General features: G+C 45.4%; 1 protein-coding gene across 1 annotated transcript; it reads left to right on the forward strand.

The window, feature by feature from the left end:
• The first annotated feature begins 16,668 nt into the window (after positions 1-16,668).
• Positions 16,669-49,522, forward strand: TRIM16 (tripartite motif containing 16). Its single transcript, XM_060253120.1, has 6 exons — positions 16,669-17,362; positions 20,124-20,219; positions 43,653-43,889; positions 46,245-46,416; positions 46,503-46,598; positions 48,871-49,522. Exons 1-6 carry the CDS (start codon positions 16,796-16,798, stop codon positions 49,482-49,484), a joined length of 1,782 nt encoding a protein of 593 aa, XP_060109103.1. The 5' UTR covers positions 16,669-16,795; the 3' UTR covers positions 49,485-49,522.
• The last annotated feature ends 22,567 nt before the right edge of the window (positions 49,523-72,089 follow it).

Raw genomic sequence — 72,089 nt, forward strand, 5'->3', positions numbered from 1 at the left:
GGGTATTTATAAATGAAGTAAAAAAAATATCAAAATTAATAAAATTTGCAATCCTAAAAAGCAACAACAACATAAAAAGCAATGGGTATATGCTGTTTCTACCCATAAACCCAATCAGATTCTTCCCCCCTTTCAAAACAGTGAAACAATCTGCAGGGATAGTGTTGATGCTTAATCTCTTAATATTCCATGTTTTGTACTTGATATTCACATCATCACAATCCTAGAGTATTTGCAGCTATTCTTCACCATTTCAAATAATTCCTGACATAGAGGGTACTTTCTAGAATTACTAAACTTCACAAAGTGGTCTGGCCTGAACTAGCTTCATTTAATTTCACCCATCTGTAGCTGAAAAGGATGTTTTGGTGTCATTCCTTACACATTTGTTTGCTGTTACCTTGGCAGTTAGTGGTGTGGCTAATTGATTCTCTTTCCTGCAGCTGGACTGAGATGTGCAGTGAAGTTCCCACTACGACTCTGAGAGAACATGAATTTCTTTTGCCATTTACATCTCAATTCAAATGTGGAATTTGCCATTGGATTGTTTTGCCTTCTCCTGGTGCCCTTTTGTATAGCCTGGTAGGATTGGGTATCGTCTGACAGGATGTGCACACTCTCTGAAAAAGAAGAAAAACTATGCACACAGAAAAGGCTTGTTTTACATGAAGGCTTCAAAGAAATGGAGACTTTCTTCCTAGAGGGTCCTCAGCCTCCTCCAAACAGCCCCTTGCACAGGGCCATCAGACTGGTGGTGAGGTGAATAACTTCTTTGACACCAAGAACTAGACCGAAACTATGTCAACGGAGACAGAGGTGGAGGAGATAGTGGCTTTTCCTGTTTATCCTGTTTAAGCTGCATCCTGAGAGGTCACCATACAGAGAAGCCAATTTTATCAATGGAAGAAAGGAAAGGAAAACAGAAACCAGAGGAAAGGGGAAGGGGGGGGTTGGTGTCTCATATGGGGGGGAGGAAAATGCCATACTTTCCCAAAAGAAAGTTAACCCAAAGGAAAGACAAATCTTTGATGAATATATCAGTCACTTGTCTAGGTACAGAGGCTTGTGGGGGGAAAAGTACTGGGTTCGATGCATGAGGACGCTCAGGAGATAGTGAATTCAGCTCTTTATTCAGTGATTACAGCATAGTGATAAGGAGAACTGAGTTGGCTCATAGGGCCAAGGGCCCTGCTTATATACATGCAAATAACCCCACCCCAAACCCCAATACGCTAAACTATAGGTACATGACTGGCCTGCCAACTCTTGATTGGCCTCCTCCCAGAATGCAGGTGGCTATTGTCAAGGAGCCTCAAGCTCAGCCAAGTCTCTGATTGATCCTAAGGGCAAGTTTCAGTTTCAGTACATAACACTCCTCTCCACAAAGTTCCCAAACACCTAGCAAACGTGGTCTTTGAGGTGAGCTGGTTTGTGACGCTCCCAGTTGGACCAAATGTAGCACACCAGGTGCAGCCGATGCATCTTGCTCCCATGTTGGGTGCCGTACTCATGGAGGGCTGAGGCTCAGGGGCAGTTGGGATGTCTTCTGCAGCCAGTGGGAGTTCCTCCGGCTCTTGGCAGTCAGGCTGGGTGCTGACAGCTTCTGGCTCTTGCAGCGGTGGCAACTGGTGTTGCCCCGAGGTGTCTGGTGCCAGGTCTGGTTCAGCAGGAAGTATGCAGGGGTGAAGTTGGTCCACATGTCTGCACAGGACTTGGCCCCCATTGGTAGATTCCTCATAGGAGACTGGACCAGTGACTCTAATGAATCTAATGACCCAGGTGGGGCCGATGCCAAAGTTCCAGGTGTATACAGGGTCACTTCTTGGCACTCTGGTGATGGCCGAGGTTCTGGGGCTCAATCCAGGCGTAGGCAGTTCAGCTGGGTCTTCAAGCAGAGGCCCATGAAGAGCTCCGCTGAGCTGCAGCTGGTGGTGGTGCTTGGGGTCACTTGATGACTGAAAAGGAATGCAGCTAGTTGATGGTCTCAATCTGTGCATATCTGTCGCCAGACAGACTCCTTGGTGGTGCGCTTCATCTGCTCTGCTTTTCCATTGGTAACTGGGTGGAATGGGGCAGAGCGGATGTGCCTGATGAGGTAGTGACCCAGAAACTCTTGGAACTTTTCCAAAATGTAGGCTGTTCTGTTGTCTGTAACTACCATGTCCGGGATGCCACTTGGGAGGAGGTGGAAGCGACCAGTACTAGCTCCAACCACTTGGTGTGTGAGACCACCAAAATAAAGCATATTTGCCACTGGAATGGGCCAGCAATGTCCAAGTGTAAATGAGACCAGGGGTTGTGGGTGTACTACTGATGCTGCAAGGGAGTGTGGAGTGGTCTGGCAGGGTTTCCTGGAAGGCCTGGCAATGTTTGACCCAGGCCTCAATTTCACTGCCCATTCACGGCCACCTCACTTAGCTGAGGGTGAGTGCTTTCATCCTCATGATGCCAGGGTGCATTTCATGCAGGGTCTCCAAAACTCTATGGCACAAAGGTTCAGGGATCACCACCCAGCTCCCCCAAGAGTAGGCATCCCTTGTGCGAGGAGAGCTCATCCCAGCAGGAAGTGAATGCTGAAAATTCTGGGCTGGATATGGGTCATAGGTGTGCAGCAGCAGGCAACTGAGGGCATTGGCATGCCCCATAGCCTTTTCGGGCCAGTACTGCAGGGAGTATTGGTAGCCTGCAAATAAAATGGACCAGCACAAGACTGGGGGGGGGGCAGCATCTGTGGGGTCTGCTGGTCGGAAGCAAGCAGGTCCAGCAAGGGCTTGTGGTCTGTGGCTATGGTGACCGGCCACCTGTAAAGGTAGTTGTGGAACTTCTTTACTCCCACAATGATGACCAGTGCTTCTTTGTTGATTTGTGTGGAGTTGTACTCAGCTGAAGTCAGGGTGTTGGAGTACTGGGGAGGGATGGTGGCTCAGTGGTAGAGCATCTGCTTGGGAAGCAGAAGGTCCCAGGTTCAATCCCTGGCATCTCCAAAAAAGGGTCCAGGCAAATAGGTGTGAAAAACCTCAGCTTGAGAGACCCTGGAGAGCCGCTGCCAGTCTGAGAAGACAATACTGACTTTGATGGACCAAAGGTCTGATTCAGTATAAGGCAGCTTCATATGTTCATATGTTCATATATGTTCACTGTCCAAAGTAAACCTCTTTGCTGTCTGGAAGGTGATGGCCGAGGACAGCACTAACACCATACAGGGAAGTGTCACAGGTGAGGACGACCAGCAGTGATTCATTGAAGTGAGCCAAGACCTTGTTGGAGATCAGAAGGTCTTTGATGGCCTGGAATGCGGAGGCTTGCTTCTGACCCCAGACCCATGGGGCTTTCTTGTCAAGGAGGTGGTGAAGCAGCTCTGCGAATGTAGCATTCAGGGGCAGGAAGGAATGATAAAAGTTCAGGAGCCCCAAGAATGGCTGTAGCTCCAGTTTGGACTTGGGTTCCAGAGCATCTACTATGGTGCAAATTTTGCTGGGAGCCAGCTGGATGCCCTCTACGTTGACCAAGAATCCCAGAAACGTGACCTGTGAAACCCCCAGGAAGCACTTTTCCCTCTTCACCTTTAGCCCAGCCAAGTTGAAACATTGTAGGACAGCACAGAGATGATTGATGAGGTCCTCTTCCATAGGGGCGGCTATCAGAGCATCATCAAAGAAGGGCTGAACCCTGGGGAGAGTCCATTATGTTCTGAAAGATCCCTGGGGCCACGCTGACTTCAAACTGCAGTCTCTGAACCCTTAATGCTCCCCTATGGGTTACAATAGTTTGCACCTCTGCTGTAGCTTCATTTACTGACAGCTGTTGGGAGGCCTGGGTCAGATCCAATTTGCCAAAAATTTCCACGCCATCCAGAGAAGCTAAAACAAGGTTGACCACTGGCATCAGGTAGGTGAGGTCCTGTAGCACCTTGTTTAAAGTACATTTGTAGTCTGCACAGATACGGACATCTCCATTGGGCGTAATGGGGGTAACTATTGGGGTGTCCCAGGTTGTGTGGGGCATTGGTTCTAACACCCCTTGGGCCACCAGTGGTCTAGTTCCGCCTCAATTTTGGGTTTCAGCATGAATGGGATGCTCCTGGCCTTCATTCTAATCGGCCACCAGTGAAAAGTACTGGGTTTGATGCATGAAGATGCTCAGGAGATAGCTAATTCAGCTCTTTATTCAGTGATTATAGTATAGTGGTAAGAAGAACTGAGTTAGCTTGCAGGGTCAAGGGCCCTGCTTATATACATGCCAATAACCCCACCCCAAAACCAACTCTTGATTGGCTTCCTCCCAGAATCCAAGTGGCTATTGTCATGCAGCCTCAAGCTCAGCAAAGTCTCTAATTGACGCTAAGGGCAAGTTTCAGTTTTGATACATAACAGGGGTGCATCGTGGTCATTCAGCAGAAAGGTGGGATCAGAAAGGTAAAGAACAAATCTACTGCAATAGTCATGGGATGTATTGCACAATATCATTGCCCAAAGTGTTAGCACAGCTTATTTTACAAGAACATCTGTTTTCAGCATGCTTTTATAAAATTCAGTTTTGGCAATGAATGATAATCAGGGCTGTCCAAAGTGTTTATCATGCTATAAAAATGTAGTAGTAGTGTACCGAACAAGGGATAAAAGTTATTTGTTGGGAGGGTAAAGGTGTTTTGGAAAAGTCTGATGTCACTCTCAGATATAATTTGACTAGAGCACAAAATGATGCTTTAAAGAGTTTTACATGTAATCACGAAGTGATTGTTAAACCAGCGGATAAAGGTGGTGCAATTGTAGTCATGGATGTAAACAAGTACTGTGATATGGTTTATGATTTACTGAATGTAACAGAACACTATAAAAGGATTTCTAATGACCCAACACAGCAAGTCTTGAATGTTATTAAGATCATGTTGACCGAGGCTGAAGTGCAGGGTTATATTACTTCTCAGACTGCCAAGGTGTCCAGTCTTATATGCCCTTCCAAAAATCCATGTCTCTAAGTAACCCTCTGGGAAGACCTATTTTATCTGGGTCAGGATCCCTTTTAGAGCCATTGTCTAAGTATTTGGATTATTTTTTGCAGCCCTTTGTCCCCAAAATTAACTCTTATGTTAAGGACATGGGGCATTTATTCAAATAATTGAGTCCATGTCTATTTCAAGCAGCTCTTTAACGCTTCTTACAATGGATGTTGGTGCATTGTACACCAACATACTGTAGGAGGAGGCAAGAATAGTGATGGGAAAATATTTGGAGCGTAGAGTTAATAAATGGCCACCTACCCATTTTTTGATGGATATTTTAGATGTTATTCTGGAGCACAATTACTTCAGATTTCAGCAGGAGTTCTTTGTAGAAGTCTGCGGTGTATCGATGGGCAGCCATGTGTTGCCCTCTATTGCCAATCTTTTCATGGAACAATTTGAAATTGAGACTTTCTATAATATAGATGTTAATCCTTTTTTTCCCCAAAATATTGTGGCTTATTATAGATATATTGATGACATCTTCTGTTTGATAAGTAACCCCAAAATGGTTGAACCTTTTGTTAATTGGTGTAATACTCTTCACCATTCAATTAAATTTAGCCATGCAAGTAGTAACTCTCAACTAAATTTCCTTGATACTACTGTTTATTTTAGGAGCGCTGCTAGTCTAGGAGTTAAGGTATTTCAAAAGCCCACTGATTGTAATGCCTTATTGCATTTCAGGTCTTTCCACCCACAACATATTAAACAAAATTTACCATATAGCCAATTCTTACATTTAAAAAGGAATTCAACTTCTCAGCAAGATTATCAAAAGAACAGTAATAATTTGGCTGGTGTTTTTAAAAATCGGGGCTATCCGTCTGAGGTAATACAGCAAGCCAAGCATAGGGCTGATTCTGTCCCTAGGAAGGATTTGTTTCTACAGAAGAAAATGGATCAGAATAACATGATTTGTTCCATTAGGCATACACCTAGGGGCAGACAATTGGTTCAGATCCTCTGCAAACACTGGCATGTAGCACAGACCTCCTTAGGCGGTTTGGAATTTCCTACAGTGGGTTGGAAATAAGGCTGTAACTTGCAGGACCTCCTTATGCATTCTGATGTGGCTTCTAAGAATGAGTTTGCCGCACATCTTCCGTCATGGCATTTTACATGCAGGAAGAACTGCGCAATATGCCAGCATAGTATACAGTCAGATGAGGTATGCATCAATAATTTCACATGGCATCTGAAACATTATTCTAATTGTGAAACGTCCAGGGTTATTTACTATCTCCGGTGCAGCTGTTTTTTTGTATTACATAGGATCCACCATTAGACCATTCAAGGTCCATTTTTTGAAGCATCTCTCTAGAGTAAAATTGAAAGTGATAGAAGCTCCCATTGTGAGCCATATAATAGAACATGGCCATGATCCTAAGGAACTTAGGGGTGTTGTTGTTTATAAACTGCAGCAGAATAACCCTTATGATGTAAAGGACATACACAGGTTATTGTTACAGAAGGAATTGTATTTCATTCAGAAGTTTAATACTGTTATGCCCTATGGTCTGAACTCATATTTTGATTTGACTGCCTGTTTATAGCAACCTCACATACTATGTCAGTTAAACTTATTTTCTCTCTTTAAAGAAAAAAAATGTATTCTGTCAGCTGTTGACATTTAAGGATCTGGCTGGGCATCTCTCCCTTGAGAACCGCTAATGCCTGTTTGGAGTAATTGACTAACTGTGCACATACTGTGATAGAGCACTGGATAAGCTGTTATTTTGGGTGTGTTCTGCAGCGTTTTCTGTATTTGTGTAAGCAGTTTATTTCTCTGTATATATTTGTTTTAGTTCCAGATTATTGAAGTATTTTGATCAGAGGAAGTTGGTATCGAAACATGTAAATTTTACCTGGGAAAAGTGTTATCAATTATCCTTCTTATTTGTCTTCAAGTCTTCACTACACTGCAACATTGTTGTCCAGAGAGTTTGTCAACAACTGCTTTGTTTTTCTACGGGAGGTCTTCAGCAGCCCTTCCCGGGGTGGACTCTTCAAGTGACTTGTTTTTCTGTATGATTTGTGACTTTGTAATTTTGTAAATGTTTGGTATAAGTGGTATAAGTTTGTAAAAAATAGGCTTTGTACCTTCAACAAGCTCACAGCTTTACTAGTTAGGCTGGCAGTAAAAGCAATTTTTGGCGTTGTGTCTGTGCAACTCTTTGAAGTTTCTTATTAGTCCTTGGAGACTTTTTTGAGAGGTTTATCATCTCTTTAGAACATGGTTTTTCTTAGGCTTTCAACCATAGTGTGTTCTTTCCTGTTGGTTTGCACAACTTCTAGGTGGTGGCTGATCTCCTGGGATTATAACTGATCTCTAGGCAAGAGACTAGTTCACCTGGAGAAGATGACCACTTTGGAAAGTGGACTGAATGGTATTATACTAAATCAAAACCCTGCTCCTCCCCAAATTCTGCCTTCCTCAAGCTTCACCCCAAAAATCTTCAGGTATTTCCCAACCTAGGGCTGGGCCTCCATTGCTATTCACCAACACAGCATCATCTTGTATCCAATTCTAGAGGAGAATTTTATCCATCCCTTCCTCCAAGCTCTTTACAGCTGTGAGCAGGGAGTAGCAAGTATTGATCGAGTTAAGCTCTGCAAGCGTGAGAAGTGAAACTTACACTCTTGTACCTTTAGACCTTTTTGCCTTCAGAGATCTAACTATATAGTCCGCTGAGACATGATGGCAAGCAAGGAACTGGTAGCAGGTTTAAGGCTAACAAATGCGCTGTGACATAAACTTTCATTGTGGGATAGAGCATATTTTGTCAGTTGCGTGACAAGTGATCCTTAGTGGTAGTCCTTTGTTCCAGAGGAGAAAGTAAAAAAAAAACAAAAATGAAGGGAGACTCAAAAGCTAAACAATGAAAAAAACAAAGCTTTTCAAAGCTGCTGTGGTTGTTGATGATGATAGAAATGCAACACACACATTCTGGCAGAGTGTGTGCATATACAGTATCTTCAGGAGTATCTTTGAAAAGTTTGCTTTGGCTGCTTTCCAAGAAGTTTTCTTCCAATCATCTGATTAACACATCCATGAAAAACAAAAGTTGCTATATCCTTTACTTGTCATTTGAGTGACACCTAGTGGTTTGTTTGCAAAAAAGCCCCTGGGGGGGGGGGGGAAACACTTGCGGAAGTGAGGATCAATTCTCAAAGACCATTAGGCTCCTTGGAGACAGCTGACATGCTTGTGCGGCTTGGTTTCTTGCCCATGCCCAACCGGGGATTTGCATCTGCCATCACATACAAAGTGACATTCAGTGTGCTCCAGACAATTGTAAAAAGTGTGTGTACACTACTTTTCACCACTGAGCAAGCATTGCTCATTCCAACAGAAGTGCAGAGTAGAGCTTCCGGGGCTGATGAATTCTCCAGATTTTTGTTTATATGTATTGACGTTAAACGCAACACATGCATGTTAAGCACGACACATGTAGAGTTGAATGTGGGAGGGAAGGCAACGTGGTATAGCCCAATCTCATAAAATCTTGGAAGCTCAGCAGCGTCAGTACGTGGAAGGGAGACCTCGAAGACAGATTCTGCAGAATAAGGCAATGGCAAACCATCTCTGTTTCTCACTTGACTTTTAAGATCCTTACTGGCATCACCATAAATCAGCTGCAACTTGACAACACTTCACACACACTCACATAGAGAGAAAAAGTTATGTATTTTAAAACCACACATTTATCCAGGTACTGGTCCCCACTTTCATTTGTAAAGTGACAGCACATTGGGACTTTATGTTGTATTTTTTACTATTAAGGAAAACACAGCTTCCCCCTGTTTTGCAATGAAACTGAAAAAGGTACTTAATTATAGAAGCCTTTTCAGACGAAGATAAAATCCAGACTTTATTTTAATACCAAAACAGAGCAGCTGAAATCTATTATGTCCCCACTGAATGTCAGTACTCATAGGGGAGGAAGTGAAAGGAATTCTCTAACTAGCCTAGTTTTTTCTGCCTCTATCTCTCATATATGTGTGTGTGTGTTAAAACCCCCCACATTATTAGCTATATACTGAGGTGCTGGAACGAGACGTCCAGCCCCCATCACTTTTAAAAACCATCTTTCAACTTTGAAAGAATGCAAGATATCCTTTTTGAATGATACAACAGTCAGACATGTCAAAAGTTGTCTTTAAGGGAAGCTTGGACAGGGAGGTCAAAGTGGGATGATCAGGGCCGCTTACTGCAACATGTCTCTTGAGTGTAGCTAGGAGGCACAAGCCATTACGTATGACCTAAGGGCAGGAGCTGAAAGGCTTTTATGAAAGTTATCTGATTGGGTTCTGGATTGGCTCCAAGATACAATTTGTTTTTGCCCTCTTTCTTTGCATATTTAAATTGTATTTTTATTGATTTTTATTGAATTTTGATTTGTTTAAAGCCAGGTTCCACTGCGGAGAAAAGTGGCCAATAAATATATTAAATAAGTACTACTTCATCTGATCTTTTCCTTGAGGGTTTCCATGGTCTCCCAGAAGAGTTTGACAACCACTAACATTAGAGGTTTCCAATCTTATCAAGGGGCTAGAATCTTCCTTATGAAAAAGGCTAAAGAGTTTGAAGCTTTTGCAGTTTACATAAATGTATAACTGGGTGGAGGATACAGGAAAGGTTTATAACATTATGTATGCCTTGGGGAGTGTAGACAGAAATTTCCTCCCTCTTCCAAAGTACTGAAATGAGTGGCACCCAATGATATTGACAGACATTGTCAGTGGATAGATTCAGGACTGACAAAAGGACGTACTTTTCCCTGCAGCCGCTGTGGCCGGACCTGCCTGTCCCACATTGGTCTTGTCAGCCACCAGTGAGCCTGCAGCAAACGTGGACTATTGCACCCTTCTTAAATCTTCGTTCGCGAAGCCAAGCCGAGAGAGAGAGAGAGAGAGAGAGAGAGAGAGAGAGAGAGAAAATTAGCTTGTGGAACTCTCTGCCACAGGATATAGTCACTGGCAATAACAAAAAGAGAAATTCACGGAAGATAATCCCTTCAGTAGCTGTTAGCTGTGATTGCTAAATGTAACCCCCATATTCAGAGGCAGCATTCTTCTGAATGAGGGTTGCTGGGGAGGGAGAAGAATATGTGAAGTCTTTCACCTCTGTGACTTTGCTTATGAGACTTCTGCAGCCTCTAAGTGACCACCCTGAGAAGACTTGTTGGAGTACTTGGACTGTTAGTCTGGTGCAATGGATCACTTTTTAAGTTCTTGTACCATATGGAGTCAACACCAAGCTTTCCCTATGAACATGTAATTCTTGTGTGAGTGGCTGCCAACTCCCAAACAATTAAAGAATTACAAGATCAATTAAAACCTCATGGATAGAATTCTGAAATACTTCTGCACCTGATGAGATTCCAAACTTGAAATGCTTATAGAGAGAAATCAGACATATATCGGATTCAGGATGAAGCACTAATGGTAACCAGCACTGAGATCAAGTTTCAAGAAGAACTGTGCGCCATTCAGATCTGTAGTGATGTAATCAACAGTTGGTATAATGTCTCTCTCATTTGACAGCCTGGTTAGGTAGGCACATATCCTCACAAATCATATTTTGTCTAGTTTCTTAGGTTTTTGGACCAGTACAATTGTTGCACAGGTTATAGCAAACCATTTGACTGTGTGGTTCCCAAAAAGCTATGGTTGGCTTTTAAAGAAATGGATGTGCCACAACTTCTGAATGTTTTAATACACAACCTATACTCTGGACAAGAGGCTACGTTCGGATAGAATATGGAGAAACAGAATGGTTTCCAGTTGGCAAAGGTGACAGACAAGGATTTTTTTTTTTATTTCCCCATTTTGTTCAGTCTATACACAGAACATATCATAAGGAAAGCCAGATTAGATTTAGATGGTGGTGGAATGAAAATAGAAAATAAGCAATTTGAAATATGACGATGACACCACATTACTGGCAGAAAATAAGGAAGAATTGAAATAACTATTGATGGTTAAAGCAGAAAATGCCAAAGCATAATTACAGGTGAACATCAAGAAGACAACAGTAATGACTACTGAGGAATTATACAACTCTACGGTTGATAATGAAGAAATGAAATTGTTAAAGCTTTTCTATCCTTGGCTCAATTACCAACCAAAAGGGAGCTTGCAACTAAGAAATGAGATTGAGAATGGGAAGGGCAGCCATGAAGAAGCTAGAAAACATCTTTAAGTGTAAGGATATATGACTGATGACCAAAATCAAGCTAATTCATATTGTAGTATTTCCCATTAGAGCCCCATGGGGCAGAGTGGTAAGCTGCAGTGCTGCAGTCCAAGCTCTGCTCATTACCTGAGTTTGATCATTACCTGTGGAAGCTGGGTTCAGGTAGATGGTTGAAGGTTGACTCACCCTTCCATCCTTCCGAGGTTGGTAAAATGAGCACCCAGCTTGCTGGGGGTAAAGCATAAAAGACTGGGGAAGGCAATGGCAAACCACCCAGTAAAAAAATCTGCCAAGAAAATGTCATGATGTGACTTCACCCCATGATGTGACTTCACTTCACTTCATGTGACTTCATGACTCAGCGCTTGCACAGGGGACTACCTTTACTTTATCTTTATTTTCCATTACTATGTATGAGTGTGAAAGTTGGACAATGAAGAAAGTTGACAAGAAGAAAGTTGATTCATTTGAAATGTGGTGTTGGAGATGCACAACAATATAATTGTCAGTGGGTTATTTATGCTCAGCTATTGGAAAGGTTCCAAATGGATAAGAGACCTTATGGCTTTGAACAACATATGACTGAATATGAAATAAAATTATGCATGAACAATGAACATGTTATTGCAAAAATGTATAAACTTTTGTTGAAATATGAGACAGAAGAAGAACAGGTTAAAGACGGTATGGTAAAGTGGTCTAAAAATGTGGGATATAACCAGGCCTCATTTTGGGCAGGAGCTCACAGGAGTGGAGCTCCAGAACCTATAAATTTTATTTTGCTCTTTCTTAACCCCCCCCCCCAAAAAAAAAAATACTTGCTTCTGGGCTCCATTGTTCAAACCCACATGAGAATTTTCTGAACTCTAAGATATGACAAACTTTTTAATATCTTTCCCCACAAAAAAAAAAAGATATTGGAGAAATAACCAAAACATATAAATCAGACAGGTGGAAATCTTCATCATGCCACTGTGGCCACATAGGAAAAAGTAATTTTAAAAGTATGATGGGAGTAAGTTTTTATTTTGACAACTAGGAATAAGGCCTGTTGTGAAAGAAAATACAATGGGCTCTAGAAGGAGGATCTTGAAAATGCCCTTCCCCTGGGGCCCAATTCCTCATCAATCGGGCAGAGGAAAACATCCACTGAATACATTTTTGAACCTGCTTTTGGAAGAAACTCTAGCACCTTCTACAGAGGAATTATTAGTGTAGAGGTACCTGAAGTATCTACATCAGGATATTTGCTGTATTTCCGCTTGTGCCCTTCAGTGCCCTCCCCCAACAGATGGGCTTTTGCCAGTTTTTTAAAAAGCAGTTTTAGGTAAATGACTATAGCAATATAACAGTTACTAGTTTGTTTTTTAAAGCAAGTAAAAAGGCCACTGTTTTGTGTGCATTTGTGGGGGGGGGGCGCGGTTGAACGCGGCAGTGGTGGGGTATTCTTTAAAAAATTGCATTGGTGAGGGTGGGGACATCCAAAAAACTTCACTGTCCTGTCCACACAGTGACCAAACCCACTTGGAGTATGATCTTTCTGTAAAGTTTGCACCACTGCAGGGAAAGGAAAAACAGAATGAGGAAAACGAAATCCTGGAGGATGGAAAAAAAGAATATTGTGCTGAAGTGGGGGGAAGGCCGACATTCAAGAGTCAAGACAGAACTAAATGTCCTTGCAGAAGTAGCCTCCGTGGAGCTGGTAGTGCATTCTTTCTGTTCCAGTCTGTAGCTTCTTCTATCAGCAAACAATAAAAATGAAGAGAAGAATTGGGGGTTGGGGGGAGGAATCCACAAGAAAACCGTAGGAGTTTCCTAACTGATATGAGACAAACGGTACAGGACTGGTTGCTGCAGCATCTGAACCAGGTCATGCCCAGAACAGTCAAGGGCAAGGCTTCAAAACCTGGGTTTAGTAGTGCAGTTTGGCAGCCAGGTGGAGCCAGTCACAACAAACAAGGTAAACAGCAGAATAAGAAGCAAAAAAAAAAAAAAGTTTCAGAGAAGACTTTTAACAATTGTGTTGGAAACTGCTTTAATGCAAAAGTGTGTGTGGTGTTTGTCTGCTGGAGTGACTGCAGTGTCTTCACTTTAAAAAGGCCTACATGGTTAATGAACAAAATAATGGAAGCAGTAAAAAATAAGAAGGATTCCTTTAAGCTATGAAAGGCTAGTCCAAGTGAGGTAAATAAAATGGAACACAGGCTTTTGCAAATAAAATGCAAGTTGGTGATTAGATAGAAAAAAGGGGACTATGGGGAACACTTTGCAAATACCATAAATATGAACAATAACTTTATTTATTTATTTATTTATTATTACTTTCCATTTATCTCCTGCCCTCTCCGCAAGCGGACTCAGGGCGGCTTACAACATCACTGCATGCATGGGCCTTATTAAACCACTGCATTAATAAGGTTGTGCCTCATTAAACCACTGCATGCTGTTGAACCACTTGATTGTAAAATATTCCTCAAACTCAAAGGTGTCATTATATGCTGCATTTCTAGACCTGAAGTCAGCCTTTGACTCTATCTCTAGGACCATCCTATGGGATAAATTAAGAGCTACCAACATTGATAGATGGCTGTTATTTCTTATTCAGGCCCTTTATGATCAAACAACCATTCGGGCCAAATATTCCCATCAAGGCTATTTGACAGACCCCATTTCTACCAACAAAGGGGTTAAGCAAGGATGCCTCCTGGCCCCCTACTTATTTAACTTCTATATCAATAATTTGGTGTCGCATATAAATAAACCAGAATGCCACTCACCGAAGCTATATAGGGGGTGCTCCTTTATGCTGATGTTGCTGTTTTACTTTCAAGGACTTCCTTGGAAGAGCCTTGAAAGCTTTCGCTCAATATTGCCTGGAAAACAATCTAAAGGTAAATTATGCTAAAACCAAAGTAACGGCCTTTGGCAAAAAGACACCCAGATCACACCATTGGTACTTAAATTCTATTCCCATTGAACAAGTTTCATGCTTTAAGTACCTGGGGGTCATGTTTCAAGCTAATGGAAGAAGAACCACCAATATAAACATGATTACCTCAAATGCCAAAAGGAGTGCGGGGGCTATCCAAAAATTCTACTGGGGCAAAGGGGGTAAATGCATAATTGCAGCCCTTAGATTGTTTAAGGCTAAATCCCTCTGCCAGCTAACATTTGGTGCCCCAATCAACATCACTACAAACTACAAAAAACTGGAGAGTGTTCAATCAAAATTTTTAAGAACAGTTCTCCAGGTACTCAAGAGCATTCTGAATGCATTAATTAGAATAGAAACTGGCATGATTACAGTAGAAGCGAGGCTTTGGATTTTGGCCATCCAGTTCTGGTTGAAACTTATGTTTTTTTTCCTAAGGGTTTGATCAGTTTAATTCTGCAAGATACCTTGGTCCCAAGATAGATTAGGGCCATAGAGGACAGAATTCATTATTACGGCCTTTCCAAACAATATCTCTGTTCTCTCACTTATGATAATGCTAGGGAGATAGTGAAACAGAGAATATTGGACGTTGTCAGACAAAACAACCTCAATAGCACAACCAAATGGTGAGCTTTGACAGAACCAATCAACAGGGTGACCCCGATGCCCTACCTATACCGCTTAACAAACAATGGGCGTTTTCGCACTTACCTTAAGCCGGAGCGACGTCCCTCTTCACCGCGCAGCGTCTGCACGGTTTTCGCACTAATTGCTGTGGAGCACCTGGAAGAGCCGCAAAGTCCCGCGGCTTTTGCAGCGCAAATGTAAACCGCCAAAAAACGGTTTACATTTGCGCCGCAAAAGCCGCGGGACTTTGCGGCTCTTCCAGGTGCTCCGCAGCAATTAGTGTGAAAACTGTGCAGACGCTGCACGGTGAAGAGGGACGTCGCTCCGGCTTAAGGTAAGTGCAAAAACGCCTAATGAATACAGGAGAATGTTTACTCTTATGAGGTGGGACGTTCTACCTTCAGTGGTGGTGGAGGGGAGATAAAAAAGGTGCTGTTCCAAGAATGATTATGTCCCTGCTGCTGCAATGATGGTATCGAATCTCTAGTCCATGTCATATTTGACTGTGAGGCTTATAATGATCATCAAAAAGTACTTCCATTTTCCACGGCCATACCTTTTACCAGTAGCCAAAAATTTCAACTCCTTAAGAATCTTCTTAGTGATAGGAACCCTGAGGTTACCTACAAATTAGCAAAATTTGGCTGGCTTGCCACAAGAAAAAGAAAAACTCTAATGATTCGCTCCCTTTTGAATAATTTTACTGCTCTGCCTAGTTTCATTCTTCTCCTAGCACCTTTCTAGAAATGGGCTATCAGCAGCTATTAGGCCATCATCTAGGTTCCAGAGCCCCTTTGTCTGTCTCAGCAAAACCCATCAACCTGCTTCTGCACACATTGTCTCACAACCCCATAATATATTCATACATTGTTCCAAGGCACATCCTGACCACTTGTGCCTCAGGGTACATTTGCCCCCCCCCCCAGTAGGAATGATGAGGCAGAGACAGGTTTGGAATTAAAGGACCACTTTGTTAATTTAACAAGAATGGCAAGGGCCAACTAGTTGGTCAGGTCAAGCCAGGGGACAGTCTCTCATCCATCTCCTTGACCTGGATAAGGGTGAGCACCCAGCCCCAGGTATGAGCCAATCTAATGGCTCCCACCCAGCAGGCAGGGCCAAACTGATCCCCCCTTAATGGAGATCCACCCTCCCCAAACCATACAGCCTGGTATGTGGATTACTCCCATCATGAGGGGATCCTATACCATTGGTCTCTAGCTTCGTTCCATTGCTTCAGACCAACACAGTAACCCACCTGGATCTGGATTTAGGTAGTCAGACATCTCAAATAGCACATTAGATTGAACTGGCGAGATTCAGGTTGTAGTAAGATTTAGGCTGTGCAAGGACTAGTGCATGCAGAAATCTTCCACTGGATCTAAGCCAATAGTCTTGATCCCAGTTCAGTGGGAACAGTACTACCTCCTGAATCATACCTTTAGATCCAATGCATAAATAAATTCTAAAAAAATAATCCCACCAATCATTGCCTGTTTGAGATATTGACTAACTAAACACAATATAGAGCAAGATGGGACATATTTACAGTCTTACAATATAGCCTGGCTCTTCTTCCTTACTTTTTGAGCCCTGCTCCTATTTTGCAAAAGCAGGAACCAGCCTGTAAAATCTTGGAGAGGGAATGAATCATAGCTACAGGTATTTCCTGAGCAACGTCTAGGGAAAAGGGCAAAGATTTAAGCCTTCCTCTTTCCTTTCTAAAACAAGAGAGAAAACATGTGAGAAGTGGTGGTTATCTGAGCTCTCTCAACATGACCTGGGCAAACAAGCTAGTGCTTATATAACTGGGCTACAAACCCTATTCTTCCTTTTTTTCAGATACATGTCTTAGCTAGCTTTAGTTGTGCTTCTGGTAGGAGGAAGGAAAGAGTTAATATCCTGAGGTACTGAGGAGTGTAGGTGTGACTTCTTTCATTTCAGGGCTGTGTGCAGCAGTTGCAGAGAAAACACCTTAGAAAGTAGGTGTTATTGTATAAAAAGCTCTCTCTATAGGCGATCTTACAGAATGGCTAACCCTGAATCAAGCACTCTGGAAAAGCTGTTTGAAGAACTGGCCAATAAGGACTCAATTCTTGTGGCAAATGGAGAACAGATCTGTGAAGGGTTTGAAGGTATAGAACTGAAAAATGAAGCAGAACCTCAGTCGGAACCTGAAATAAAAGATATCTCTTGCAATGAAGTCAACTTTGCAAACAATTTCACTGTAAATGGATCTGAGCAGGAGCCACCCGGCCTCCCTGGCTTGGTAAGTGAAGGGAGCACAGAAGCTAAAGAAGAGGTTCTTTGCGATTTCTGCTTGGGTGGCAAGAACCAGGCAGTGAAGTCTTGCTTAACTTGCATGGTCAATTATTGCAAGGATCATTTGCGCCCACACTTGGAGATTGCCAGACTGAAGACCCATAAGCTCAGGGACCCACAGAAGGACATTGACATGCAGAACTGTGAGACCCACAAGAATCACCTTAGTTGGTTCTGCCACAATGACTTTGCATGTGTTTGTGAGGAGTGCCTTGCTGATGGACACCAAGGACACAAAACTGTGACATGCGCGGTAGCCAGGAAAGAAAAAGAGGTAAATGATTTATTTATATTAACTTGCTATTTCTACAAAGAGTATGTTATGGCATGTTACAAAAAAAAAAAAAATCTTGATTTCACTCGCACACTTTGTGTGTGTCATATTTGTAGGCTGAAAGTCAAAATGAAGCACAGCATTTCTGATAGATTAGATTTCAAATACATTGCTTATTCTGAAAATGTTTGTGGGGCTGAGATATTATGAAGCAGGGGCCCTCCTCTTGAAAGAAGGCTTTATCTCCTTTTATACCATGGATGACAGGCAGACCTGAGCAAGCAGAGTGGCAGACCAGACTAAGACTTGCCTGCTTTCTTTTATTAGACAGTACATTCAGCATATTAATTATCTTCACATACCTAGGGTTATTCACATAGGGTTGCCAATAGCCTGGTGAGGCCTGGAGATCCCCTGGTGTTACAACTGATCTCCAAACTACAGATATCATTCCCTGAAGTAAATGGCTGCTTTGGAGGATGCACTATAGGGCATTGTGCCCATTGAGTCCCCTCCCTTCCTGAAACTCTGCCCTCCCTTGGTTCCACTCCCAATATCCCAACCCAGAGCTGACAATCTTACAATATCCCTTAAAGGCCACAGCAGCTGTAGAATTTGCTGTATTATCAAGCAAATTGTGAGACTGCTAAGGGCAAAAATAGATCTCACCGCATCCTCCTGCCTTTCATGAGGGCACTGCTGCCATTTTCAATCCTAAAATGGGCAATAAAAATGCAATGAGGGCATGATCCTGAACTGGCCCACAGCAGAGCAGGACAAGACACTCTTGTTTTTCCCTAGGGGTCCCAACCCTCCCGACCTGGCAGGGGACCCCAGGTTTTCCAGCCTCTTCCCCTGCTCCCCCAAAAAATGGAAGCAGGGGGAGGGGGGAAACGGCGCCAAGGAGCGTGGCGAGCCCCCCTTCTCGGAGCGGGCGACACCGCTGCGCTGCCGCCTCTTCTCCGTAGCTGCTCCTCCGAGATGGGCTCAGCCTGAGCCCATCTTGGAGGAGCAGCTACGGAGAAGAGGCGGCAGCGCAGCGGCGTCGCCCGCTCCGCCTCTGATGTTAAAATCAGAGAAGGGGAGGCTGCAGGCAGGCCAGGAGCGTGGCGAGCCACGAATCTGGGTCCTTCCAGGACCCAGACTCACGGCTCGCCACGCTCCTGGCCTGCCTCCACCCTCCTTGTCACCCGCTCTGTCTGTGCTGCCCCGCTACTCACCGCTTGCAGGCAGGCAGGCAGGGAGAGGCCGAGCAGGGCCGCGGGGGCGACGGGACGATGCAGCCGCTGCTGCTGCTTTCCTGACCAGGCGCGCAAAGGTGCCCGGCGGCCCGGAGGAGGAGGGCCTTGCGTGGCCTGCTGCCGCTGGGGCGCCCGCCCGGGCCTACTGCTGGGATGCTCTGGTCCAACCTTCTGGGGCAACAGAAAAAAACTCTGCACCAGTCTATATGACAGCCCTACAAGTACTTGAAGATGGTGATCATATCACCTCTCAGTTGTCTCCTCCCCAGGCTAAACACACCCAGCTCCTTCAACCTTTCCTCATAGGACTTGGTCTCCAGACCCTTTACCATCTTCATTGCCCTCCTCTGTTCATGTTCCAGCTTGTCTATATCCTTCTTAAAATGTGGTGCCCAAAACTGGACACAATACTCTAGGTGAGGTCTAACTAGAGCAGAGTAAAGCAATATCACCAAAATCACATTTGCCTTTTTAGCTACCGCATTACACTGTTGACTCGTGGTCAGATCTTTTTCACACATACTACTCCCAAGACAAGTCTCTCCCATCCTATAACTTTGCTTTGGATTTTTTTCCTACCTAAATGCAGAACTTTACATTTATCCCTCTTAAAATTCATTGTATTTGTTTTAGCACAGTTTCCCAGCCTCTCAAGGTTATCCTGTATCCTGCCCCTGTCTTCTATTGTATTTGCAACCCCTCCCAATTTAGTATCATCTGAAAATTTAATAAGAATTCCCTCTAATCCTTCATCAAAATAATTGAAAAAAATGTTGGGGGGGAAAAACAGATTCCAGGGCAGATCCTTGAGGCACTCCTTGTCCTTGAAGAGTTGGCAAAACAGCCTTCTAAGAGAATCAACATTTCAGAGTTCCATATACATAAAATGAAGTCTCAATGTCTACAATGCGATTTGCTGATGTCTAACGCATTTCAGTGACGTGGCCCTTCATCAGGTAAGCTTGTTCCAGTCCAGGGCAACTCTTCAAATCAAAATCTATTTCTTGTTGGGATCCTGACTGATTTTTTTTTTTTTTTTTTTTTACCAACAACACAGCTTCACATAATTCAAAGTCTCAGAAAGAGGTATTCTTGTCGGGGATCCCTTCAGATTGGGTGAGGTTTCCCCTATTTAAAGAAGTGAGGTGTGTGCATGGGTTTTGGACACTGGAAGAAGGAATTTACAATAGAGGTCAATAGGATATGGTTACCATTGACTATAATTGGTAGCTGTCTAATATAAAGTTGCAGAGTTGTGGAGATAAATGATATATGGAATGGCCATCTGAAAAAAGTCTTTCCCCTGTATTTTTGTGTGTAATTTTTCTAATGCTGGTAGCTGTCTAATTATCAGAGGAACAGACTAAAATAATGAACCAATAGCTTCTGCATGACCAGTTATACATTAAAATAATTGTTTAAAATTAAAGAAAATTTTATGTCGTTCCCAACCTGAGTGTTCATCTAACAAAATGGAAACTATTATTTTATCATTATCTTCTGATTCATCTCATTTGCAGTATGAACTTCTTCAGATCCAAGCAGAATATGACTGGAAACTGAAATCAGCTGAAAATGCAATTGTCAAGCTGCAAAAGAATGCCGAGTCCATTGTGGTAAGGATTTATATTGAGATCACTGACTCAGTTGCTAGTGGTGATTGCATCAAGGCCACTCTATTGTACTATAAGGCACACACAAATGAGATATGCTACTGAGCTCCCACACCTTTTTTTCTACAAAATGACCCCTGGATGGGGGAGGAGGGAGGGAGAGGTGGAAAGAAAGCAACTTTAAATGCATTCTCCAAGCTGCCAGCTGGCTTGGAAAAATTATTTAGAAAGAGAAATGCCTTCTCCAAGCTGGCCAAGGGGACAGCAGTGGGGGCTTCGGGAGCCACACAGTATGTGTGAAAGAGCCACATGTGGTTCCTGAGCCTCAGTTTGGCCACCCTTGCTCTAGACTTTTAGGCCTCCTGCCTGTGCAAAAATAACAAAATTTTTGCATAAAGCATCAAGGATGCTGTAGAATAGGGATGTGCAAAAAAAAAAAAAAAATTCGGATTTACACGGATTCGGAAGTATACGGGGGTGTGTGGAATTTGGAATCCCCGTATACTCCTGAATACCGCATTCGGAATAGCCGCATATACGGTAGATGTGCGGCTATTTCCGAATATACGGCCCTATTATACCCTAAGGGCCATTGAAATCAATGGCAAATAGGGTATATTTGAAGCCACCTGGAGGGGAGGGGGTTTGAGGGAGAGCCCCCAAATTTGCAGGGGACCTGCAGGGGACTCTCCTCTCCAACTCCCCCAAGTCCCAAAAAGATTGGGCCAGGGGATCCCATTCCAGGGGCACCCAAAGAGGGTGCCCCTATTCCATCATTATACCCTATGGGCCATCCCTCTATCTACTCTATGAACCCTGCAGTGCAGGCCTGGAACCAATATAAACCCAGTTGTCAATGTCACTGCCACACAAAACACAATCTGCTCAAGGTCTGCAGCAAACCCAGATGCCAGCTCTCCAGCCCTGCCCCAAACAATACGGGGAGAGCTGGCCAACCACAACAAGCCTGCTGGTTCTGGGTCTCTCACCCAGGTGCCAGCTTCCCTGCCACAGAACACACAATCTACAGATGCCAGCTCTCCAGCCCTGCCCCAAACAACACGGGGAGAGCTGGCCAACCACAACAAGCCTGCTGGTTCTGGGTCTCTCACCCAGGTGCCAGCTTCCCTGCCACAGAACACACAATCTACTCTATAAAAACAAGAAAGTGACCCAGCCCACACACACCCTTGCCAACCCCCACACCAACCTGAGGTAATTTAAAAAAAACCAAAACAAAACCAGCAGAATCACAAAAGGCCAAGTGTTAAAAAAGTGGCCTTTTTACCAATAAGAAAGCTCAGGCCAAATCAGTCAACAACACCTCCCCCCCCAAAACCAGAACCAGGAAAAGGGGGACAAAAGTGGCCTTTTAAACAATGGAAATTAGTAAGAGCAGCAGCACAACACAACAGCAACAAATCAAACACTGAATACTTTTAAAACAGTAAAAAAAATAACTTTTAACAATACAGGAACTTTGCCAACCCCTCCCCCCCCCAAAAAACCCCTTCACTGATGGGGAGAGTTATAGATGAAATAGCAGAACATATATTTACTTGTACCAAAATAAATAACCTAACCAAAGCACTCTGGATTGGTTTGTTTTTAAAGAAGGTCAAATTTCAGCAGAAAACAAAGCAGGCCAAAAGAAGAGAGTTTGACTTAAGCAGCAATAGGGAACTCCAGCAGATACATTTCACTCAGCACACATACCAAGCATAATTCATAGCTTCAAAATAGACCAAAAAAAACCTCACCACCACAAAAATGCAGTGTTAATTTGAAAATTATACTGCCATCAGATTGTGCTTTAACAATAAGAAATAATGCCAACATAATACTTTCTGCATATACTCCACAACTAATTTAAGAAGATATATACAACACACAGGTAGAGGCTATCCAGCATATAACATTAGTATTGTTATCAGCTTCATTTATAGCCCACCTTCCTCACTGAGACTCAGGACAGAATACAAAAAACTAAAAGCAATTCAATCAGACAGCAAAAGCCTTTAATAAACAATGTATTAGGACTACAGTTACTGAAGTGGAGAACAATGCAAATGAATTACTTGGTAAAATATTCAAAAACAGTATAGTGCAGGGGTGGCTAAACTGTGGCTCAAGAGCCACATGTAGCTGTTTCACACATATTGTGTGGCTGTCAAAGCCCACAACACCCAGTCAGCTGACTTGGAGAAGGCATTTCTCTCTTTAAATCAAGCCTAGTCAACCAGTGGCTTGAAGAATGCATTTAAAGTTGCTTTCTTTCCACCTCTCCCTCCCCTCAGCTATTTGCCTGCCTGCCTTCCTGCTCTCAAACATCTGACATTCATGTCTTGTGGCTCTCAAACATCTGACATCTATTCTATGTGGCTCTTACATGACAAAAGTTTGGCCACCCCTTGTCTAGAGCATGGCATAAAAGTTCTGCCAAAAATGAAGCCCTTTACACCAACTTTAGTAGGAAAGAGACTCATGCAATGTTGATTCTGTTAACTTCTTCGTGAATTTCCTGCATTGTGCAGGGGGTTGGACTAGGTGACCCTGGAGGCCCTTCCAGCTCTAAGGTTCAATGATTCTATGCACTGAACTGCACACTTCACACTATGCAAAATGCACAACAGAAAACTATATGAACCTAGGGATGCCAGCCTCCAGGTGGGACCTGGGGAATCCCCTGGAATTACAGCTCATTTTTAGACTACACACTGGAGAAAACTGCTGCTTCAGAGGGAGAACCGTATGACATTATACCCTGCTGAGGTGCCTTTCCTCTCCAGGTTATGTCCCCAGATCTCTACAAGTTTCTCATCTGAAAACTTGAGGGTATAATCGTGTTTCACACATCTCCTTCCCTGAGTCATAGGCAGGAGTGGCCAACAGTAGCTCTCCAGGTGTTTTTGCCTACAACTCCCATCAGCCCCAGTCATTGGCCTTGCTGACTGGGGCTGATGGGAGTTGTAGGCAAAAAAACATCTGGAGAGCTACCGTTCGCCACACCTGTCATAGGGCGTTCCAGCCCCTCTTCTTTACAGTGCCAGTTGCTGGTTTGAACAGCTAGCATCCACTGGATGTTGTTTTGCTTTGTAATCAGTTCACAAATGTCTAGGAATCAGGCCTTGAATTCAGCAGGAGCTCTTGAACATTTTTGAGGGTTCCCCTTCCTCTTCCCCACCTACATTCCTTGTCCATTGAATAGTAGGTGCAGCTACATAACAATCCCTAGATGAGCTCCATCACCTATTTTTCTACAAAATGACCCCTGCTATTACAGGCTGCCAAAGAAGGAAGGCACAACTAGATTCACAGCAACAACAGTCCCAAAGCAATTCCATAACTGGCATAAAGAAATCTCTTAGCATCTCTGTCAGCCAAATCCAAGATGAAAAACTATTTCTTTGCATATGTCTCATGTCCACCTTTTAAACAGGCTTGTGGGCCATCAAGGACCAAACCCTGACATATTTGCATAGCTGGGAAATATTATTCACAACAGGCTCATTTTAAACATTTGTAACTATGCATGGCTCTGATATGTTGCATGACTGTACATAGCAAACTGGTTCTAAAACAGAGAAATACCTTATCCTTTCAGTTCCCCTGGAGATTAGCACAGAATAGCTCTTCTCCACTTCTGATCTTTGTAGATTGGAGATGACCTGTAATTTTGGGGAAACCCCAGCTCTCACCTGGAGGCTGGCATCTTTCCAGGATATGCTGCAGAAAGGCTTCTGTTCTTGTTTTTTTTAGCTCCTTGCTTTTCTGCTCCTTTCTCTTCTCCACCCCTCCACTGTGCAAGTCTTTCCCCCTGAAAAATCCTCTTCTGTGCCCTTTATTTTATTTTATTTTTAAATTCAAAACTGGCCCTGAAATCCTGTTGCTGGAGCCCTGTTTTGTTCAGGTCCAAACCTCTTCCCCAAGCCTACCTTTACACTCAGAAAAAAAATTACAACTTACAGTGCAGTTGGGAGAAAAGAAGCAAAAGTTTGTTTGGGAGACCATGTGTAAGGAAGCCGAGGAAGGAGGAGGAAAAGCTGAGTCTGGGAGGAGCAAGAGAGACTTTGGGAAGGAAGAAAGGTGCCAAAGTGGAACTGAGTTGGGAGGGGAGGAGCCGAGGTGGTGGTGGTGGTGGGAAGCTAGGGAACCTGTTTAAAGGAGCAGGGGAAATTTCTTGCTCCAAATGCCGCACTAGGCAGGCAAGTCCCAACTCTTCCCGATTTACTTAGCCACCCATGAGTGAGCACATAGCTCTAAATAAAAGCTCCCAAGCCTCCCAGCCTCAGTGAAGCAACGAGCCCAATAGTATCCTCCACCCCCAAGCTCCAACAGCAAAGTGAAGCCTGCCCGAAGAGCCTGCATCCCCCCCTTCCGGATTTTTGGAGAGCGGGAGAGGAGGCCGCTAATTCGGGAGTCCCCCGCCATGGTGGGGGGTTTGGGAAGCCTAATTCTGGGGATTGTATGCTGTTTCTTTCTACTGCGACTCAGGCCTCACAGGCTCACTAGGCCTCTGTCTCACAGCACAGCACAGATAATGACAACATCTTTAATCTGAGGCAACTCTATATTAAGCTTATGAGACCACTTGCATTTTGCTATTTATTATTTCACATTAAGGATGGGCACAAACCAGGAAAATGATGGTCCATGTTGGTTCATGGTTTGTTTGATTGCAAGTACCATGAATGTACACATTTTTTTCATTTTCTGAACTGGTTTGTAGTTTATTTGGTTTGTTTGGTTTGGGAAGTGGTAGAATGGCCCCACAGTGTGCTACAGATGTCAAACTTGGAGCAAACACTTCAGCTGACTTTCCTCTACCAGCTCTCCAAGTTTGGTGAGAATTGGATTTAGGGTGGCCAATTTAAAAAGGTAAAGGTATAGCCCCTCAAAACAGGTGCCCCCAGGTGGTTTGTTTGGTTTGTGTGATGTTGGGAGGTGGTGGAGCAGCTCCCCCCCCAGCGGGCTAGAGATGCCAAAGTTGTAGAAAGTCTTCAGATGACTCTTCTCTACCAGCTCTCCAAATTTGGCAAGAATTGGATTTAGGGTAGACGAGTTACAGCCCCTCAAAGCAGGTGCTCCAGGAAAGTGCTCTCTTAGGAGAGTGTTGAGCTGCTGTCATGCAAACTAGAGGCATGCTATTCACATTACTTCCCTGGGATGCCCCTTCACCTGCCTTCCATGGTGTGTGCATGGATTGGTGTGTGTGTGTGTGTGTGGGGGGGCAATCCCTGGGTCCAAAGTCCAAAGGGATGTGTGTGTTGAACATCCCCACTGCAAAATGAAAGCATCCAACTTACAGCAGACCTCCCTGGGAGCTATGCCCTCCACCTGTCCTCCAAGTTGTGGCTTTGGGCAGAAGACCCATGGGTCCAGAGCTTGCAACCACATTGTGGACATAGTTTCTGAGGATGGCTGACCCTTCTCTGGAGACCTGGGAGGTGGTCTCCTGTCCACTTCCCACTGGCAATAGGCTCCTGGAGTGGAGGGGGGGGTGACCTGCTACACTCTCCTATGGTCTGGGGGGACACAATGACATGGAGGGAAGTGTGCATCAATGGGGAGATGGTGACAGCACCAAGTCCTGAGGGAAAAACAGGTGTATGTGGGAAGGAAGTTGTCCCACCCGGCCCAGGCTGGGACTGCGTGGGGGACCCCCCCGTCCTCCCAGCTATTCCCCCCCACGACACCTGGGGAGCTCCCTGCACCGCTGCAAGCCCCTATAGCCACCCCTTTTTCTATCTGGAATGCTGAAACCCCAGCAGCACCCCGCAGCCAGCGCACTCGTCCCCGGGCTCAGGGAGTGCGGCCGGAGCAGAGCGTCAGAGGCAGCCAAGGCCAGGAGGCCGGGACAAAGCCCAGCGGCGAACAAGGGAGGGACCGGCAAGCTGAGCTGCAGCCCGACACGCTGCAGGAGCTCGGGAAGACCCAGACGCTCCCGAGAAGTCAAGCCTCAAAACGCCTCTCCTGGACGTCCGGGGTTTTGATTGGGGGTGGAGCCAGAAGGGGGTGGGACCCAGGAAGGAGAGAGAGATTAGGCAGCAGCATAAAAGTGAGGGAGGCACGAGGTCAGGGAGAAAGGTGGCAAGTGCACAGTGGGGCTGCCTCCTGAGAGAGAGAAAGGAGTCCGTGCACAGCCAGAGGGGAACGGGGGCCTGAGGTGAAGTAACCTGGCTCCCATCCCTGATTCTGAGACCTCTAGGGGGCACTCGCACCAGGCCCAAGAGGGGCAGACCTGTCAAGGGGGGTGACAGCCGCACCTGGAGACCGTGAGAGGCACCTAGGATACGACAACGTGGTGGAGGATGCGGGCACCGCCCCAGGCATAGGCCAACCCTGCCCCCATATCTCGGCCTCGCCAGGGTGGCAGTCGAGCAGAACCACGCTCCCAACCCTCGAGTCTGGGTCCAGCGACTCTTTGACGGACGAAGCAAGCGGAGGTGGGGCTGACGACCACCATGGACAGCAACTCCGCCCCCCTCGACCTGGCCCAGTTGCCTGCCGACCACTAGGTGCAGCTTCTTCGCGAGGTCACCCAGCAGCAGACGGTGGATCAACCGACCCTCGTGTGGGACCTCCATCAAGCGCTCTTGGCCTGCCCTGAGCCGGCCTGGGCAACGCCTTTTGGTTCTGGACCCCTCTGATGAAGCTGGGGGCTGAGGACAATGTGGAGGCCTACCTCGAGGCCTTTGAACGGGTGGTTGAGGCCGCTCGATGGCCCAGGGAGCAGTGAGCCTTTATTCTGTGACCCTGCTTGATGGGGGAAGCCCAAGCTGCCTTGAAGGCCCTGGAACGGACCCAGGCTGCGGACTATAAGACGCTGAAGGGGGCCATCTTGGATCGCCTGGAGATCACACCCAAGGCCCACTGCCGGAAGCTCCGCTCGTGGCTACTGACAGTGACCGTTCGACCCTGCTTGGCAATTGCGACACTCAAGGATGCCACCACCCGCTGGCTTAGCCCCACCACCGATGACGGGTGGCGCATCGTGGAGCTGGTGGTGGTGCAACAGCTGCTGCAGGTGTTGCTGCCCCGCACCAGCAAGGTCCAGGAACTCTGGGAAAACTTCCAGGCCACCAGATGGAGGGCAGCAAGCCCGGGATGGCCTGCCCTGGGAGGGTCTCCAGGAAAGACCCCAGGGATGGTCGACCAGGGAGGCCGTTCACGACCTCTGCCAGCGCGCTCCTCGCCTGGGTGGTGGGGACCCTGGGGACGTCCGGCATTACCAGGAACAGGACCATGGCCTAGGGGCCGCGAAGGAGAGAAAGAGGGTTGCCCATCACCGGAGGGGCGGCGCCCAGCGAGAGAAAGGGCCCTGCTTCACCTGCGGCCAGTGGGGGCATCTCAAACGAGAGTGTCCCCTGATGGAGTGTGACGCGGGCTGCGAAGAGACCCTGAAAACTGCAGAAGTAAAGGCTCGGCCCCCGCCCTAGACGATTCCCGTGTCCCTTGGAGGATGAAATCTGCAAGCCATGGTCAATAATGGCAGCTCGCTGTGTATGATACAGACGCACCTGGTGTCCGCACCGCTGCCCATCACTCGCACTGCCTCCATCAAGTGCATCCATGGACACGTGGAAAGGAGCCCGGTGGTGTCTGTTCCCCTGAAATATCTGGGCCGCTATTGGAGCATGCCCGTAGCCAAGGTGGCCCATCTACCCTACCCAGTCCTGCTCGGGCGGGACATTTTGTGCTTTGGGGACGTTCTGGAGGCAGCGAACCCCAGACAGCAGGGTCGGCCCGACGACATCGGCTACGATGCAGTGGCTCCGGCCATGGAGGCGGAGGAGACAGACCCAAGGGAGGGTCCATCAACCGCAGACCTTCCTGCAACCAGCGGATGGGAGGCGTGGCCTGCAAATCCACAATTCATGGAGGCCCAGGCAGAGGACGAGGATCTGGAGGCATTACAAGGGCACGAAGCTGTCCGGGACAGGGTGGTCATGGATGAACAACAGAGCCAGCATCTGCCTCGAATCATCCGGGAGGAAGGCGTATGGTTCTGAGAGGTAAAGGGGCGATTAGGCCCCGGGAAACAGCTGTTAGTCCCCCACCGCTACAGGCCGGAAGTCCTCAGGGGAGCCCAGAATCACCAGTGGGTGGGCCACCAGGGGTTGAAGAATACTCTGACCTGGGTCTTGGCCCACTTCTTTTGGCCTTCCGTGGCCCGGGAGGTCCAGGCCTACTGTCGTTCCTGCAACGTCTGCCAGCACCTAACATCCAGAGCAGAACCATAGGCCCCACTAGCCCCCTTCACCGTAGTGGGTACCCTGTTTGAGTGGGTGGCCATGGACTTCGTGGGGCCCCTGCCCCGCACCCCCTGGGGGCCCCGCTACATATTGGTCCTGATGGACTATGCCACCCGTTATCCGGAGGCCATCCCCCTGCCTACCATGAAGAGCGCTGGCATGGCCAGGACCCTAATGTACTACTCGCACGTGGGGCTGCCCCAAGAGATACTCATAGACCGGGACATGCCCTTCACGGCGGGCCTTATGCAGCAGGTGTATCAAACATTGCACATCAAGCAGCTATTCACCACCCCTGTCTACCACCCCCAAACTGATGGGTTGGTGGAGTGGAAGAACCAGACCTTGAAAGCCATGTTGAGGAAGACGGTGTATGACCACCCCATAGCCTGGGATCTCGATTTAGAACCACTGGTCTTCGCCATCCGAGAGACACCCCAAGCCTCCCTTGGGTATTCCCCGTTTGAACTGCTGTATGGGCAGCAACCCCAGGGGATCCTGGGCCTGCTGGGGGAGCAATGGGTGCAAGGCAGGGAGGGTCCAGAGGAAGCCCCGGAGGAGTACATTAAGCAGCTACGAGAACGTCTGAAGGACGTACAGCGGGAGGCCCAGGGTAACCTCGCACAGGCGCAAGAAGTCCAGTGAAAGCGATATGACAGGGGTGCTAAGGCCCGAGGTTTCCAGGTGGGGGACGGTGTCCTGGTGCACAAGGGGGTGATGGACTAGAACCAGGGAGACCCTTGGCAAGAACCCTTCCAAGTTACCTAAGTTCTGGGACCCCTGACGTATGAGGTGCAATGTGAGCCCCGCGCCCATCAAAAAAAGTCCATCCACGTGAACAACCTAAAGGCGTGGGTGCCGTGGGAGCTGGCGGAAGAGCAGGGACTCCTGGCCGAAGACCCGAGCGACCTACGGGATGGCTGCCTGCCCTGGCCGATGGTGGAGGACACCAAGGGGCACAGCCAGAGGTGAACGGGGGCCTGAGGTGAAGTAACCTGGCTCTCACCCCTGATTCTGAGACCTCTGGGGGGGGCGCTTGCACCAGGTCCAAGAGGGGCAGACCTGTCAAGGGGGGCGACGGCTGCACCTGGAGACCATGAGAGGCGCCAGGGGTACGACAGAAGTAGACATCCAAAATCCCTAGGAGAGAGCAGATGTCAAGTGTCAACACCCAGAGAGTCCATATCTCCAGTGGGTTGGGCAAGGGGGAGTGATAAGTGAGACAGGAAGGCCAGAACCAGCACCCTTAGAGGTTAAGAAAGGCCTTTTAGTGTAGATGGACTCTGGAGAGTGGAGAGTCAGATCCCCAGATAAGAGCGGCCTGGTTACAGCAAGAAGCCATCTCACAATAAAGTGGGTGAATCTGGGGGGGGGGCATTTTTTTTTGGGGGGGGGGTTAAGTAAATCAAGCTCCAGGAAAGAGCAGCTCCATCAAAACCCATCTCTCCAATAGAGTGGCCCTTGATCCAAGACACACCAAGTCCAAAATGTAGCTCTGGGAAAAAGTGAAGGAATGCAGAATCAATTTCAGCAACAAGGGTGGGTGGGAGGAGACTTGGAGAGATGACTCTTGGGGGGAGGATGGTTAAAATTCCCATTGTGAGGTATGGAGTCACATTTGAAATGGATATGATTGCGATCACAAGCTCTGAGACTTCCAGGCAGCTTGTGACGGGGGTGGGGTTTGGCCCAAAGGCCTGAGACCCCAGTCAGCTTGTGATCACGGTGATAGAGATGGTACTGGCAGGGGCAGTTCCCTGAAGGAGGATGTGGATAATGATTATACCCAAATAATGATAGGGGACCAAAACCCACATATAGGAGGTGGGCTTACGTCTTTCCAGCTGTGTATGTGGCCCTTAGGTTAAGGATTCCAACACCTGGATCATGATAGGGGACAAAACTTCATATACAGAGGAGAAGGGTTTACTTTGTCCCAGCTGGGGGTCGAGGAGTTCAACACCTGGATAATTAAAGGGGAACCAAGTCTAAATATGGAGGGAGGGGAGCTTACCTCTTCCCAGCTGGGGTGTGTGTGTGTGTGCAACCTCTTGTGTGTGTGTGTGTGCAACCTCTTGTTCACTTGGATAAAGAGAGAGGACTAAAATCCATATAAAGGAGGAGGCTTACTTCTCCCTGGCTGTGTGGGTGAGTAGCCCCTTGGTTGAAGAGACCAGCATCTGGAGGACCAAAGTCCATATGAAGGAGGGGGAGTTAAAATCTCCATGGTCAAGGAGTCCAACACCTTAAGGGTGACTAGCCCTGGCAGATAGGCCAAGAGGTGGGTGTAGCTCATACCTTTCCCATGGCCACTCACAGTACCCTACCCATCAATATAATATTGAATTCATCCACATACCCTGCCATCCCTTTCCCCACAGCTTGATGGACACCCCCCCCCCCAGCTAAGAGGCAGTGTGCTGAGACCACCTGCACTGCTCTGAGATAGCCAGTTTGCTGGATGACTAAGCGGGACAGGCCATCCTGAGGAGGACAGGTTGCTGGAGGTTTGAGCTGGTGAGGATGCTCTGAGGAGGACAGTTTGCTGGAGGTCTGAGCTGGACAGTCTGCCCTGAGGTAGACAATTTGCTGGAGGACTGAGCTGGACATGCCACCAAGAGTTAGACAGTGTGCTGGATTTCTGATCTGGACCATCTGACCTGAGATGGATAGGTTGCTGCAGATGTGAGCTGGACAGGCTGCCCTGAGGAGACAGGTTGCTGGGGGTCTGAGCTGGACAGGGCACCTACGGTAGATAGGTTGATGTAGGCCTGAGCTGGACAGTCCACCCTGAAGAAGACTGTTTGCTGGAGGTCTGAGCTAGAAAGACCATCCCATGGTTGACCTTTTACTGTAGGTCTGAGCTGGATAGGTCACCTTGAGGAAGACTGTTAGCTGGAGGTCTGAGCTGGAGAGGCCATCCCATGGTAGACATTTTACTGTAGATCTGAGCTATACAGGCCTCCCTGTGGTGGGCAGTTTGCTGGAGGACTGAGCTGGACAGGCTGCCCTGAAGAGGACAGTTTGCAGTAGGTCTGAGCTGAACAGGCTGCTCTGAGGAAGACAGGTTGCTGGAGGTCTGAACTAGACAGGCCACATTGAGGAGGACTGTTTGCTGGAGATTTGTGCTTGACAGGCCTCCCTTAGGAGGACATTTGGCTGGAGGCCTGAGCTGGCAGGCTGCTCCGAGAAGAACAGTTTGCTGGAGGTCTGAATTGGACAGGCTGCCTCAGGAGAACTAAGCTGGACAGGCCACCTTCAGGAGGACAGGTTGCCCTCAGAATTACAGTTTGCTGGAGGACTGAGCTAGACAGGCCACCTTCAGGAGGACAAGTTTCTGGAGGACTGAGCTGGACAGGCTGCTTTGAGGAGGAGTGTTTGCTGGAGGTCTGAGCTGGACTGGCTGCCCTGAGAAGGACTGGTTGCTGTAGGTCTGAGCTGGACAGGCTGCCTTGAGGAGGACAGGTTTCTGAAAGTCTGAGCTGGACAGGCCACCCTTAGGAGGGAAGTTTGCTTGAGGTCTGAATGGAGACACTGCCTGAGGTTCATTGTTTTTGGGATTAACAAATGAAAAGTATATTGTCTCACAGTACTGTGACCTTAACAATAAAATATAAAACAACAATGGTTTTTTAAATGAAAATTATGCCTTAGTACTAAGAAACTTTGCTTGTTTGCTGGGGGTCTGAACCGAGAAGCCACCTGTTGTGTCCTAGGCTTAAATGGGAGAACTGTTACTTTTGGAGGGAACTGTTACTTTTGGAGGGAAGCTGAACAAGCCAAAACTTGTACTCCACACCAGGGTTCCAGAGAAGGCCTAAGCGTGCCCAATCAGGGAAAGGATTGAAACATAAGTAGCCAATCAACATCTAGGCTCATACTGTACCCTGATAGGCCCTTAGGGCCCTGTAAATAGCCAATCCATGTAGATAGTTAAGGACCAATCAGAAGGGGGCAAGAATTGTATAAAAGAGCGGGAAGTTTGAATAGAGCTCAGTCTGTGTGTGTGTTCCTGAAGTAAAGCTTGCTGAAATCACTCTCCGACTCTGGTCTCTTACTGCGCCAACCCCAGTACTTTACACCACCCCAAGGAAGACAATTTTCTGGAAGTCTGAACTGGACCAGCCACCCTGTGCAAGACAGTTTGCTGGAGGTCTGAATGGACAGGCTGCCCTGAAGAGGACAGGTTGTTGGTGGTCTGGTCTGAGTTAGCAGGCTGGTCTGTGGAGGATAGATTGATTGTTGTCTAATCTCAGATGAACAGGCTGCCATGATGTAATGCTGATGGGGAATGAACAGACCACTGTGAGGAGATCTTATTGCTGTGGGTGGGCTGTCCTGAGGTGGAGGTTGCTGAAGATGTGAATGGACAAGCTGCCCTGGACAGTGTTGTTGCTAATGCATTACTTACTATGGATATCAGTTCTCCCTGCTTTTGTTCTGGTACATCTTGTAATCTTAGCATGTGGGCCACCTGTTCTAGCTCTAATTTTGTTACCCTTTCCTCCTCTTTCTTTTGCACTGATTCTAAACTTTCCACTTTTTGACTAATATATTTTATTTTGATGTCAGATACTTTTACTGTCTGGGCTAGATTTGCAATTTCTTTCTTTGTTTCTGTGATTTGTTTCTGCAGGCTATCTAATTTTGAGCTAAAGCCTCCTATCTGCTCAGTTAAGTTTGCTTGCACTTGAGTCAGTGCAGCCATAAAATAAAATAAAGTGGCATCCCCGGAAAGGATGTCAGTGGAGGCATCTCTAACTCAAGATAGCATGAAAGAACTACAGGATGTCACTTTATTTTGTTTATTCATTGTTGCCACTCTCTTTATTTATATAATTGTTTTCTTCCCTTTAAAGTTCCCCATATTCTTATATTCCTTTCAATTCTGTTCCTCTTAAATATCTTGCTCAAAAGTTGTTCCTTATACACACAACTATTTTGATATTTCGTTCCCCTTCAGTAAGTACACTCAACACACTGATCCCTTTTATGATCTCTTTAATCAAACACTAAAATCACACTAATTAATTCTCTCCGCTTAATTCATTCATCAACTAAAATATCTCTGGTAATCTACTGCTCCAATCAAATTATATACTTATTACTTTCTATACATCCACCTTATTCCAGTTCCCCCACACCATCATTTATCAATTTAATTATTATTATTATGCACAATATATATATGTGTGTGTGTAGATATATATAGCAACAATGACATATCTAAACACTAGCCTCACTCCAATTAATTATATAATCTTTTGTCTCTTGCTCCTTTAAATACTGTTGACCTTTAATCAGATAACATTAGCCCCAACAACAACAGCAGAAGTAACAACAAACGTCCAATACCCACAAAATCTTTCTCCTTTCCCCAGCTTTACTTTCACACACCCTTACATTCGCACTTTCACACCTTTACTACACTCTTCCTACGCTCTTCCTCCTTTAGCCATACAGACATCTACTCCCCCATTGACTCTCTCTCCCACAGACACACACTCATACAACCAATCACACCAATCTCTCCATCACAGTCCTTTATACTTTCTTTTCGTCTTCTCTTATCTTCCCATCTTCCTGTCTTCTTCTTTTCTTTCTCTCAGCCACCCCCCTGCTCTATGTTCTCTCCAAGCCAGAGCACACAGTCACAGTCATGGAATACTTTATTCAGTCCTGCACTTTTAAGATTTCATTAAGTCCAGTTCACCACTCCTTGGTGTTATACTCTGCCCTCACTGTTATTACTTTTCAGTCGCAGGATATTCTAAACGTCCTTCAAAAATAAACGAATTCGGCCACTTCTTCTTCCCACCGTCCCCTGTCACCTCTCCCCTCTACACATAATATTCTTATTAGATTGGTAAAATGTGGTTTGGATCCTATTACTGTTAGATGAAATGGTAGCTGGTTGACAGATCACACAGAGTGCTTGTGAATGGTTCCTCATCCTCTTGGAGAGAAGTGACAAGTGGAGTGCTTCAAGGATCTGTCTTGGGATCTATTTTGTTTATCTTTATAAATGAATTGGATGAAGGAATAGAGGGAATGCTTATTAAATTTGCAGATGATACCAAATTGGAAGGGGTTGCAAATACAGTAGAAGACAGAGTCCAGATACAGGATGATTTTGACAGGCTACAAAACTGAGTTGAAACAAATAAAATAAATTCTAACAGGGATAAATGTAAAGTTCTGCCTTTAGGTTAGAAAAGTCAAAGGTATAATATTAGGATGGGAGAGACTTGTCTTGTCAGTAGTATGTGGAAAAAGGATCTAGGGGGGTCTTAGTGGGTCATACACTGAACATGAGTTAACAGTTTGATATGGTAGCTAAAAAGCCAAATATGATTTTGGGCTGTATCAACAGAAGTATAGTGTCCAGATCATGCAAAGTGATGGTATCGCTTTACTCTGCTCTGGTAAGACCTCACCTAGAGTATTGTGTTCAGTTTTAAGCATCACATTTTAAGAAGGATATAGACAAGCTGGAAAGTGTCCAGAGAAGGGCAACAAAGATGGTGAGGGGTCTGGAGACCAAGTCCTATGAGGACAGGTTGAAGGAGCTGTATATGTATATCCTGGAGAGGAGACAATTGAGAGGTGATATGATCACCATCTTCAAGTACTTGAAGAGCTGTCATGTAGAAGATGGTGCAGAGTTGGGGGAGGGGGGTTGCCCCAGAATGTTGGGCCAGAATCAGTGGGTTGAAATTAAATCAGAAGAGTTTCTATCTAAACATTTGGAAGAACTTCCTGGCAGTTAGAACAGTTCCATAGTGGAACAGGCTTCTTCAGGAGGTAGTGGGCTCTCCTTCTTTGGAGGTTTTTAAGCAGAGGCTAGATGGCCATCTGATAGCAATGCTGATTCTGTGAACTTAGGGGGAGGTATTTGTGATTTTCCTGCATTGTGCGGGGAATTGGACTAGATGACCCTGGAGGCCCCTTCCAAGTTTATGATTCTGTGATTCTATGACCCCCATCTTCTGAGATCCATGCTGACACTCCACTGGTGCCCAGCACCAGTGGACTGGCAGGACAGGTTTGTTGTTCAGCAGCAATGCAATGGGGAAAATAGATGTCTTCCTCCCACGATTAGCCTTGGGCCCCAAGTTTACCTTTATGGTGGAAGGTGAGTCCTCCACCAAGAAACCCCAAAAGCCTTCCCTCCCCCACCAGCCAGTAGCAGAGAGAAGCTTGTAATGGCTCAGTCCTGAACTGGTTGGCTTTAGGAACTCAAAAGTTATAAAGTGGCACCTCCAGTAAAAGAAAAGCTTGCTTGGATGGCTAAATCAGTTGGCTTTGGAAACTCAAAAGGTATAAACTGTATAAGAAAAACTTGCCCAGATGACAGAGGCTTGAAATGGCTTCTGAGCTAGTTGACTTTAGTAACTAAACTTAATAAACTGGCAACCCCAGTAAAATAAAAGCCTTTTTTGTAAATAAAAATAATGTAACCCCAGTAAAAGAAAATTTTCCCCAGAAAGGTTCAGCAGGCTGGTTTTTGAAAATAAAAGGCAAGGGGAAAAAAAAGTAAGAAGAGGCACAGTGGAACAAGCAAGTCGGTTTGTGTAAATAAAACAATCCCAACAAAATAAAAAATAAGGTTTGGGGAAAATAAAAACAAAGGTGACAAAAAGAGCTTGCCCATGTGGCTCAGGTTCCTGAAACCACAGCGGAGCACCTTCCCGGCCGATTTTTCCCACTGTGTGGGGTTGGAGGACAAAAGGAGTCCCTCCAAGCTGATAGAGCACAGAAGCAAGCAGCAGTGAATCGAAGCAGAGAGATACAAGATGGCAACAACTCTTCTCTTCTCCTTCTGCTGCAGCCTGCAAGTGAAACCAGCTGAATCAAGACGTGGCAATACTATACCATCTGCTCCCATAGAGCAGAATGGGAGCTGCACGGCTGGCTCTTAGAGCTGAAAAACAATTATGGGATCACAGTTGAGATAGACTGTAAGAAACACAAACCATAACTGTGACATATATAGGCTACCAACCTTATGAATTTCACAAAAATAGACTGTAAAAAACAATTTTCAATTTTCAACAGAGCTCATTGTTGTTTAGTCATACAGCATACAATCAACTAGTTACAATAATAGACGTGTTTCGTGTTGCCACTTCATCAGTATTGTTAATGTCTTCTTGTTGAGCTGTATGTAGTGAATGAGTAAGCCAGTATCTTTTTAAAAAACATGTGCAAAGTCTTCCACCTCATTGCTGGCCAAAACACTGTCTATGAAGGACTCACCTTAAAAATACAGATAACAATGCTTGGTAAAGTTTGTTGTTACACTAATATTGTGCATTTTGAGGACCCTGGGATGAATTCAAAACTTTATCCCCAAATTATTTAACTCCTAGAGCTGCCAATTAAATATGTACAACTGCTAGGGGCGTTTCTAGGGCTCTCCAGAAGTCCACCACTGGTATTGCCTAGCAATTAATTGAATCAGCTCCAGACTGTCTGGCAAACGAACCACAAAACTAACGACACACCATGGGGAAAAAATGTGATTCATTTTTTAATCAGGGATGACACAATTCAATGAATCAGTTCTAAACAAAGCACAAATCAGCCTGGTTCAAGCTTGAACCACAATCTGTTTTTCAATTTTTGCCCATCCCTGTTTCACATTGATGTATCATGCCTCTTCAGTCCCTCCCCTGCCAATATTTCTGCTATAGGCTTATTTTGTTCACTTGTTACTGGAGGAGGTGTTCGTCAAATTGCCTTATAAAATGATTTCGGGGAATTTTAGTTCATTGGGCAAGATGGCAAAATAATTAGGAAGCTATGGCCAGTTCTTCGCAAGGGACCCCATAGTCAATGAGAATTTGTACTTAAATATAATTAATTTTATTGGGGAATAATCTCAATCACACAAATAAAAATAATTTAAAAACACGCACTCAACACAGGCAATATAGAACAAAGAAAAATAGGTAGGAAAAGACAGGGACGTTTGCATTAGCAGGATAATGATGATTGGGTATACTTTACCTCTCTGGTGGGATGAGAGAAATATCTGCCATGAAGACTAAGGGAAAGGGAAGGGGTAATGTGAGACGATCAGTGTCACTCACAATAATGGGCCCAAACTGCTCAGGATTAGGGGTGGCTCTGACAGCAAGGTAGGGGTACTCTCAGAGGCACACCTGACTGGCCAAAAAGGTGGCCTTATATAGCCAATTTTATATCCTGAAATATCCTCATCATGAGTTCCTGCCCAGTAATAGTTCCCAAGTAATTTTGACAAAAGATTCTCAGAAAGCGATAATGGCTCTCCAAGTGGGCTATATGCTAAGCCAAAGAATATTATACGTGTTAATTTACAGTCAATACCCATCTATTTTATCACCTACAGAGAAGCATAGAAGAGACAAAAGGATTGAAAAGAAAGATGTGTAACAGGATCTGGTTGATGGCTCTAACAATGGTCTATTGACACAAAGAAATTTCCTGGTGAAGTGTCAGGCAGAGTCTATTGTTAAATCGTAGCAGTCCTTTGTTAGCAGTATGACAGTTACATAAGTAAAGCTTATGTAATGATGCTGGTATGTACTACATTGGTCTTTAGGAGCATCTTCATGGAAGCTGCCAGGAAAAATGTTGTCCTTTTAAAACTGTTCAGGAACATGGCTTCCCCTTGGTCTGTAGCTTTCCGTCTTTGCAGGAACTGGAGGTACAGTTGATAGTCTGCATGGCTATGCAGTCAAGGAGTTGTTATAACTGGATAGACAAAGTTGCTAGCAAGGCAAACAGGTGTGTTCTGATCCTGGCCTGGCTCTGCAGAATGACAGTCCTCCCAAACCTGCCTGCATATAATCTCCACTGACAACCCCCCCCCCCCATCCCTGCTTCACAAAGGAGGACCCTCCTTTCACTTATTAATCTGGTCCCCTTACATAAGAGGCCTCTGCTTTCCCTTGAGTTCTCACCAAAAAAGTACCAGATTGGCATCATCATAACACCAACACCTCAACTCCCAAAGTTTGCATTAGCAATTCAAATCCCCCTCCTTAAATTACATTTGGTCAGGCTCATCTCTTTAGTTTTCCAAATGGAAACATTTCCTCCTCCCTCTCCTTCTTTCGGCAGGCAGGCAGGCAGGCAAGATAGATAGATAGATAGATCTGTCCTTTCATCTTAGCAGAATGGAGCAACCTGACTAGGACTGGGTGAAACTCTGGTGTATCAACCTTTGGTCCATCAAACCATCAATGAACTGCTCTTCCATCGCATTGGCTGACTCTGCTTTCCTCCACCCACTGCTGGCCCCAGGACAGATGAGGATTGGCCCTCTGCGGAAACTGCTAGGCAGTGGCTGCTGCTAGGCAACTAACCTTGCTTTTTTCAGTAAAAAGCAGCCAAGCTTGGTTCTCTCAGTAAAAGGCAGCGGGGAGGGGGCCCTTTCAAGTCCTATTTTGGCCTTTGAGGGAGAACTTATTGGTTGACTCTACTAGTCTCTCCCACCTGAGTGGCTGTTGCTAGCCAGCCAAGCTACTTCTGTCATTCTGCCAATGTCATTCTGTCATTGGTTCTGGCAGTTTCTGTCTCTCCCTACTCTCCCATTGGCTAAGCTGCCTGTTGCTCTACTTTGGGCAGGAGAGAAAGAAATCCTTCCTTTGATTGTGTAATGTACTCAGTGACGAGACGTGTAGAAGGCAACATACTTTATTAGAAGGTACATTACGGAACTGAGACACGCGGGCCGGGATCTACTTTATATACATTTATCCCAGAACAGCCCCCGAGCTGGTGCATCCGGGGCGGCGATTAGAACGTCATCGAAAAATGGCTGCACTCCGGGGATCCCTTTAAGGAGAGAGTCCATTATGCTCTGAAAAATCCCCGGAGCTACGCTAACCCCAAATTGTAGCCGCCGAACCCTGAAAGCTCCCCTGTGAGTCACTATGGTCTGTGCCTCAGCTGTCTTGGCGTCGACCAGTAGTTGCTGGTACGCTTGGGCTAAATACAGCTTTCCAAAAATTTTGGACCCTGCTAGTGCCGCCAGTACATGGCTAACCACCGGGACGGGGTAGGGGTTGTCCTGGAGCGCTTTGTTTATTGTGCACTTGTAGTCAGCGCAAATTCTCACGTCCCCATTGGGTTTCACCGGCGTGACTATGGGGGTTTCCCAGGCCGCATAAGGCACTGGTTCTAGGACACCTTGGGCTGTGAACCGGTCCAGTTCCGCCTCTATCTTTGGTTTTAAGGCAAACGGGACTCGCCTCACCTTAAGCCGGATCGGCCTGACCAGGGGATCGAGTGGCAGGGTGATGGGCGGCCCTTTGTAACTCCCCAGGGACCCATCGAAAACTGCCTGGAACTCCCAGCAGACGTCCTCAAAATTGCCCGTCTGCACTTGCTCCACCCCCACTAACTGGATCCCTAACGGTTGAAACCAGGCCAGCCCCAGTAAGGTTGTGAGCTGGCACTTGACCACCAGGATGTCCAGTGGCCCCCGGAAGTTCTCTCTCTACCCGTACCCGGGCCCACCCCACGATGTGCACCGGGTTTTTCTGGAAGTCCTTCAGAACAAAGTCAGCCGGCCTCAGGTGGAGGCGGCGGCAAGGACACAGTTTCCTTAGGGTTTCCTCCGAAATTATGGAGATGGAGGAACCCGAGTCCACCTCCATGAGGCATGGGGCGCCCTCTATGAGGACCGTCATTTTGACCTTGTCGGGGGCAGAGAGGGGCAAGTTCAATACCTGCAGGCTGGTTGACGCTGTCGTGTGGGCCTCGGTGGAGTCGTGATGTGCTGTCGGTCGCCGGCAGCTGTTCTTGGCCCGGCAAGCCCGAGCAATGTGGCCCATCTTCCCACAGCTTTGGCAGTCCATGTTGCGGTATGGACAGTCCCTCCTCTTGTGGGGGTCGCCGCAGCTGGCACATTTGATGGTGGGAGGTCTCTCCATCGCTCGCTGTCTCGTGGGGGCTCTTGGGTCCGCTCCTTGTGGCTGCCGGAGCTGGAAAGCCTCTTCGTCCTCCCGATCACCCGGTGCCATCTCTTCATGGTGGACTGCCTCTCCACGTGGGTGGCTGTACGCTTTGGTGGCCCTCTCGAAGGCCGTCGCCTCGTTGAAGGCTTGTTGGAGGGTGAGCTCTTCCTTGGCGAAGAGCTTCTGCTGCAGCCTTTCGTCATGGAGGCCCCAGACGAATTGGTCCCTGAGAGCCTCCTCCCGCTTGTCGAAACTGCAGTTTCCTGCGATCTGGCGGAGAGTGGCCAGGTAGACTGCAGCCGTTTCCCCGGGCTTCTGATCCCTCTTGTGAAAGAGGAATCTGCGGGCAACAAGGGATGGTTGGGACGAGAAGTGCCCTGTGAGGAGTCTGACGACCTCCCTGCATGTCCTCTCGGTGAGCTTTGTTGGGGCAGAGAGGCCTCGTGCGATTTCGAAGGTTGCCTCTCAGCAGTCGCTCAACAGGACGTCCCTCATTTGGTTGTCATCCGTGATCATGTTGGCCCTCAGGTAGCACTCGACCCGTTCAGTGTAGGTCTCCCAACGTTCGGGGTTGAATTCAGCAAGATGGCCCGTCGTTACGCTAGAGTTCGCCATTGTGGCGGTGGGCGTCTCAGTTTCTTGCGGTCCTGCGCCTTCCTCGTCTCCAGCCAGGTCAGCTGCTTTCCACTGGGGAAGCCTTCCTAGCTGGATCCCACCTTTGTCGCCAGTGTAATGTACTCAGTGACGAGACGTGTCGAAGGCAACATACTTTATTAGAAGGTACATTACGGAACTGAGACACGCGGGCCGGGACCCGCTTTTTATACATTTATCCTGGAACAGCCCCCGAGCTGGCCAGCCCAATCCTGGCCAGTCAAACTTCCCGCTGCTGGTCTTGATAGGCGGAGTCTTTTCCCACGCTGCGCAGGGTGACCAAGGGACTTCCCCTGGTCGCCCTTTACTGCGGGGCCGCATGGTGCTTAGTTTAAGCACAAGACACTACAGATTGGCTGAGGGATGGAGGAGGAAGGAAAGAGCCATAGAGAAAGCTTTCTCATGATTGTCTGAGGAAGAGGGAAGGCTTTCTCTCAATTGGCAGAGGACTCCCATGATAGGCTGAGAACTCCTCCCTATCATCCTCTGGAGGGAAAACAGAGACAGATATACAGACCAGATATACAGAGAAAGATAAGGAGGGAAAGTGAGAGACAGATTGAAGTCCTGTGCTTAAGACCAACAATGTTATCAGAGAGGGGGTGTTGGTCTGAAAGGTATCACTAAATGCCTCTGAGGAAGAACTCATTGGGGCAGTCCTGACTAGGGATGCCAGTTGGTGGGAAATTCCTACAGATTTTGTGCTGGAGTTTGAGGAGGGCATAGGAGTTAGGTCTTCAGAGTGGGGTCTGCCAGACCCAGGTTCTTGCTGTTGAAGCTGACTGGGTGGTTGCAGGCCACTTTCAGCCTAACCTGCATCATAGAGTTGTTGTGTAGGTCAAAGGGGAGAGAGGAGAACAATATAAGCTGCTTTGGTTTCCCCCACTGTGGAGAGAGACTGTCTTTTCCTTAGGCAGAGGCTGCAGGGAGTGGGGAAGTGATGGAAAGCTGAAATCATAGGGTCAGATAAAGGGAAGTAGATATGGTTGCCAACGCCAGATTAGGAAATTCTTGGGAGCCTGGAGAGGGTGGGGTTTGAGGAGGGGTGTGACTGCAGACCGGTACATACACTATACCCCCAAACCAGCCATTTCCTCCAGGGGAACCATTGTTGCCAATCTCCATGTGAGGTCTAGAGATCACTCAGAATTACTAGAATTTTAGAACTGAGATACTTCAGAAATTTTTATTGGAAGATGCACAGAGCTCAGGCAGTAGCAAAATTGTTACATTGTAAGAGGAAATATCTGGAAGAACCTTGATTTCATGGACTGTAATCTTATGAGTTGTCTTGTTGTTCTGATCTTTGACTGAAATATTGAGCACCAAGACCTATACAGTCTGCTTAAGAAAACTAGCAACGCCATGCCCTCTGCCATTCTTTATGGCAGATTTAACAAGACAGCATACTCAGTCAGATACTGTCTCTGTAAACAAAAATGTGTGGAGTCAGTTACTCATATTCTTCTTTATTGTAATTTGTATACAGATCTTCGTCACAAATATTTACATCCTCTTTTAGTTAGCATGGTTGATTGTTCTGATGCACTTAAGGTCTATAGTCTTTTGAACAATACTTCATCTAGTGTCACTGAGAAAGTGGCTAAGTTTCTTTATTCTATTTTAAAGGCACGCCAGAGGATCTCATAGAAATAGTTTATGTTTATGCTTTTCCTGATATATATGTAGGCAATCGTTCCATTTTATCTTTTTTTTTAATCAATTTGCTCTGATATATATATCTATATATTTTATGCCAATAAAGGCTAACTTGACTTGTCTGAAATAAATATTGATTGACCACTGCTCTCCAGATGGCAGAGATCAGCTTCCCTTGAGGTGGTGGGGGAGTGAATGCCTTCCCATGGATAGGTGGGAAGACAGCAAGGGAGGGGGCACTTGCCCAGACCCTCTTTCTAGAGCCTGTTGTATTTTTCTCTTCAATGGGCCTTATTCCTAGTGTGTGTGTGTGTGTGTGTAAGCTCAGACCAGCAGACATTGTTCTTCCCTCCACCTTGGGAGTGGTAACATTCTCCTCGTGATCTGACAGAATTTTACAAGTGACTAGTGCAAACTGGTAGATAGGTGCAGTGTGATGAGTTACTACTTGGTAAATGGTTGTTTTTGCTCACTTGTGGCTATTGATTTTTGTTGTTGTTTCTTCAGGGACTTCCCTGCACATATAAACACTGTAGTCCTGATATATCCTTAAGATCTCTACTTTTAATTTGAAATGGAATACTTTCCATGTTTGGAAATTTTTATGTTTGATTTATGGTGTAGCCTTTCTTTTTTCTTTTTTAATCTTAAAATGGTGACTTTGTATTTGAAAAACATTGGGATGTTTTTGGCAGGATATTTAAGTCTGGTCTCTCCCCCCCTACATCCCTGTGTTTACCATTTTTATTGAATAGGAGATAAATGAAACTATTCAGTCATGGTGCAGATGCAGGATTATAAATGGAAGATTAATGTGATTTATTGAACCATGGTACATGGAGTAGCCCACAAAGCAGTACAGGAGAAAGAGTCTGAACAAATTTGAAATAACAAAGATAGTTGCTTTGTTCCACCAGATTTCAGTATCTGAAGTGAAAGCCATGGTGGAAGGGCAGTTTGAAGAACTGTTGAAAGCAGTCAAGAAGACCCACTCTGATGTACTGGCTTTTCTAGAAGAAAGGGAACATGCTGCGGTTAATCATGCCAATGGTATAAAGATACACCTTGAAAAGAAACGAATGACCATGGTGGAATGTAAGAACTGGCTGGAGAAGATGATGGCCACCAACACCAATGACATCCTCTTTCTAAAGGTACTTTAAGTGATGATGATGATAATGATGATGCAAGTGGCCTGTGTGTTGACTACAAATAGTTAATATGTTTAAGTTAGCCTGAGGCATGTTTCATTTCACTGCATTCTTTTCTAGACATTCTATAAAAGCCAGTAATATAAAAACAAAATTAATATGAAGTTGCATAAATCCAGGAACATATGTACAAATACAAAATTAAGCTAAAGAGAAGAGAGAAAGAGGAGAAGGAGAAAGAGAAAGAGAAGGAGGAGATTGGATATATACCCTGCCTTCACTACCCGAAGAAGTCTCAGAGTGGCTTACAATCTCCTTTCCTTCCCCTCCCCACAACAGACACCTTGTGAGCTGTTGTGAGCTCTCCCTGAACTGCTCTTGAGCAGAACAGCTCTGAGAGAGCTATGATTAGTCACTCCAGCAGTTGCATGCAGAGGAGCAAGGAATTAAAACTGGTTCTCCCTGATAAGAGTCCACACACTTAACCACTTAACCACAGTGGTTCTTGAGTAGTCACTGAAACCACTGACTGGCCATTAATCTCATAATTGTAAAAATGCCAGAACTCTAAAGCAGATAAGATAAACCCAAGACATGTGGGAGGCAATGGAATCACATCCTTTTATCTTCCGTGAAGGCTTTACAAACCATTGGGATGGTAACAAAGGTGAAGCTCACATGGATTTGGGCCAGTAAACTCACCCAAAGAGTATACAAAATAAAAATGTATTAAGCAAATCAAAATACTTTCTCAAAGGCCAGAGAATATAGTTCAGCAAAGGAGAACGCCCAGAAAATAATAAAACTAAAATAACGAACTACTCACATTAATCCTATTCAGTTTTATTGTTCCTTGAGGCTTTATGTCTGGAGATAATACCAGTAGAGACTCTTGCAGCAAGGAAGGGGGGGAAAGAATAATAAGGAACTAACCAAACTTCTGTATAGCTATTCATATAGGAAGTATTAGCCATAACATTGGCCCTTTTCACACTTACCAGTGGAAGCCGGAAGGGAGTCGGTATTGTGCTGCCTTGCAGTAATCCGAGACAGGGATGGGAGTTTTCAGACACATGTTTTTTTTTTCCGATAGGGTTCCGTGATTGAAGCGAGCCATTTCACACTGTTCCGCTCTTATCTCGCTTTCACCAGCGCCAGCGGTTTTTACTTGCCGGCTCGTGATCTCCAGCTTATTTTTTTTTTTTTGGAACGTCAGGCAAAGATCCCTATAGCGCTATAGCGACGTATCACAACAGCAACACCATAGAGATGGCTAGGCTCTATTGAGATAAGTTACCAGGTTTCAGCGACGGCGATATCTGGCATATTAATGGAGTCCAGGCATCCCTATGGTGATGCTGTTGTGATACATCGCTATAGCGCTCTTAGCCGGACGTTCCCCCCCAAAAAAGCTGGAGATTGCGCGCGCCGGCGGGCGAAAAAGGGCGCAAAAACTGCTCCCGGGTTAGATACTGGACATTTCACACAGCACCCCATAGCAATTTCAACCCGGAAGAAGGGGTTGAAAAGTGGAAGAAGCTGCTCTTTGTTAGTAACGACTCAGGCATGCCTCAGTACCGGGACAGCCACGGGACTGTGTGAAAAGGTGAGAGTATTCCGGTAGCAGCCAGTTACTGAATCGGGTCTGTCTGAAATGCCAGCAGAAACCCGTTACTGTTCAGTAACTGACCAGCTGGCATACCGGAATACTTAGGCTGTGTGAAAAAGATCATACTAACCTCCCTCAACCAATCATTGTGGAATTTTTCCAAAGTATGAGCAACTCAGCAGAAATGTGTTAACTAATTAGGCCAGCCTGGGAGAGTGGCCTTGAATAGAAATTGGTTTGTGGGAGTGATGGCATCTGTGAAAATGAAAAGCCAATTTATAGCAGGAAAATTCCTTCAATGATGGATACTCTCTTGACATCTGCCCCAGTGCCCCCACTTTTACCTCCCCTCCGCCTGGCTAGGACCCAGTGAGCTGCCGCTAGGATATGGTGACTTGCATGTAAGTCTTGTCCAGTATGTGTGACTACTCTTGTAGCTATTACTGAAAGACAGAAAGAGTAGGGGGAGGCAAGGGAGAAGGGCACAACATCAACTACAACTTTGTACAATGCTGGAAGTATGGTAAACTGTGATGTTCTGTGGTATAGCACCATAGTGATCTGTGTTACACTCAGCCATTTTGAAGCTTCTGGGAAGAATGAACTGGTACTTTAAACTCCAGCTCAGTGCATGGGGAAACCAAATCCAAGGTGAATGCTTTTTAGAGTTCAAATACTGTGCTAACTGAAAACTATATATATATATGGGTATTTATTAACTATATATATATATGGGTATTTATTAACAGGAATACTGCGAATTCAAAAAGACAGCAGGAGATGATACATTGCCCAGTGTGTATATTGGTTTAAAAGACAAGTTGTCAGGGATTCGAAAGATCGTCTCAAATTCCACTGATCATCTTTTACAACTTTTACGAACTACCTACAATGATAAATTGCAAGAGTTTGCCAAAGATGGTGAGTATACCCACCTGTCCCTTCCAGTAATCCTTTCACATACTGTTTCTAGAACCAACTGGCTTATCTTCCTTCTCTTTTAACAGAGGATGCTGGTGTCAAAACCACGGTGTCTGCAATTGTCCCATCCAAACATCGCCTGTCAGCTCCAGAACCCGAGAGCAGGAGTGACTTCCTTAAATGTAAATCCTGGGCTGCCTTATGGCACAGGCTTTCTGATTTGTATCTTACAAATGGTGGCTTTGCATTTGCAAAATATGGGGACAGTGAGCAAGTTTTTATTTCTAAGCTTCGGACTCAAGGTGGCGTACAAAACTACCAGATCAAACACCCCCCGCCCCCCCAAGATTAAAACATCACAAAACATGGGATAATAATAATCAAAGAGTAGCCACTCACACATGATGCCTCCTTATACTGAATCAAGCTATCTATCCATCAAGACCAGGATCGTCTACTCTGGCAGTGGCTCTCCAGGGTATCAGGTAGATCTCTTTCACATCACCTACTTCCCAGTGCTTTTAAGTGAGGATACGGGAATCTTGGGATCTTCTGTATATAAAGCAGAGGCTCTTCAACTGAACCATATCCTCTTCTGTCAAGTCAACATAAAAGATTGATTTACATATTGAAAGCCATGTCAAAACAGCTCAGCCTTACATCTCCTTCTAAAAGTTAAATGAGTCGAAGTATTGTAGATAACCTGGACTAAACTTCTCTAAAGTGTTGCAGCTGCCAAGATTGAATAGGGACAGTCTTCAATGAACAACAGGCTGAAATAATCAGAAGGCACTGTTAAAAGGAACATGGGATCACAAAGGTTCCTACTGGAAGAGGTGTTCCTTCAAGCATATCAGCCTTAGACCTTAAAAGTAATAACCAGCAGCTTGATATTAACGCAGAAGCCAGCAGGCTGTCAGGGGAAGGCATTAAGCTCATGTGTTGTATGTGTGTGGTGATCTGCCCCATATAGAAGACAGGCAACTGCATTCTAAATGAGCTGCAGCTTGTAGGTAGTTTTCAAGGGCAGCCCCACATATAGTGTATTATAATAGGCCCATCTCAAAGTTGCAGTGATGTGGATCAATGTGGCTAGTTCAGCTAAGTTCAAGAAAGACACCAGCTTCCTCGTCACATGAAGGTGGGAAAAAGCTGTTTTTACTACTGCCACAATCACTTTCTAACTAAAGGGCCAAGTCCTAACTTAAAGGCATCCAAACTCTTATCTGAATCAGTTGCAGACGATTCAATGCATTTAAATAAGCACTCATCAAGGCTGCTTAACTAAATGGGACATATTGTGGGAGTAACATTTCCCTATGCATGTTTTAAGGCTATAATACTTAGTGTCTCAGGAGCCACATGTGGCTGTTTCACACACAACTTGTGGCAGTTTTTAACACCAGTCCCCAATGTGGCACCAAGCCCATGTTCCAGGAAAGTAGGCAAGGCCCTTGCCTAGTAGGACTTTGGCTGCCACCTTGAAACAGTGCAGGGACTAGTGGGCAGGAACGCTTCCCTGAATTGTGAACCAGAGATGGATATAAAGGACCCATCCCCTCCAACAACCCCCACCCTTCTCCACACTCTCATGCAAGCAACTGTCGGAAGGACAGCAAGCTGGCCAAAGAGAAAAGAAAGTAAAACTACCACTATGGCAGCCATCGAGGAAGAGCAAGTTGACCGCAGCATGGTAATACAGATTTTACTCTCTTCTTTCGTAGCTTATTCTCCTTCAGGCACAATAGCAGTTTCACTTTCTCACCTGAGCTACTGTGCCTCAAGCTGAGGAAAAGGGGTAAGGCACAGAAGGAAGGCCTTCCAGTCACTATCAGTGTTCCCTTTAAGCTGAGTTAGTGTGAGCTAGCTCACAGATTTTTAGCCTCCAGTTCACACGTTCTCGTCTTAGCTCAGGAAGGATGGCCCCAGAGCACACTAATTTATGCAGCAGTTCACAACTGTAATGCCAGTAGCTCACAAAGTAGAATTTTTGCTCACAAGACTGCAGCTTAGAGGGAACATTGGTCACTATAGATAGGGTAATTAAGGTTCAGCAGTGGAGAGAGACATCCCTTTGTAATCAGACAGACTAATTCAAAAGGTTACAGTTATATATTTAATAATTATAGTGTTATATCATACGTGAGTATTGTGGGTTAGTACACAGATGGGGTTGCCATACTCCAGGTGGGGTCTGGAGATCTCCAATAATTTCAACTGCTCTCCAGTCTACAGAGATCAGTTCCCCTGGAGAAAATGGCTGTTTTGGAGGGTGAACTCAAAATGGATTATGCTTTGTCTTAATTGTGCACATTGCAGCCAGACCAAAAAGTATGAAACCTTCGTAATTAAATATTATTGTAAAGTCTAATATTGGTCTTTGTATAATTTGAGATACTTGTTAGGTAAATAATACTATATCTAATGGCAAAAACTATTTTTCCCCTTCTCTAGATATCATTCCATTAACATTTGACCCAGTTACAGCTCATCGGTACTTGAGGCTGTTGGATGACAACCACAAAGTCACCAATACCACACCGTGGGAGCACCCATACCTAGATCACCCAGAGCGATTTCAGAACTGGCGCCAAGTTCTAACAGGGAAAAGTTTGTATATCGGGCGCTACTACTTTGAAGTTGATATCTCGGGGGCTGGTGTTTGTGTTGGCATGACGTACAAGAGCATTGACTGCAAAGGTTCTGAAAGCAACGGCTGTATCTCGGGGAATAACTTCTCCTGGTGTCTTAAGTGGAATGGCAAGGAGTTCTCAGCTTTTCACAGTGATGTGGAGACACCACTGAAAACCCAGGGATTTGGCAGGATAGGAGTCTATTTAGATTACCCCAGGGGCACCCTTTCCTTTTACGGTATCACTTTGGATACCATGACTCTCCTGCATAAATTTGAATGCAAGTTTGCTGAACCACTGTACCCTGCCTTCTGGTTACCAAAGAAGGAAAACTGTGTGCAAATTGTCAGATTACAAGAAGAAGCTCAGCAGAACTCAATACCTCCTGCTCCCTTAGGAGAAGCAGTGACAAATACAAAGTCTGTTGATTCATAATGGAGTCAGTTATTGAATGATAGGTCATGGGAAATGCTTACCAAATGTATGTCAGTTCCAATCCAATCCAATCCAAATACCTTTATTGGCATAGAAATAAGAAGTACATCATATCATATTTACATGGAGTTTCAGCTATAAAAACCAATCAAACATCAAGAAGGGGAGCTAGTCTTTTGCTCCCTGATTGTTATGGCAGTCAAAAGATACTTTGCAACCCGGCTTGTGATATGGGAACGTTGGTCAGATAGTAGGGAAAAAAACTAACTTCGCTTCAGGTAATCCATAAAAATTAGACAGAACAGGTTTGATTATACAGTCCCGCACGTCCCCATAAAAATCACAATAAAGTAAGACATGGGCGACCGTTTCAAGGTGCCTTCCATTACATGGGCAGACTCTATCCTGATAAGGGATGTTGGCAAACCTCCCAGACAATACCGCTGAAGGTAGAACATTGAGTCTTGCTAGCATAAAAGAGTGACATAACTGGGGTGAAGTAATCTGGGGAAGGTAGGCAGCAGGCAGCCCATGATCTGAGAAGATACAAAATGCTAAAGGGGAACAAGTTTTATGTCCAGAAGAACAAAGGGACTGTTTCTCAATATCTAAGATCCTCTGTTTCAGGATTCCGAATGCCTGTGTTTCACATAGCATTCAGAGGTTGTCCAAGGGTACACCTATGGAATGTATTTTCTTCTGAATCTGACTATACCAAGTGGAAACGAAGGAATCCTCTAGCATCATATGGATATAACTAACAGGGTCTTCCCTAAATTGTAGGCGGAGCCAAAACTTTATGGTTAGTAGCCATGCCCTGGTCTCAGTCAAATGGGTTCTAGTCTCGAGGCACATTGCAGCATAGCTGACACAGTTGGGGCCCCTAAAATACAACGTAAAAATGCTGCCTGAATTTGCTCAAGTTGGAAATTGAGGGCGCAAACCCAAATGGAGATCCCATATAACAACTGAGAAACTGTTTTATCATTAAAAACACGAATGGCAGCTGGGACAAATTGATTGCTGTTCTTGTAAAAAAAGCTAACCACCGCAGATGAACTACACCTTGCTGAGAAGACTGCTTGCTTGTGTTGTACTGTCCAGTTACGATTATATTGGAAAAAGACTCCCAAGTATTTGAAAGATTTCACCTGTTCAATATTATTTCCCTTGAGGCACCAGCTTTGTGGTTTCCAGGACTTTGAAAAAACTAAAATTTTGGATTTTACATAGTTTATAGACAGGAAATTTGTCTCGCAATATGGTGCCCAAAACCAAGATATTGAGGCTTACGATCTCTATCTTGCCCATGTGTAACTGTGAATTTTGATTTTGCTGTATGTACTTGTGTTTTGTTGTGAGGTATTGATATGTTTTGTCCCATCATGCAATGCAAGCGATCGGGTCTATTTGCATAACTCAGCCCCTCTCCCCGGGAAGGGCCGACTAGACCCAAAGCACCTTGAAACATGTATAATGAATTAAGTGCAATGAACCCGCCCCCCTCCAAGCAGCAGAGTTGGTTAGGGGATGGAACTTTGAATGATTGACAGGACACCTTCATTTTGTTTGTATTTGGATTGTTCTATCTTTCACCAGGAATAGGGGAGTTTCCTGTCAACCAGAAGACTTCAAATAGGCCCTAAAAAGAGATCAGGTTGATACCGGGTCCCTCAGAGCCATAAAGGCTCTAGATTAAAATGGAGAAGGCCTACTAAGGTTGACTTCTCCAAACCCAATGCAAGGGGAGGGGCATCATACAAATTTACACTCCCTGGTTCGGAGTTCCAGCCTACTGGCCATTTTCCCCACAGGAAACATGACAGTCTGTGCCACATCTCCTGAGGCATATGTATAGATGTGTTTTCATGACATAGTGTGTTGAAACCAGCCTCCGCAAAACAAGACATCTGGGCCTGATGGTGGGGAAAATGACAATGCTTAATGTTGAGGACTTTTGAATTATGACATATTGTGCAATGTGTTGACGCATAGGCTTCCCCCAGAAGCTCTGCAGTTGTCTGTTTGCATATGCAGATCGGAGTCTCCCCTTATTCGGAAGTGGCTGTGCTATATGGAGCCGGGTCTGAATGAGCGGAGAAACCCGATCTCACTCGGGTAGTGTCGATAATTTCCACGTTGAGCATGCTCCGTGTAGGAATTAGATTGGCTTTTTAAAAAGGACATTCAAGATACAAGGTGGGGAGAGAATTAACGTATCCCGGCAGGCATCCTCTCTCTCTCTCTCTCCACCAGGAAATAAAACATGACATGGGTACTGAAGAAAAACCTCCTCCACCCCCACACGAGAAGCTTATCGAGGGGGGGAGGACGAAGATGAACAGGAAGACTCAATATTAGATAGTAGATAGGAAACGAATGTATTAGACTAAATGTAGGAATGTAATGTGTGTGCTAAAATATAATCATGAATTTAGAGATGTATACATGTATTCTTTGAATCACTTTATGTATGATTTACCCCGTTTGAATTATTGCAATGATTTTTTAATGAAATGAAATAACCCTTATATTATGCTTTTAACCAAATGCTATATATGATATGTATTTAACCACACTGCTAATTTTGATTGTCCCCATTCCCTAGTCTTTGAGGAAGTAGCCTTTGGCCCATTGGACTTAGAATTTTTGAAATTGATTTTTGAATAGTTAGCTTAGTGGCTCCATGTTCTAGTTAAGAGGGACACCCCGATTAACACTTTGCTCTCAACGAGGATGTCGCCTGTCAAGACCAGCTAAGGACGGTGTTGCAAGTCAAGGCCTCATCTCTACATAATGACGGGGGGTCTTGAAGGGGGGCGGATCTGTGAGCAAGAGCCCTCTATGTTCACTTATATACAGACATCATAATCACAAGTTTGGTTGCCAGGCTAGTTTGGTTGGAGTTTCAACTCACACACCTCTGCTTGAAGACGTGGGGTTTGCCTACCATTTTCTGAGAGACTTATGTGGATACTAAAAGCCTCAGCCTTACAGCAGCACTCTTTATCTCTGAATGGGTGCTAGCCAGGAGTACAGACGAGCTCCCAGCCGCTCCGTGGGCACACAATCTCGGCCATTGCAGTGGAAGAAGTCGCACCGCCATGAGCTGTCCAGTCAATCAGTTTCCAGCCCTTTCCATGAAAGCCATGTTCCAAGGCTAACATCACCAGCAACCATTTTCTTGCACAGCTAGACTCCATGATGGAGAAACGGGAGACTCACATATCCAACAACTGCTTCAAACATCTGCATAAGGCAATCATGCTTATCTTAGGCGTGGATCCTGTTGGACTGCCCAAGCTTTTGTCAAACGGAACCTTAGACAAAGGACGGTGCCAGCCGTAAGAAGAGGAAGACCAGTCGTAATCCAGAGCCAGAGCTATTGTGTAAATAGGGTGGCACCTAAGATATCAATTCAGCCCTCTATTGTCACTTTTATATAAGTTTGTACAGCTTGTTTTAATCCCCTCCATCCATGACTTGCCCATGCCTTGCCCAAACTGTCACTTTGGAGCCTCCCCTTTTTCTGAGGTAATGCACCATGTGATGCAGCATCATGTCCCATCTGACCCCGTGTCATAATCCTATGGACCTCCTACCTCCTAAGGGCTCAAGGTAGACCTTATAACCTCTGACCCAACGCCCCACAAGTGTGAATCTGACAGTACCCCTACCCTGCTGTTCAGATACACCCCCGATACCTGATCCGTTGAGGGCCCTCTCCCCCATCTCCCTTTTTCGTCACCATTGGAGCCTTCCTCAAAGACTACAGTAGGTAATTATTGCCCTGTTTGTCCATCCCTGTGTTTAAAAGGTAAAGGTAGTCCCCTGTGCAAGCACCAGTCATTTCCGACTCTGGGTTGACCTTGCTTTCACAATGTTTTCATGGCAGAATTTTTATGGGGTGGTTTGCCATTTCCTTCCCCATTCATCTACACTTCTCCCCCAGCAAGCTGGGGACTCATTTTACCGACCTTGGAGCAATGGAAGGCTGAGTCAACCTCGAGCCAGCTACCTGAACCCAGCTTTCACGGGGATCAAATTCAGGTTGTGAGGAGAGAGTTTGACTGCAGTACTGCAGCTTTATCACTCTGCACCATGGGGCTCTTATCCATGTGTTTACCCCTGTGCATTTCCATGCTGTTTTCTAGGCTTGTATGTGTGTCATATGATTTTATACTCTCTTACGTTTGCCCTTATTTCATAATAAAACCCCTTGATTAGACAATATCTCCTTGTTATTGGTTGACTTCCAAAGGAGACTTCTGTATACACAGATTCTGATCTCGCTAAAGCCTAATTGCCCACCCTCTAATTCCCCAAACCTAATTTTAGGGCAATTCAGGTAACACCACCCACTCAAGTGAAGGCATTCACTTCCGCCCCACATACACACCTCAAGGGGAGGTGATCTTTGCCATCAGGAAAGCAGTTGTAATTCTGAGTGATCTCCAGCCCTCACCTGGAGATTGGTAACAGTGGTTCCCAAGTAAGAAAGGCCTCTCCCTCAGAGTCCACTCTATCACATGAGCCCACTGTAGCCTGATTTGAATAGAAAAAGTGAAGAGTATTTGCAGGTGGAAAGGGGGCAGCAGCCTATTTATCTGCTGCTGTGGAACTGGCCCCTCCGTGCTGTGAATGAAAATTCCTTTTGTGTCAAATGAAGAGAAGTAACCGCTACTGTCTTGTCTCATGAATGTGTCTCTCTCAGATCCAAATGGGCAGCCGTGTTGGTCTGAAGTAGTAGAACAAAATAGGAGTCAAGGTGCACCTTTAAGACCAACTTAGTTTTATTCAGAACGTAAGCTTTTGTGTGCTCTAAGCACACTTCATCAGACAAGGAATCCGGTACAGTGAGCAGAATGCAAAATGGTACAAATTTAAGATCCAATGACAGAATAGTAAAATTATCTGGTAGGCAGTGGTTTAGAATGCAAAAATGTACAAATTTAAGATCAATGACAGAATAGTAAAATTAACAAATTGAGCAAACCTTTGATCTGAGTAGCATGAGCATGCAAAAGCAATAAAACAGTAATATGTCAAAATGTGAGAATGTCTGTTAATGACTCTATTGTTATAAACCTGGGCCAAAAGGAAGGCATTCCTATCTCAGAAGTTTTGCCATCCAACTAATTTACCTTTTAACGTAACATACATATAATTTGTCATTAGGAGAAAAATACATTAAAATATAGTGGGAGATGGGTTCAGTATATGTAATTGGATAAACAATCAATCAATATCCCTGTTTCAGTATGTCAATATAGCTAAAAGAGAAATACATTGGATAGTGATGTTCTTGTCCACCTTTTAACATCATTCTAGTTTGCCATAGAAAAAAAGAATAAAAGAATACAATAAAATATAGTGAAAATGGGTTACGTATATGTCAGACTAACTTGATCTCTTTTTTTGAGAAAGTGACTACCTTGCTGGATTAGGGGAATGCTGTAAACATCGTTTATCTTGATTTCAATAAGGCTTTTGATAAAGTTTCACATACTATCTTTGTTGACAAGTTGGTAAAATGTGGTTTGGATTCTGTTACCGTTAAATGGATCTGTAACTGGTTGACAGTTTGCACCCAAGGAGTGCTTTTGAATGGTTCCTCATCCTCTTGGAGAGGAATGACAAGTGGAGTGCCTCAAGGATCTGTCCTGGGACCTCTGTTGTTCAACGTCTTTATCAATGATTTGGATGAAGGAATAGAGGGAATGCTTATTAAATTTGTAGATGATACTAAATTGGGAGGGGTTGCAAACACAGAAGAAGACAGAAACAGGATACAGGATGACTTTGACAGACTGGAAAACTGGGCTAAAACCAATAAAATGAATTTTAACAGGGATAAATGTAAAGTTCTGCAATCCAATGCATGGTGGGAGGCTTGTCTTAGCAGTAGTATGTGCAAAAAGGATCTAGGGGTCTTAGTGGATCATACGCTGAACATGAGTCAACAGTGTGATGCGGTGGCTAAAAAGGCAAACACAATTTTGGGCTGTATCAACAGAAGTATAGTGTCCAGATCATGTGATGTGATGGTATCGCTTTACTCTACTCTGGTAAGTCCTCACCTGGAGTATTGTGTCCAGCTTTGGGCACCACATTTTAAGAAAGATGTAGACAAGCTGGAATGGGTCCAGAAGAGAGCGACAAAGATGGTGAGGGGTCTGGAGACCAAGTCCTATGAGGAAAGGTTGAAGGAGCTGGGGATGTTTAGCCTGGAGAGGAGATGGCTGAGAGGTGTTATGATCAGCATCTTCAAGTACTTGAAGGGCTGTCATCTAGAGGATGGTGTGGAATTGTTTTCTGTGGCCCCAGAAGGTAGGACCAGAACCAATGGGTTGAAATTAAATCAAAAGAGTTTCCGGCTCAACATTAGGAAGAACTTCCTGACTGTTAGAGCGATTCCTCAGTGGAACAGGCTTCCTTGGGAGGTGGTGGGCTCTCCTTCCTTTTAAACAGAGGCTAGAGGGCCATCTGACAGCGATGAAGATCCTGAGAATTTAGGGGGAAGTGTTTGTGAGTTTCCTGCATTGTGCAGGAGGTTGGACTAAATGACCCTAGAGGTCCCTTCCAACTCTATGATTCTATGATATGTAATGAGATAAACAGCCAATATCCTTATTTTGAGTATGTCAATAAAAAAAATTATTCTGATACACTATTCTAGAAGAGAAATACATTGGAATACTGTGGATGTATAATTATACTCAGTGAGAGTGGGTTTAGCATCTGTAATGAGTGCATAATAATTTGTAACTGTTTTTCTGCAAAGGAACGTCAAGAACAGACTGGAGAGAGAAATTGCTGAATTACAAATTATTATGAAACCTGGAACAAACACCTCCCCAGGACTGAACAGGGATATTGGGTTTTTTTATCTCTTTACAGATGTGGCAGGGGGAGATGGACTGTCCTGGACTTCCTACAACGGGCCCTGAGGAGAGGCAGTAGTGATCAATAAGCCCCCAGGAGATCCTGTCAGCAGAGAATTGTCTCCCTCAAAGGTCAGTGGCTTTCTGGTGGGGTTCTTGCCTGACAGAGCCGATGGTGGGCAGGGGAGTGCAGAATCAGTCAACGGCATGCCAGAGACAGAGTGCGAGCCAATCCTGTGTAGACCACATCCAACCAATGAAAATTCTCATACTTGCCACCAGGGTTGGACTTTTATTTATAAGAGACAGTTTCTACTGTTACAGAAAGTAGTGTATTAAGCACTTGGAATATTTTTAGATTGTAGTGATATTTGGGTGATTCTTGCTGTAATTTTAAAAAAATCCAAAACTAAATCAGAATGCTTACTTTTACAATTATGTGGCCAAATCAAATTTATATTTGAAGCTGGCTAGGTTACTAGGACTGTTCACTCATCTCCAATAATTAATACACAGTTTACTATTGCTGCTGCAGTGTTACCGTTTTATCACCTAATTATTTATTGCTGCTGAATCTAATTAGGATATCTTGTGCAGTTTTATTCTGGTTTTTATCGACTGTTTTGTTTTGCTCAATAAAGTTGAATTTTATTATTTCGTAAATCTCCTTAAGAATTTTTAATTGAGAAGAGTGACAAGTAAATCTCTTGAACAAAAATAAATTACTTAATGCCTTCTGGGCATGGAACAAGTGTCACTGGAGGTCTGTAGTTGAAACTAAGAAACATTCAGTATTGGTGCTGAGTTGTGATGGTGCTGGAGAAGAAGACATTTTGAATATATTCCGTACCCATGACAGAAAAGAATGGAAGCTGCAGCAGGAGGAGGTGGGTGAGATTCTGAAGAGCTGGTTGCAATGGGGTGGAGATCCCTTTGCAGCTGATGATTGCTTCCCCACCTCTTTGCTTCCACTTGCTGGCTTCCTCCTGCAAAAACTGGATGCTACTCTGAGGGTGCTTCTCAGCTCTGTCATTTTGGGCATCGTGACTCTCTTAGGGATGATATGGGGGGAAACTCACTATACATCTGGTAGTAAGGACAGCAGCCAATAGATACACTGGAGCTTTGCAGGAAGACTTTGTTGGTGGTGAGGTAGCCTTTGGGAGAGTCTGTCTGAATCCAGGCTCCTTCTGCTGTCAGAGGCTCAGCTCTGCTTCTGCATATCTGTCATTTTTCTTGCTGTAAGTTCTGCAGGGACTAGATGCTCTCACTGGTGCACTCAAGTTGGATAGAGATCACAGCTGCCCACTCCCTTCCTCTCCCTTGGAGAACATGATTGATCAGGGCTTTGGTTCACAGAGACCAGACACAACAAAAACAGAATGAAAAGAAGTTTAATAAGAGAATACGAGGACCACACATTCTGTACAAGAGAAACAAAAGGTACAATGCAATGTAGATTTGTTTCCCTTCAAAATCATCTCAGAAACTCCAACTGGTCTAGAACACTGTGGCTCAACTATTAGCAGGAGTTAGAAGAAGAGTTGGATTTATACCTTACATTTCACTTGAAGTCTCAGAGTGGTTTACAATCTCTTTCCCTTCCTCTTCTCACAAAAGACACCTTGTGAGGTAGATGGGGCAGAGAGAGCTCTGAGACAACTGCTCTTGAGAGAACAGCTCTGAGAGAACTGTGACTGATTGAAGGCCATACAGCTGGCTGCATGTGGAGGAGTGGGGAATCAAACCCAGTTCTCCAGATTAGATTCTGCCACTCTTAACCACTATACCAAACTAGATAGGGCATTCATATTACTCCCATTCTGTAAACATTCAATTGGTTGCCCATTTGTTACTGAGCTCAGTTTGTTATTGGCTAGCGCATACAAAGCCCTTCATGATCTTTGTGGAACTGCCTCTCTCCCTATGCTTTGCCTTGACAACTTGATTCATGTCAGCAGGGGCTCACCCTGGTGCCAGCCTGCAAATGGGCAAACAACTGCATACACATGTGCTTTTCCTATTGTGGCTCCTCCCTTATGGAACAGTCTGCCTGAGGAGGTCAGGAAAACTGACCCTGTTCTGCAAACTGTGCAGGACTGAACTATTCAAGAGGGCTTTTCTGTGCAAGTAGTAAGGTTGCACTGTACAAAATGGTTCATAAACTTACTTTGAAAAATTATTGGAATTGTGGCCTATACTGCTGTGTATATCTAATTGTAAGTAGGCTCCTATTATGTAATTTCTGTACCTCTTAATGTGTCATGCCAATACTTATGCTGTGCTCCAGTTTTTTCTTGTGCTCCAGACTTCTAAAATCCTAATGCACTAGTTATTAAATGTCCCATTTTGTTGACTGTAGTGACACTGTACAGATGTGTAATCCACCTTGTGTCCGTGTGAGAAAGACAGAATATAAATAGTAGTCTCTAGCCCAAAAGATGTCCAATTAGCCTTAACAAGGGTCAGGGTCTTTTCTGCCCTGGCTCTGTTCCCATTTGAAATCAGGGCCCTGCAGGACTGATTACAGTTAATAATAATAATAATAATAATAAATTTTATTTGTATCCCGCCCTCCCCGCCGAAGCAGGCTCAGGGCAGCTAACAGGACATGGTCTACACCATGATTTGTATAAAACAATTTTAAAATACAGTTAATAAATACATTTAAAAATGTAGTTCTGTTGTGTCTGGCATTCGCCCCGGAAAGTACAGCACAGCACACCTGTGGGCGGTGCCTGGAAGGGAGGAACGCAGCCCACCTATGACGATCAGTGGCAGGAAGTTTAACTGGCCAGGATTGGACCTGACCAGGAAGAGGGTTGTTCCGGGAAATGTAGATAACAGGGGACCCGGCCCCGCCATGTTGTCTTTGTGATGTACTCACTAATAAAGCATGTTGCCATCTGAACGTCTCCGATATCAGTACATTACACTGGCGATGAAGGTGGGATACCAGTGAGCAGAGAGCAGCCTCCAGCCACCCGCAAGCCCTGCGATCCGAGCTCTAGTGCTCCCACGGCCAAAGTCATGACTACTGCTCCCAGACAAACCCTACCAGCATTTAACATCACCCGGCCTGACTTATGGGAATCATGGATGGATGAGATCAACTTCTACATAGAGCTGCACAAAATGGAGGCAGCGGCAGAGAAGGCGCTTCTCCTGAGTTCATGCGGGTGAGACCATCCAGCTGATGAACATGGTTAACAAACAAAGTAATGGAAGCTGTAAAAGGTAAGAAGGACTCCTTTAAGCGGTGGAAAACCAGTTCAAGTGAGATTAGTAAAAGGGAACACAGGCTGTGGCAAATCAAATGCAAGACTGTGATCAGGCAGGCAAAAAGGGACTATGAGGAGCATATTGCAAAAAACATAAAGACCAACAATAAAAATTTCTTCAAATATATTAGAAGTAGGAAACCAGCCAGGGAGGCAGTGGGGCCCTTGGATGACCATGGGGTAAAAGGATTACTGAAGGAGGATAGGGAAATGGCTGAGAAGCTGAATGAATTTTTTGCCTCCGTCTTCACTGTGGAAGACGAGAACTTTTTGCCCGCCCCAGAACCACTAATTTTGGAAGGGGTGTTGAAAGACCTGAGTCAGATTGAGGTGACAAAAGAGGAGGGCCTACAACTGATAGATGAATTAAAAACTAATAAGTCACTGGGTCCAGATGGCATACATCCGAGAGTTCTGAAAGAACTCAAAGTTGAACTTGTGGATCTTCTAACAAAAATCTGTAATCTTTCATTGAAATCTGCCTCCGTTCCTGAGGACTGGAAGGTAGCAAATGTCACCCCTATCTTTAAAAAGGGTTCCAGAGGAGATCCGGGAAATTACAGGCCAGTCAGTCTGACTTCAATACCGGGAAAGTTGGTAGAAACCATTATCAAGGACAGAATGAGTAGGCACATTGATGAACACGGGTTATTGAGGAAGACTCAGCATGGGTTCTGTAAGGGAAGATCTTGCCTCACTAACCTGTTACATTTCTTTGAGGGGGTGAACAAACATGTGGACAAAGGAGACCCGATAGATGTTGTTTACCTTGACTTCCAGAAAGCTTTTGATAAAGTTCCTCATCAAAGGCTCCTTAGAAAGCTTGAGAGTCATGGAGTAAAAGGACAGGTCCTCTTGTGGATCAAAAACTGGCTGAGTAATAGGAAGCAGAGAGTGAATATAAATGGGCAGTCTTCGCAGTGGGGGATGGTAAGCAGTGGGGTGCCGCAGGGCTCGGTACTGGGTCCCATGCTCTTTAACTTGTTCATAAATGATTTAGAGTTGGGAGTGAGCAGTGAAGTGGCCAAGTTTGCGGATGACACTAAATTGTTCAGGGTGGTGAGAACCAGAGAGGATTGTGAGGAACTCCAAAGGGATCTGTTGAGGCTGGGTGAGTGGGTGTCAACGTGGCAGATGCGGTTCAATGTAACCAAGTGCAAAGTAATGCACATTGGGGCCAAGAATCCCAGCTACAAATACAAGTTGATGGGGTGTGAACTGGCAGAGACTGACCAAGAGAGAGATCTTGGGGTTGTGGTAGATAACTCACTGAAAATGTCAAGACAGTGTGCGTTTGCAATAAAAAAGGCCAACGCCATGCTGGGAATTATTAGGAAGGGAATTGAAAACAAATCAGCCAATATCATAATGCCCCTGTATAAATCGATGGTGCGGTCTCATTTGGAGTACTGTGTGCAGTTCTGGTCTCCGCACCTCAAAAAGGATATTATAACATTGGAGAAAGTCCAGAAAAGGGCAACTAGAATGATTAAAGGGCTGGAACACTTTCCTTATGAAGAAAGGTTGAAACGCTTGGGACTCTTTAGCTTGGAGAAGCATCGACTGCAGGGTGACATGATAGAGGTTTACAAGATAATGCATGGGATGGAGAAAGTAGAGAAAGAAGTACTTTTCTCCCTTTCTCACAATACAAGAACTCGTGGGCATTCAATGAAATTGCTGAGCAGACAGGTTAAAACGGATAAAAGGAAGTACTTCTTCACCCAAAGGGTGATTAACATGTGGAATTCACTGCCACAGGAGGTGGTGGTGGCCACAAGTATAGCCACCTTCAAGAGGGGTTTAGATAAAAAAATATGGAGCAGAGGTCCATCAGTGGCTATTAGCCACAGTGTGTGTATATATATAAATTTTTTTGCCACTGTGTGACACAGAGTGTTGGACTGGATGGGCCATTGGCCTGATCCAACATGGCTTCTCTTATGTTCTTATGTTCCTATGAAGCGACTCATCACGCCAACCACCCTCGCAAGGGCAACCTATGACCAGCTGGTCAAGGCGATGACGAACCACATGGTGCCACAGCCATCCCGTCTCACACGCAGGCACACATTCTACATGAAACAGCAGAGACAAGCTGAGTCCGCCACCGAGTATCTTGCAGGGCTCCGTGGATTAGCCCTGAGATGCAATTTCACAGGTGACCTGGAAGAGATCCTGCTGGACTGTTTCGCGGTTGGTGTCCAGGAGCAGAAAATGCGCTGAAAGTTGCTAGCATACGAGGACAAAGACATCAACTGCAGAAGCTGCAGACATCAACTGCAGAAGCTGCAGAAAAGTGCACCACATTGCCCGAGCTTGCAGGGCCAGACCCAACTGGAGGCCCCAGTCCACATATCACAACTCGAAAGACGCACATAAGACGGCCACAAACAGCATCCAGGTAATGAACTTGCCCCAGGACACCCCTGACAAGGTCAAAGTGCATATCTTGATTGAGGGTTGTCCCTGCCTGATGGAATTGGACATGGGATCCTCCATCTCCATTATTTCGGAGGAGATCCTCAGTAAACTCTGCCCCATAACCAGCTGGCCCTGCAGCTCATGGAGTTCATATTGCGGGACTTTCAAAAGAATCCAGTGCAGATCATGGGGTGGGCCAGAGTTAGGGTGGAGTTCAAACATTTTAAAGGGGCCCTGGACATTCTTGTGGTGAAGCGCCTATTGGGATTGGCTTGGTTTAAGCCCCTGGGCATCAAAATTGTAGGGGCGAACAACATACAGGCCCACAATTTCAACCAAGTGTGCCGGGAGTTCTCGGAAGTATTCGATGGGGCTCTGGAAATGTACAAGGGGCTACCTATAACGTTGCAGCTGGACTCCACGGTTAGGCCCTTAAGGCTGAAGGCTCGGAGGGTTCTGTTTGCACTTAAGCCAAAAATCAAAGCTGAACTAGACCACCTTGTGGCCCAGGAGGTGCTAGAGCCCATCTCCCACACCACTTGGGAAACCCCCATAGTCACCCCAGTCAAGCCGAACGGGGATGTGCGCATCTGTGCAGACTACAAATGCACAATTAATAAAGCATTACAGGACCACCCATACCCTGTCCCGGTGGTCAGACATGTCCTCGAGTCCCTGGCTGGTTCCAAGATTTTCAGGAAGTTGGATTTGGCCCAAGCATGCCAGCAACTTCTGGTGGATGAGCGAACGGTTGAGGCTCAGACCATCATTACGCACTGGAGGCCTTCAAAGTGTGGAGGCTACAATTTGGGGTCAGCGTGGCTCTGGGAATTTTCCAAAGCTTAATGGACACTTTCCTTAAAAGGATTCCCAGAGTACAACCCTTTTTCGATGACGTTTTGATAGCGGCACCCAACGCCAATGAATTCTGCTGCCACCTTCGAGAAGTGCTCCGCCATTTCCAGAATTCGGGTCTCAAGGTGAAGCAGGAGAAGTGCTCATTTAGGGTGCCTGGGGTTTGCAATGGATGCTCCTGGAGTTCCTGGGGTTTGCGGTGGACGCTGCGGGAATTCACCCAACACCCAACAAGACCAGGGCGATAGCACAGGCCCTAGCCCCCACTTGCAGGGCGGAGCTACAAAGTTTTTTGGGGCTTCTGAACTTTTACCACTCATTCTTGCCCCATAAAGCAGCCCTGGCCGAACCCCCACACATACTCCTAGATAAGGGCGCCCCATGGGTCTGGGGAAAAAAAGCAGGCTGCAGCCTTCCAGGCGGTCTATGACATCTTTGTTTCAAATGAGGTACTCCACCATTTTGACGAGTCCCTCCCTGTGATTTTAGCATGCGATGCTTCCCCTTACAGAGTGGGTGCTGTCCTGGGCCACCAATTCCCAGATGGGAGAGAGGTCCCTGTGGCCTATTACTCTCGCACTTTGACCCAGGCTGAGTGCAACTACACCCAAATAGATAAGGAGGCATTGGCAATCATGGTGGGTGTATACAAAGTCAATGACTAACTGTATGGTAGGTGCTTCACGATTTCCACAGACCACAAGCCATTGCTTGGCCTTCTTGCCCCAGATCGCCAGACACCGCAGATCCTGTCACAGCAGGTCCTGCGGTGGAACAAGTTCCTCAGCTCATACACCTACAAGCTCATCTACCACCCTGGCAAGGCAATGGGCCACACAGATGCCCTCAGCCACCTTCTGCTGCCACAAATGGACCCAGATCTGGCCCGGGCCCACCACGTGATGCTCCTGGAGTCTCTGCCGGAGCGGCCCCTTCATGCAGCAGAGGTGGCCAGGACCATGTGCAGAAACCGCATCCTTGCGTGCCTTTTGGACTGGGTGGGGAGGGGTTGGCCCACAGACGAATTGGACGCTGCATTCAGACCGCTTGTTTCCTACTGGGAAGAACTCTCCTTACACAAAGGGCGTATTCTTTGGGGTAGCAGAGTGGTGGTCCCTCCCCCACTTCGAAAGCAAGTGCTTGAAGCCTTGCACAAGATGCACCCGGGGATAGTGCATATGAAAGCTCTGGCGTGGAGCTATGTATGGTGGCCAGGAACGGATGAAGAGATTGAGGGGTGGGTTAGGAGATGCCCGCCCTGCCAAGAGTCCCAGCCGAATCCGCCCGGTGCCCCTGTTCACCACTGGGAATCAACTCTGCCGAGCTTGCCAGGGTTGCTGGCAGAGGAGCCTTACAGGGTGGGGGATATATCTCCGCAGGATCGAGAGAATGCTCTGCCGACCGTGGCCCAAAGTGAGGAACCAGCAGTTACAGAACCCCAGGCAGCAGCCCAAGCTCCCCAGATCGAACCTCGGCGGTTGCTCAGAGAGCAGTGGCCACCCGTTCATTTGAAAGACTATGTATCTTGAACTGGGGGGGGGGGAGGAGTGTTGTGTTCGGCGTTCATCCTGGAAAGTACAGCACAGTGCCTGGAAGGAAGGAACGCAGTCCACCTATGATGATCAGTGGCGGGAAGAATTGGACCTGACCAGGAAGAAGGTTGTTCCAGGAAATGTATATAACAGAGGCCCCGGACCCGCCAAGTTGTCTTGGTGATGTACTCGCTAATAAAGCTTGTTGCCATCTGAACATCTCCGATATCAGTACATTACAAGTTCATTAGGGCCTGTAAAATGGAGCTGTTCTGACAGGCCTTTGGTCGAGGTGGCAGACATCCAATACATCTCAGCTTCCCCTGCAGTGCTTACAGTGCCGCTTGTAATTTACCTGCTGAAAGATGCTAACAGAACATTATCGAAAAAAGGTTGTTATTAACGACCATTTAATTCAACATCTTGCAGGAAGCACTATGAACTGCACTGAATAGTTGCCATTTTATTCTAATTTGACTGGATTTTGGCTTTTATATTTCATTTTAATGTTAGCTTTGTTTGAATTCATAGTTCTGTTTAATTTCAATGCTTTAATGTTACTATGTTCTTTGACAAGATTTTGTAACCGCCCTGAGCTCACTTGCAGGGGAGGGTAGAATATAAATAAATAAATAACAATATGAATAAATTAAAAACCATATTGGGAGTCTTAAGAAACAGCTATTTTAGTAAAGGCCAGAAAGGACACATATTTCCACAAGGAGGCAGTGTTGTTTCATAACAGACTGAATGTGCCTGTTTATTTTATGCCATTTTGTTTCCTAGAAAAATTTGCACTAAAACAACTTTTGGTCAATGAAAACGGATCTTGTCTCTGAATTGAACAGAATCGCTTGCAAGCCATTGTGGCAGCACTTTGCTCATGGGACTTTTTTGTGTTGAAGTTAGGGCCCCCCCGCCCCGACTAAATTTTGCAGTGCAAATGAAGCCAAACCACCTCTCATTGCTCAGAGAGCTGTTCTATTTCAGGTACAGATAATAGCAGTATTGTAGACCACCTTTGCCCTTTATATTCATGCATTGTCCAGCTGTGCCTAGCTGTAATCAGCAAACAAACAGGGCTGTCAACATCCAAGTCGGGTCTGAAGTTCTCCCAGAATTCCAACTGATCTCCAGACTACAGAGGGCAGTTTCCCTGGAACAAATGGCTGCCTTGGAGGGTGAACTCTATGGCATCATAACCCCACTGAGCTCCATCCCCTCCCCAAACTCTGCCCTCTCCATGGTCTATCCCCTAAATCTCCAGGAATTTCCAAACCTGGAGTTGGCAATCCTATAACAAAACCATTTTTGCAGGTTTTGGTAGCACCTGAAATTGTGGTTGCCAGCTGGCCTGAGTCATGTCGTCTTTTGCTAGAGGTTTAATGCGTTAAAATGGGCAGAGGAAACTTTTCATGGCACAGAGGTAAATATCATCAACAGGCAGAGCTTTTTTTCCTGCCGGAGCCTACAAAAGCAAAGCTCTGCCTGGGCTGGCCAGGGTTTCAGCTGACCCAACCCGTGATGTGGTAGCCACATGCTCCCAGGCCAGGCGGTGTTACCTAATATGCAAATGATCTCCTGCTGGGCTTTTTCTACAAAAAAGCACTGTCAACAGCCAAATAGCATCCTCACTTTGGTGTAGTGGTTAAGAGTATGGACTCTTATCTGGGAGAACCGGGTTTGATTCCCCATTCCTCCACATGCACCTGTGGATATGACCTTGAGTCAGTCACAAGTTCTCACAGAGCTGTTCCCTCAAGAGCAGCTTCTGTAAGAGCTCTCGCAGCCTCACCTACCTTACAGACAATGCTCCCTCTAAGCTGTGGAGTCTTTTGAGCAAAAATTCTACTTTGTGAGCTACTGGCATTAAAGTTGTGAGCTACAGCATAAATTAGTTTGCTCTAGGGCCATTTTTCTTGAGCTAAGATAAAAATATGTGAGCCAGAGGCTCACACTAACTTGGCTGAGAGGGAGCACTGCTCATAGGGTGTCTGTTGTGAGGAGGGGAAGGGGAAGGAGATTGTAAAATGCTCTGAGACTCCTTCAGTAGTGAAGGGTGGGGTATAAATTCAATCTCCTCCTCCTCTATTAAAGAGAGAAGACTTTTTTTCCCTCCAAACTGTTGGCAACCCTATCTGGAACTGTACCCAGGAAAAATCAAAAGAAGCCCTGCAGAAGAATGTCCATCAATGTTGCATTAAGGTATGTACTTGCTTGGATATGATTGTGGCAAGAACCTATTGGTTAGTGTCAGAACTTGCAACTTTACTTAGCTGCTTAGCAAGAGCGTATTCTGTTAGCTATGTTGTGAACTTTACTAACCCTGTAACTTTGCATTTCAAACAAATACTAACCACTGAAGGGTGACTAATAACCACTGGCAAACATCTGCATGTACCCTTTGAAGCTGGCAAACCAGAGAAAGACAGCGGGAGTTCTTCCTCCTTGATGGGAGATAAGAGGCCTGGGAACAGACAACTGTCTCTCTGAGTGTGAGAAAGGGTTTATTGTTTTATGTTACCAATGTATAAGAATGTACCGATGGCCTTGGAAGCCATCAGAGTCAACTTGCCTTTTCCATGGACAGAGTTCTCTAATAAACGGATTAACTTTTGAAACAAAGTGATGCGTTTCTTTTGAAGTTCCCAGTTCTGACAGTTAGTGCCCATTATGAATATGCCTTTCCCCATGCGTAGAGCAAAAAAAGATAGAAGCAAACAGCGCAAGGTCTCCCACTCTCAGCTAGCACCACCTGCCACTTCCAATTAGTTTTGGATAATTTTACCTGCCCCTTTAAAAAAGAGAGAAACCTTTGAAAATCCATTTTATCTGGAAAGTGTGCAGTTTACTGATCCACTCCAGAACAAACATCTCCCATTTTGTTTTGTTGTACCAGGAACTAAGTGGATTTCTCCTCCTGCTTAGGCTGATGAAATGTAATCTTCCCAACATAGGGTGCCAACCTCCAAGTGGCACCTGGAGATTTCTCTTTATTACAATTGATTTCCAGACTACCAAGATCAGTTCCCTTGGAGAAAATGGCTGCTTTGGAGGGGTGGGGGCAATGGCATGCTACTCAGCTGCAGTCCCTCCCCTCCCCAAACCCCATCCTCCCTAAACACCACTCTCCAAATCCCCTGGTATTTCCCAACCCAGAGCTGGCAACCCTACCCCAACATCTTGCCCCTGGTCAGGAGGTTGGGAATCTCCTGGGGAGTTCCTTTCACCTCCATTTCCAGACATATTTCCAGATTTTTACTTCTTCCACACACACACAAATACGCCTAGATTGAAAGATGCCTTAATGCTGTCCTGAAGATTGACATACAGGAGACTGCTGCCTCTGGTCAAGGGGAAAGGGAGAGACAGGCCTCCTTGCTAGGGTCTTACTAGGCTTACCCATATTCCCACTTACAAAATGAGATCTCTCACCCAGAGTTGCCAGGTCTACCTCAGGAAATACCTGGGGATTTTGGGGATGAATCCTGGAGACTTCACCATTCCCTAAAAATGAGTAAAAATACAGCAATGTGATTCCCATGAATACAATCTTCATTTCCTCATCCTCTTTTTTGCCTTCAAAGGGTTCCCCAGCAGCTGCACTTCCACTAACTGAAAGTGAAATTTGTCATACCCCACAAGTCCCTTGTCAGGCTTTGGTAGCATGTCTAAGCATGGCTTTATTAAAGGACACATGCGCTCCCAAAAAAGTGAAAATAAACACACAATTTGCAAACCCACACTTTTGTGATCTCACTGGCCAACTGGTGGATGGCAGAGAAGAGCCCCCAAAACTGGGACCTGGTGACTAGCAACTCTAAGTGACTGACAAAAAAAATCAGCACTGATCTTGCCTTGGAGAGCTCCAGGGCTGCTACAAGCAGGGGGAGGCCAGGCCAATTCTGCCTTTCTATCAGGGTTGCAGCCACAAGGGGAACAGGAAAGTGTCTGCCACATCTGGCCACCACAGCTGTGTGCAGGTAGTGTCAGGCCAAGCCTTTTCTTGGTCTCTCCATTTAGCATACTGCCAGGCACTTTGCCAGTGTACGAGAAACCTTTTATTTCTTTCTGGTCCATGCAGGACAATATCTTCCTGTTACATTTAGCCAACATCCCTGGTGCCACTAACTTCCCTCCTAATGGGAAAGTGTCTGTTTTACCTGGTGCTCTATGGACATGCCCAGTCCTTTGTGCCCAAAGCTGATGTGGGATGCTATAATCAGAGGTCTGGAGGATTGGCTGTTACCCTCTCTGTCAGACTTCCCACCTGCCACCTGCTATTGCAGCAGCTGCCCAGAGGAATTGTTCTTGGGCCATGAAACCTTGAGAGGACAGAAATAGTTTTCCCAGTGGGTGGATACAGGGAGACACGTCCTTGTAGGTAAGACCCTTTTTGAGGAGCTGCAACCCAATAGCTGGGGTTGGCTTTTGAAAAGTGAATTTTAAATATGCCCATTGATTTGAAGGAAATATTATAGATTAATTCTCTGGATCTTATGTTTGAAATCTTAAACTAGTTTCTGTCTGTGTAGTCTTGGAGAGCTGCATACTGCAGGTGGAGTTGGGGCTTGAATAAGGGAGCATCTTGCTTCCCCCATATCGATAAAATATTTTGGGCTGTGAAGGGCACAATAGAGTCCAAGGTAGACAAACAAGCTGTTGGGGAAAGCTCAGGAAGCTTGTTTGGTCACAGGACAGCTGTAATTCTAGCTATGGCACCCAGCCTGTTCCACAAAAGGTGCTTTGCTAACAGATGGTAGTTTAAAGCAGGGGTCTTCAACCCCTGGCCTGTGGACCAGTACTGGTCTGTGGCCTGTTAGCAACCGGGTCGTGAGTTGTATAATTATTTCATTCTATATTACAATGTAGTAGTAATAATAATAATAACAATAAGAAGACGACATTGGATTTATCTCCTGCTCTCCACTCCGAATCTCAGAGTCGCTCACTATCTCCTTTATCCTCCTTCCCCACAACGGACACCCTGTGTGGTGGGTGGGGCTGAGAGGGTTCTCCCAGAAGCTGCCCTTTCAAGGACAGCTCTGCAAGAGCTATGACTAACCCAAGGCCATTTCAGCAGCTGCAAGTGGAGGAGTGGGGAATCAAACCTGGTTCTCTCAGATAAGCGTCTGCACACTTAACCACCACACCAAAATAAAGTGCACAATTGTATCATCCCAAAATCATTGCCCCCCCCCCCAATCTGCTGAAAAATTGTCTTCCACAAAACCAGTTCCTGGTGCCAAAAAGGTTGGGGACCACTGGTTTAAAGGGGACACACAACCCTCCTTGCACCCGTATAATGCTGTCTATGCGTATGCAGCACTGGGTGGTTTTTATTTCCTGGATGTGATTTATTCTTTAAGGAAAGCATTCTGCCAACATTGGCATGTAAACAAGCCAGTCGCTAGATCAGATTAGTAATTTCAGACTAAACTGTAAAGCAAATGTCCCCATTACAATTTAAAGCCTTCTGCAACTTTTGGTTGGAGTGGGAAAATGTTTCAAGCTAAATGCCAGCATTTAAACAGACTAGAGAGAATACAAGGGAGCTCTGGCTTGCGTGGCAATTCTGGATGTCAAGACAACTTTCCTTGCTACCATAAAAAGCTATTTAGACTTCACATTTTTAATTAAAGTTTTAATTATCCCCAGAGTATTTATTAGCTTTTATGAGGACAGCTGCTTTTTATGCTATAAACCAAAGCTTTGCTCCGCTCCAATGAGCAACTTGTCCCAGTTAGGAGTTTTGTCCTGAATAATTTTCATCACTGGTAAACTGGGTTATTTAATTTAAACTGACATTTACCATTCCAATTTGATTGAAATGGCTTTTTTTATGACAGAGGCAGCAAATAACCTTGGATGGGGATTTTGTGCTGTGCGTAGATAAGATGGGGATCTACCCTGGGGCATATTTTTCTCTGTAGAACCAAAGTGCTACTGAGGCTTTGTGGACTTCATGGCCTGTTATTTACATACTGGAGTCCACCCCCACCCCCTCCATTTTTGTTCCCCTAGAAGCACAAGTATGTTCCTACAGAAATCACTGGTTGTTGCTGGCTTGGATACGTTGAAATTGTTGTGTGATTACTTCTTGGGATGTCCTTTGTCATATTTAATAAAGTCATTGTACATAATAATCATTGCATCTATGTGTGTTTTTTAAAAGCTGAAATGGGTATTTGCTACTTCATATTCTCTGTTGTGGTGCATGCCCTCTGAGCCTAGATGAAGGTGGTGGTGCTCTCTGAAAACACTCTCCAACATTTGAGGGAAATGGCAAGTTGATGCATACATAATTTCCTTTTTCTTGGCCCTAGGACAGGCAATGCATACAACAGAACGAGATAGAAGAATAGGCTTAGCCACATTGGCCTGCAGGTGTCAGAGGCAGAAAATAATGTGGCCCTGGAGCAAACCAGGCTGATTAGCTTCTGCAGTGCTAACAAAGGATATTGGCTAGCCTTCCCCAGAAAAAAAAAAAATCCTGCGGGAAAAGGTAGTTAGTGAGTGGACTCCAATCAATCATTGCTCCTGAGGTTTGTAGCCAAGTGGACCTTGCAGCACTAGGATTGCCAACTGGCAGTGATACTCCAGGGCAGCAGCCCACCGGGATATTTCCCTGTCAGTCAAATGGCCAGCCCACTCTTGGGAGATGAGGGAGATCACATTTTAATGGACCATGTAAAAAAATCTTCCCTGCAAACAAGGAAAGTACACCAGGGAGAAAAAGGTTAAACCTATGCATCCATGACAACCATAATTCCCCAGAATTCAAATCTCTGAGTCTCAAAATTGGCCATCAACTTCAAGAGGATCATGGGAGTTGCAGTGTCAAACATGTGGGGAATCAGGATACCCTGCCCCATGCAGTCTCCAGTATCACACCCCACCCCACCCCACCATGACTTTTTGCATTGAAAGCCCTTGTTGTCTCTGGCAGCTGTAACTTATCTGAAAATAAAGACAGAAGCCTCAAAAGTGACCGGTGGCCCCTGTCTTCAGAATGATGATGGGAGTTGCCACACCAGGGCTTTGTAGAGAAAGCCCAGCAGGAACTCGTTTGCATATTAGGCCATACCCACTGATGCCAAGCCAGCTGGAACTGCGTTCCTGCTCAAAAAAAGCCCTGGTCACACCTCGAACTCAGATAATTGTGGCCCACATTAATGCTAGATCCTGCCCCCCTCCATTCTTTGCAACAGAAGATAAGACTGCCTATGAAAGGCATAACTCATCTGAAAATAAAGCTCAGGGTCTCAAAATTCAGCCACTGGCCCACATTATTGTTAGATTCCTCCCCCCCCCCCAAAAAAAAAGTATTTGCAACAGAAACTAAAGTTGTCTCTGAAGGGCATAATTCATCCAAAAACAAAGACAGGAGTTCCAAAACAGGCAACCCACTTCAGGATAGCCATGGAAATTTCAGTACCAAATATGAAGGACATTGGAACATCCCTGTATAGGTTACTGTAAAAAAACTACCATCCCCCTTGCCAGTGCTTTTTTTTTTTTTAAAGGAAATAAAAAGATGCCAGGACTCATATGTATGGTTGCTCCTATTTCCACTCCCTCCCTCTTCAGATCCCCACCAGGCTGTTCCCGAGGATCCACTAACTCACA

Source organism: Heteronotia binoei, chromosome 13, assembly GCF_032191835.1.
Source record: "Heteronotia binoei isolate CCM8104 ecotype False Entrance Well chromosome 13, APGP_CSIRO_Hbin_v1, whole genome shotgun sequence".
Lineage (NCBI taxonomy): Eukaryota > Metazoa > Chordata > Lepidosauria > Squamata > Gekkonidae > Heteronotia > Heteronotia binoei.

Coding starts and splice junctions, on each gene's coding strand:
- TRIM16 (XM_060253120.1), top strand. CDS start 16,796: ATGGCTAACCCTGAATCAAGCACTCTGGAAAAGCTGTTTGAAGAACTG. Junction 20,220..43,652: donor AGAATGCCGAGTCCATTGTG/GTAAGGATTTAT, acceptor TTGTTCCACCAG/ATTTCAGTATCTGAAGTGAA. Junction 46,599..48,870: donor CAGGAGTGACTTCCTTAAAT/GTAAATCCTGGG, acceptor CCCCTTCTCTAG/ATATCATTCCATTAACATTT.